The sequence below is a fragment of the Artibeus jamaicensis genome, unplaced genomic scaffold (genome assembly GCF_021234435.1).
Source record: "Artibeus jamaicensis isolate MK-2021 breed Jamaican fruit bat unplaced genomic scaffold, CSHL_Jam_final contig_2170, whole genome shotgun sequence".
Taxonomy (NCBI): Eukaryota; Metazoa; Chordata; class Mammalia; order Chiroptera; family Phyllostomidae; genus Artibeus; species Artibeus jamaicensis.
The window spans coordinates 2,889,659-2,961,747 of NW_026521445.1; positions in this window are offsets into that span (position 1 = coordinate 2,889,659).

Consider the following 72,089-nt stretch of genomic DNA (forward strand, 5'->3'; position numbering starts at 1 on the left):
TCCCCCAGCCCCGCCTCAGGGATGTTCAGACACCAGACAGGGCCCTCTCGCTTCCCACCCCCCTGTCGCCTACCCCTCACCCCGGGCTTTGTCATCTGGGAGCAGCTCCTCTCTGCCCACAATCCGGGGAGCTCAGAAAACACTGTATCTTCCCTCTTGGAGGGGAACTTGGGGAGGGGGAGGAAGGAAGCCGCAGTGGTCACCTCTCTGAGAGTCTTCCATTCTCTCACTCCAAAGGGCCAAACAAATAAGCCTTAGAAAGGTGGTGCAGCAAGTGAAGTGTACACAATTCTTTTTCCAACTGCTTTGAAAACTTTTATTTCTGTACAGTAAATGACACATTATCTTTCCGGAGGTCAAGGAATAATGCAGTCGGATTCTTGCGACACCGCGAGAGTTAAATGTTTCTATTTGCCATTGTGTCCTGTGCAAAGAAAGGCGGCAGGGTGCCCGGGGTCACCACAACACGGCACAGAGATGGTGGAATCCACCAGAAGTGCTTTGATAGTGTTGGACACTATTGTGCAGACCGGCTCCTTCCTGGCCCCGATGCATCACGGGACTCCGAGTGCTAAGGAGATAAACGGTACTATCGTTGGAAGGTCAGAGGTAGAACTCTCCGGAAGATGCATTCGCAATTTCCTCAGACTTAAGGACTTCGATGTGTTAATAGTAATTGAAAACAGATCATTCAATAGAAGTGTCACTTTAATATAATAATTGCCAAGGAAAATGAACCACAAAGAAGTAAATTGCAATTTACATTTATTAAAGCCCTGGGAGCAGCTAATGTTTTCTCGTCAAGAAAGCCCCCCAGATAAGCCCCCTTCCATCTTCTGAATGTTCCTCCTCGTTCATGCTGCCCCTCTCAGCAACACCTTCACATCTAAGACTGTCAGTCGGTATATTCAGCCCCTCTTAAAATGCCTGTCACTGCAAAGTGTTTAATTGTATTAAGTGAAACCTTCATACTATAAACTTCATACTATAAGCTAAAGTCTTCATTGTCAAATGTCAGCTTCCTCCCATTCTACCTACACCATTTTCTTGGCTCGTGTAGGTTTATGAGATAAACTGTACTTTGCATCTCTAAAGGGCCATGTTAGTTTCAGTTGGGGTTATTGTGCTTCTGTACATTTTCTTAACAGGAAACAGTCTTCCCTGGTTGTATTATAACACTACTGAACTAACTCCAGCACTTAGGCGTAGAGCAAATGCAACATCTTACCCTCCTCAGGAGGCATTGCTTGGAGCATCCAGATTATCATTGTTACTGTTTCTGATTGTTGATAGGCAGGGAAGCACTTCAGCTCCTAATGCCATGGAATGCACAGCCTTCTCACTTCTTCTGCCAACCCCACGATCATCTTTGGGCTGGATTCTGATCCATGGTTATGAGCACCGATCCCCTCCTCCCGCTCACCTCCACCCAGTGTTACTTCTAGGAGACATCCTATGTGGGACTGGAGACCCACATAGGATGTGGGAGAGAGGGAGGTCTCCTTATGACAGGAGACCCCTGGAAAACTTGATTCATGCTCACCTGGAAGAGAAAGTGGGGGGCCTGGTCAGAGCTCAGCCGAGTCTTCATTCCCAGGAATTCCAGGAGCCCAGGGGAAGCTTTACATTCCATTAAGGGAGACAAATATGGAGAGGAGAGGGAGAGAAACTAAGTGACAAAGAACTGGGTGGGGCAGGGAGACGGGGTGAATAAAAGAAAGGAAGGGAGAGAAGCCCTGGGGAAGAAAACAAAAGAGGCAACCCCATGCCTCCTGGACAAAGTCTGTGTCGTAGAGTTAAGGGGGGGGGGGGGGGGAATGAGATGATACAATGTGTCCAGTATGACTCTAACTATATGAAGTCTACATTTATGAAGACAGACAATGGGAACAGAATTTTACCAACATCAAAACAGGTGTATGTTAGGTTGTCGGGAATATAAGAATTATTTTCTCCATTTTTTTAGACTTTCCATGAGGCACCACATTTGTAATACAAAAAGTAGAAGAAATGCAGTGTTAAGGAGGAAGACGCAGAGGCACCAACAGAGCTGCCTCTTCCAAGCCTCTCCGCCCTGGCGCCAGCTCGTGTTGTGTCGAAGGGCCTGGCCTGGGGGCAGGGAAAGGCAGTCTGAAGCTCCGCCCCCAGGGGGTGTCTTTTGTCCTCTCCACTCAGAGTCCACTTGCCCTGAAGGATGAGCTGAAGGAAAGTAGAAGCCAGGGAAGAGCCCCAGCTAGGGATGTACTGATCCCCAAGCACTTGTTTAGCATCCCCTGTAGTAAACTGGCAAGTATTACAAGGACAGACGTGAGGGCCCTGAAGTGACTCCTCCCGAATATTCAAATTCAACTTTTTCAATTGAAGTTTTTTTCTCAGTATCTTCTCTCTCTTGTTTTGAATGTACAGCCACCTCCCACAGCGACACACGCGCTGGAATTGGCCCCACACAAAGGCGGTGAGTCTGTGAAGGACGCCAGGAAGAGCCCAAAGCAGAGTGTCCCATTGTCAGGAGGACAGGGTAATTCAGTACAAAGAGCTTGGGCTCTGAACTCGCCCATTCTCGAGCCTTCATCCCTATTTTGGCAGCTGAGTGAAGCCCGCTGGGCCCCGGTCGTCTCCACGGCTAAGCGCTGGTCATTCTCTGGCTTCACTGGGTGGCTCTGAGAATCAGAGGGTCTAGGGCCTGTAACGCGTGTGGCTGGCACACTTTGAGTATTTTAAGTACTCCACAGGTGTTCCTACTTCCTTCTGAACCAAGGAGTCCTATTCATTGCTATTCACTTCATTGAACGCTCCTACTTCAAACGAATGTAGAGTAACACTCCGGGACGCCCTTAATCACTATCACCCGCATTTAGATGTGCCACTGATTTAATCATGACCCTTAGAATGTTCTTTCCACCTACAATAACAACGTCTTGTACAACACACTTGCTTGACAAGTCCTGGCATCGAAAGTGTTGGCTAAGTGCTCTGGAGGGATACTCGCTGGACCAGGGACCGGCAATTCCAAGACACAAACGTGTCGAGTGACTTTGGACGAGATACTGCTTCTCAGAACCTGAGTTGTCTCCTCTGTAAAATGAGGGGAAATGGCCAGAAGCAGGAGTTTTCGACATGTTTAATCATTCCTCCTCTGTTCCAATTGAATCTTACAAAAAAAAAAAAAGAGAGAGAGAAAGTCTGGTTGTGGCAGGGGGCAGGGCTTGGTGACGCCACCAAGCCTGCTGGCCCTCCCTCCTCCCTCCCTGGTGGTTAACCTTGAGACCCTTGTTCAAGGCCGCAGAGCAGGGCGAACCACTTGACAATAGAACATATTTTACATGTTTCTATTCTACGTTATCAACACCTCATCACAAGACACGACTACTAATTTTTTAAAATACCGTCAATATAGATCAAAGCATATTGTCACACTGCTTTGCTTGCGTTCATCGCTGGGCATTTAAAGAATGTTCAACTCACGACTTTGCTTTCCTGAGTGTCTGACATTTTCTTTTTCTTCCTCTCCTTCTGCTAATCTTTTTTTACTTGCTTTCCACGCCTGTCCTTTTTTAGAAGGGCTGATACTCTCCAGTATTGACTTCCCCAGCCGACTTCCTTCCCTGGATTGTTCTGAATGTTTGAGTGTGAGGAAGGAGGCAGGACGCTTGCCATGCAGGAACACTTTTCTCTCTCTCTCTGTCCCAGGTGGTGTTTGTCCTACAGATTTCTGCCCCACACTCTGCCCCTGTGTCCAGACATCCTCTAAATGGGTCCACGGACCAGCCGCGAGAGCATTAGCTCGGGGCCTCTTTACAAATGCAGATTCCTGGGTCTCATCCCACATTTTACTGAATCGAAACCACCCAGGTTTGAGGCTAGAAAAGTAGATGATAAAATCAGCTCCGACAATGAACGTTCATCTCCTCACGATCTGAAAATCTTTCAAACAGCTATCCTCAGTTTCCCCATTTTTTCCATCCCTCTCGCTCCTCAGCTTCATCCCCCGTGGTTCGCATCCCCACCACCAGCTGACTGGAGGATGCCATGCCACTTAAATGTGCCCACTCTGGACCCCTAATCACGCCCATTGTGCTCCTCGAAGCTAAGTCCGGAATGGCTGCCTTTTTATTTCCCTCTCTCTCTATATATCGTGGAAGGAAGCAGGTCCCTGCGCTTTTGTTGCTCCTACTTCTGGGCTGAGCTCCATTTACTGGTGAACGGGGCTTATCTTCACTCTCCCCCTCTAAATACTGTAACATCCAGCATCCTTTCATGTCGGTGCTTTTAAAGTAAATCTTTGGACAATTAAAGATATGAAATGACTAAATAGAGTTCTGCGGGCGTTGGTCTCTCCTTTTTAAAGGTTTAATCACACTTAATGGCTCTCTTCAGAACTTGAATTTTCCATTTTGGTGTTTTGACTCTATTGAAAGAGTTTACTAATATTCTTTCAAAAGTATTCTCGGCTCAAATGAGCTATTCAAATAAAGTTTTATGCCATGCTATAGGATTGACGCTAAATGGAAAATAATTTAAAGGGAGATCAGAGTTGGGGGCACCATTTCTCTACACAGGTTTTGTTAGTCAAACCGTAATCATCAATATGGAATCCATTGGAAGTTGGAGGGAAGGAACAGGAAATAGCATTTAGATATGAGGACGTATTTCAAATCCTATTTCAAATGCAATTTAAATACCCTCTTTCCTGGAAGGCAGGTGATTGTTCAGCCTTGCAATTCTATAAATAAGAACCTGTGATAAATTCTTCTTTCCTTCCCCCCCACCCCGACCCTTCACTGTCTCTCTCTTTTTTTACTTCTTCAGGAATAATGGACAAAGGAAGAAAGGAAAGTAAAAGGAATCCACTTTATGGCCAATTGTCTGTTATGGATTGTTTTAAACAAACTGTCTCAACCCTTTTCCATCTTGGTCCCACTGAGCTATATCTTGTTCTGACTCGTCACCGTCAGGAGCAGGAAGTCAGCTGGACCCTGAGTACCCCCCTGGGTTATACTCACAACCCAAATGCTAGAATACATTCCTTGCAAGGGAAAATTTAGTGGAAAATAAAAGCTGGTACCCCCTGACAGCATCTGTATTAACCCCTAGACTCTCGGTAGGCTAAGCGACATGGGTAACACATGTGATGCTAATGAGACACATGAGCTCAGATGAGGAAAATTAACGCTGTACGTCTGTGGACTAATAAGGACACCCTGCCTCCCTGCTGCCTCCCCTCATGCTGTCTTCCCCCAAGTAACTGCCGAATACTTGCCACATGCTCAGTAGGATGCTAAGGGCTAGGGCAAGTTTGAAAGAATTAGAACCTGACCTTGAGGAGTTTAACATTTGGCCAAAGAACCCAGAAATAATGCAGGGAATGGAAAGAACCCACAGGACATGACCTGTGATCTAGGCATGGTCACTGGCTGACCACATGATGTCTGAGAAGGCATTTCACTCCTCCAGACTCTCTCCCTTTCATGGAGAGGGCTGCTGAGATGGAGCAGCGTTTATCGCTTCATGGTTGATTTGTTATTTTGTGTCCTCTGCCTTTCCAGAGTAAGTAAACTGCAGGAGAGCTGGGCCCCTGACTGCTTGTTCACCTGGGCATCTCTAGAGCCTAGAACAGGGGCTGGCAGAGAGCAGTTGCTCAATAAATAGTTGCTGAATGGATGCATGTGTTTTGGTTGAAGAAATCTTCATGAAGACTGAACTGCTGCCCTTGACCTCTAGGGTGTGTAGGCTTGGAAGGACTTACACTGGACAGAGGAGGAGAAGAGTATTTCAAACGATAGCAGCAGAGGAAACAAAATGGGGTAGAAGGATTTCTGTTTCTAAGACACCAAGGAGACCATTTGTACTCGGGAGGGATGGGTCTGCCTGGGAAAAGTAGAAGTGGGGCCTTAAATGCCAGGATTGGCCTGTGGGGAGATAGTGAAGGGCTTGGGTCAGGGATGTTTCTTGAAGAAAGTGACATTTTAGGAGGGTTAATCAGGCAGCCATGTTCGAGACTGAAGTGGCAGAGAAATAAATTAAGAGGACATTGCAACACCTGAGACGAGACCCGAATTAGAATCATGGGAATGGGAACCTAAAGGGAGGAAGAACAAGGAGCTCAACAACACGGGAGTGGATGGAAGTGGGTCACCGGGGAGCGATGGGGAGACGGGGGAGGAGAAAGCGTCTAAGGTATAAATAAAGACTAGAGTTCTGGTAGAATGAATAGAAATGGGGACGTGGAGAAGGGAAGACCATTTTTGAGAGAAAGGAAGTGAATTATTCTCTGTTATTGTGAGGCATTGGTGGAACACCTAAGAGAAACATCCAGCAGGCAGTGCCACACCTGCAGCTGGAGACAGGAACGTGGGTGAGGACCGAAGACAGCAGGTGCGGGAGCCGCTCCCTGGGAGGTAACCGGGGAAAGCAGGGGTGGAGAGGGCTTCCCTGGAAGGAGAGGAGAGCAGAGGCCCAAGGGCAGAAGCTGAGTGAATGTGTCAGTTAGGGGTGGGAGGAGGAAGACAGGCAGAAACAGGGTTCTCAGGGAGGGACAAAAGCTAGGACAAGGGAGGGACGACTCTAAGTCACTTCGAGCAAATGAGACAGGATATTTGAAATGCCAGGCCACAATATGTAGTTACTTTAGGGATCATTATGGTGAAAATCCTTCCTGAGTGTAAGGGAATGGCCAAGCACATCAGCTGCTACAGAGAAGATGTCAAGGAAAATGAAGCATTAGAAAAGGCCGTTGCCTCTGCCCGTTCGGGGGTCACTGAGAACAGCAGAGACTGAAAGCTTTCCCTACGTGGGAACTTCTTCCACGAGGTGATTTCACACGGGTTCGGCCTTGCCATCAGGACACGTGTTGGAAAGCCCTGCGTGCCCTTGTCCCCTCCAGTCCCCAAAGACTGCCGCACGGGGCGGTCTTTGTAAGCCTCCTGATGGCTGCCCAGCTTGTGTTCTCCATTAAGAGCAGGTCAGCAGTTACTGGTTAGTTTCACGCCATGTAACAGGAGTGACCGATTTCTTATCCCTGACATTTGCCATTGCCCCTTCTTTGACTTGCCTTCTTCCAAGTTTATATAAATAGCATATTTTCAAGATCCAAAGGGAGAAACATAAAATGCTAAATAAGCCTCGATCAAGTGTTGAGCTTCTACCAATTTAGTTGCACTCCAGAAAGACATGTTGGGAATTTGGGCTTCATCAGCTACGGAGCTGATCTAACAGGGCATATGATAGGTTGCTGGCTAGCGACTTGCTATCACTCTGGGGGGCCTTTCAAAATAGCCCCATCTCTAAGACATTTCCCTCAGTCTGTCCATTTAAAGGGACACATAAGTTCTTTCAAGGGACAAAGCCCAAATTCACAAGGAGAGGTCAAGCTTCAAAAAGGGAAATTGTACTGTTTCCCCACTCCTGTCTTCACTTGGTTTAAATTAACCCTAATGAACAAATAACTCACGACAAAGAATAAAAACCACAGTTTAATCACATGAGATTTATCACAATGTCCCAGAAAGATGGTGATAGAAACATTTTCAAGTTTTCTTAGCACAACGGACTTGGGTCACCTGTTCTGATAAAGATCAGGGTTAGGAGGTGGGGGCTGGGTGAGGGTTGGGCTTAGGTGACTGAGGTTCACGTGCTTATTTCGTTAGGGAAAGTTTCTTCCATTTAACACACAGTGAGCGTCTGGGACAAACTTGTCCCAGAGGCTGAAGATGCAGCGGCAGAAGCAGCATCTTTGCACCTCTGCCCTCAGGAGCCTCTGACACAGTGGCCTGGGCGGACTCACGGGCAGATTAAGGTGAAGCAGAGCCAAGTGCAAGAAGAGAGAGGAGCTGGCGACGCACTGAGAAAGAATGGGTGTGTGGGAGGAAGTCTCAGCCTGGCCAGAGGTGGGGAAGTCAGGTCACAAATGCATTTTATAAGTGAGTTGAAGGGACCTTAGAGATGAGATTCTTCTCTTCTATCCTGAAGAAGGGTTTGAGCTGAAATGCCTGGTCACATCGAGGTCACTGCAGAAATGTCCTGCTCTGGCCTCGCCACATCCCCCATTCACCTAAGGAGAAAAACCAGATGCTACCGGAGAAGGCTGAGGAAGGTTTATGGTGTGAATCAATATTTTCAGGCCAGCTTCCCCATCGAGACCAAGTAGAGGACAAATTAGCACCTTCCAAGGGTCAGGAGCCACCAACTCTCTGCCAGGAGTTGGTGCATCAGAATGACGGCTTCCATAGGGTGGCCGTGGAGGAGGGTGTCCAGGGGCTGGTGGCCTGGTGCCCCCTAGGGAGGCCCGGGGAATTGCTGGAATGGATCAGGGAAGAGTAATGGGGACCAGGGGGGGAGAGAAACCCAGCCCAGAGGCAGGTTTCATAGAAGACACGGCCCACTTCTGACTGGTCTCTTGAGGAGAGCATGACCGTGGTGGGAGGGGCAAGCTGACTTCCCAAGACTGGCGAGAAGTCACTGAGCCCACTTCTCCTTCCTGGAGAGGCGGGGTTTTCAGCCTAGGGCTAAACTTGGGTCCTTTTCACTTACTTGCTCTAGAGTGTGACCTGGGGCAGAGCCAACGCTCTAGTTTGTGAGGCTTTACATCGACTCCCCGAAGCACCTCCCCTGGAGAATGTCGACTACAAAGCTGTCGGAGGGACCCATGCAGGGGGACACTGGGGGCCAGGGCGAGCTTCAACAAGTGTGGTAAACTCAGCGCTTCCAAGATTTCTGGGGCTCAGGATTCACTGAGAAAAGGTAAAGAAGGTCATCGGGCCTCTTTCTGAGTTGATCGCACTTTCGGTTTTTGTTCCTCAAACTCTGACAGTGGAGACTTGCCAATCAGGGGTTTATTGGGGGCAGCCAGCAGGCTGACCCTGGACCCTTGCGTGCTAAAGGAGGACAAAGCCCAGAACAGAGGAGGGCTGGCAATGAGCCCACCCACGGCACCTTCACGGCCCCAGGTCGGCCCTCCTTGGCTCTAGGGAATGCCAAGTGCAAGGAAGATAGCCCCCCAAAGTTTTCATATCCAGGAGAAATAGCTTCTCTCTCTGCATGTTTTCTTCGATGCTCAGCAAGACCCAAACAAGCGCACGAAGGTTGTAAACCTGCTAGTTCACTGGGACTGTTTATTTCCAGTCGACAAATACTGTGCCAACGTTCACTTCAATTAGGAGACACACTTGACAATCTGACTACTCCATCTGATGCCTCAAGGGCAAATTTCAGCTCTTTCAGGAAGGGATGGGCCAATAACCGATCCATATGAATAAAATATACAGACAAGGAGCATTCCCAGCAGTTTGGGGAAACCACCTTCTGCAGCGAGGAAAGTAAAACGTCTGCATGAAAAAAATCACATAAATAACGCATGGGGCTCACACTGGAGGGGGGCTGGGGAGTCGGACGGAAAGCTGCGGTGCCTGCTGGCCCACCCCTGCCTGGAGTGGGGAACGAAGTGAGAATCCACACCAAGGAGCCAGAGACATTTCTAATTCGGCGAGTGGGAGATACCGTGGCAGCTGAGTTACACTCGCTAAGAATCGCACTGCTTTATGTCGGCTTTTAAAAATCATCCCACAGCCCTGGCCGAGTGGCTCTGTTGGTTGGAGAGTCATCCAGCAGCAAAAAAGGTTGTAGGTTCGATTCCTGGTCAGGGTACATACCAAGGTTCAGGTTCAATTCCCAGTCAGCGCATGTATGGGAGGCAAACAATTGAAGTTTCTCTCACACATTGATGCTTTTTGTATTGATGTTTCTCTGTCTCACCAATAAACACATTCGCAGGTGAGGATTTAAAAAAAAAATTAAAAGCCCTGGCTGGCATAGCTCAGTGGATTGAGCACGGGCCTGTGAACCGAAGAGCCACGGTTCGATTCCCAGTCAGGGCACATGCCTGGGTTGCAGGCCAGTTCCCAGCAGGGGACACACGAGAGGTAACCATACATTGATATTTCTCTCCCTCTCTCCTTCTCTTCCCCTCTAAAAATAAATAAATAAATAAAAATTAAAAATAAATAGAATAAAATAAAACCATCCCAGCGAACACAAGCTCTTCTTGGTGCCTAATCTCAATCCTTCCATTAAACCTCCTGTTTTCTTTATTAGCCTGCAGACAACCAGAGACACAGCCCAACGTCCCCCTTTCTATGGCTTTTCATGTTCCCGAAGTGGAAGGCAAGGACCGGCTCCACTTACTGAGTTCTTCCTGCTCAGAATTGGCCTGGATGGACGCTCCTCTTTGCCTGGCAGGTGCAGACCCCAGGACTGGGTCAGACCCCCAGCTGCGCTTGTTGGGGGGGGGGCCTTCCCTCTCCAGGCTCCTATATCCCCCTCAGTGAAGGCGGAAGTCAGTTCCTTCCTCGTCTGACAAGGGTCTTCCGGGAATAAAGTCAGGTGATGAGAGTAGCAGGATGGGGAAGTTTGGTAGAAGGTGAGGGACCCATGTACTTGGTTACTTAGTTCCTGTTTCCAGGGCTCACCTGATCTCAGGTGCGATGAACTCCCAGAGACAGCTCAGTCACCATCACAGAAATGAAAACAAAAACCATCTTTAAGTCAATATATCTCAGACTTTACATTCATCTTGTTCCCTGGGGAGTTAAGCCTGGGCTATCTTAAATATCAGTACGCACATTTGTTTAAAAAAAAAAAAGAAACAAAAGGACCTTGCTCAGCTTCTACGTAGGTTCGTTAATAGAACAGAATTCATCTTCCATTTCGATATTGACAGGTATGTTCTGTGTTTTCAAAGGGCGTTGTAAACAGCTTTTGTTACAACAGAAAGAAATCTCTTGAACGAGACCATCACCATCACTGTTTCACTTACCATTAAGACATATTTATTTCTACTGTTATTCATAAATGGTTATAATAACATCTAGTTGCATTACACTAATAGTATTTGGTAAATCTCTAGTTCTTTTTCCTCTCCCTCATATTCATTCATTCAGTCCGTCTGTCCATCATTAATTCAGCAAACCTTCGTGAGAGCCTAGCATGAGTGAGGGTGCTGGAGAAGCTGTGAAATCAAGACACCTGTCCCCCCCCGCCCCGGGAGACGGAAAGACAGACAGACAGCCTTGTGCACAAAGGAAATGAAGCAGAGGGGGAGAAGCGATATCAGCTCTGCACTGAGGAGCCGGCAGTTAGACTGGAACTCAGAGTGAGAGTGTGAGGTTGGGGTGGACGGAGGGTGGAAGGGACCATGGCGGAGGACTCTGCTTCCGTAGGGCATGGAGTCCCAGCCGAGACGGCAGGGCTCTGGCCCGAGGATCGAGCCCCTTCTCCTCACCCTTCCCCTCCCTTCCTCTCCCTTTCTTCCTGCCACCATCTTCCTCTTCATCCCCTCCCTCCCCTTCATCTTCATGACCTAACAATAATTTTGATGTCACCTCCAATCCAAATATATTTGAACAGAAATAGAAAAAAATGATCAAATATCTAAATTTCAGGCATCTCTCGCAGGGATGGTTTATAGATTCATTCCTCCTATAACGCCCCATGCTCAGAGGACAGGAGCTGCTACAGCCGGCGCTGGGAGCAGGCACCGCCACCCCACTGCTGATCAGCTGGGAGACACCCCTTCCTGCCACTTGGTCTCCCCAGGGGGCCAGGGAAACCCGTCATTCTTGCCTTCATCCCCGCCACCGGCTGCATTTTTTCTACACATTTGAAAACTCATTTGAAAAACCAGGGAAGCTGACCAAACCTGGAGAGGATGGCTGGGTGAGCAAAGGGGGCGCCGAGCCATTGGAAGTTCATCAAGGACCCGAAAGCAGAGAGGTGTGTGGGCACAAGTCACTGACGTGTCCGCCACTCCCGGTGAACACCAGAAAGCGTGCGGGCAGTCATCTCAGTCACCCTTTCAAGGACACAATGTCAACAGGAAAATTACTGTGTTAAAATCTTATTAAAACAAAGTCCCATTTAAATCATCAGGACTCTCTCTATCCCACCCACCCACGCAGCCCCAGAGAGCAGAGTATCAAAACTATACCCGCCTGGTCTGGTTTCCACAAGTTTGTGAAGGAGAGATTGCCCCCGATTTGGGCCGTGGTGGCCACACCACATAGCCATTCCTCTCACCCAAATTCATCTGGCTGTGCTTTTGAGCTAAACAACAGGCATCCTCAGAGTTCATAAATTTTCATTCCTCTGCCGATCCAGAGAGCAGAAATTCATGACTTGATCGCAATCAAACAGTGTAAAAACCCAAACAAAACTACATCTGGACAGACAAACGGGATGCCAGGTTTTTGCTTGATGAGAAGGGAAATGGCTCAACCCGGGCCCCATGAAATAAAGGCTTGATCTCCAAAAAATGCTCATGGAACCTTAATCGAGTCGCCGAGACCAGCTTCCCTTATAACATACAACACCAACTGGAGAGGGAGCTCATTCTGCTCAGCGCTTTGTGACCTGGAAAACATTCTATTGGAGCCTTTAAAAAAATTAGCCCACGTTCATTTCCCCCTCTCCCCAAATGCGATGATCATCATTTTCTGTTCCTTTAGCCCAGGTGAACAGCAGCCAGGGAGCTGGCGGGAGCCGGGGGAGGGCAACTAGACTGACAATTTCCTGACACAGTGAACAGGCCGTTAAAACTCTGTCCTGCTCAACGTGAGAGTCAGTGTTCGGGAATCAGAAGAGTTGCAGCCACAGGAGGAAAACAGACGCTCATCACTGTGGCCGGTCTCTGTGTGTGAGAGCCCCAGAGCACTGACCACCGGTCTGGGGGCCAATCCATCGTCCATGAAACTGGTTACGAGTGCCAAGTTCAAGTGGAGTTTCTACCAAAAAATAATCATGTGCCGCTGTGTGCGGAAACAGGAGTGTATTATGTTTTTTGTTGTTTTTTAATAGAAGGAGATCTCCCTTTTGGAAGCAAAAGCAAAGCAAAACCTGGGTTACTGGAGCCGAGATCCTACCAGACCAAGAGGGAAACCACTATTGCTGCCACGCAGGCTCCCCCAGTCCCTCTCTCCAGAGCTGCTCAGGGCGACGGTGTCTCTGGGCAGAAGCCGCAGCAGCCTCTACGCAGATGTTTTTTAATTGCGTCCCAGCCATTACTCCACTGGGAGGCTTTGAAGATAATGTATTAATATTATCTCTAACCAGGGTGGATGGAGCAGCAGGCTGCGGGGTTTTGTGGTGCGTGTGTTTGTGATTTCTTCCTGAGTTGTTTATTCGATAATGACATTAAATATTAGAAACTCTAACAGCTGGCATGTTCCTCCCGACTTGAGTGTATTAACCTCTTTAGCCCCTTTTTCCAGAAGAAGGACTCGGCATCCCAGATCTCGCTGTCAGCTGTGGGGCCTGGCGGCCCCGCCGACTGGCATCCCGACAGGACCTCAAGTCCAGAGCAGCAAGTAAACATGGACGACGTGGCAGGGAGGAAGGGGAGAGAGCACATGATGACTTGAGGCACCTGCAGCTGCGCGCACCCAAATCCAAGCAGAGGCTGAGCTCGCTGGGATGGAAAAGCACAGAATTCACCGGGAGTGAGTTGGCTCCATGCGAGGTGAGGCTTGGTGGGGGATGCGGGGGGCGAGGGGAGATGGAGCCCTGGGCGCTGGCATTGTGCCCACCTACAATACTGCGCTGAAGGACCTCGGGGGAAAGCCCGGGTCCTAAGGCCCATTGTCTCCCATATGGTGTGTAAGGACGGACTGGCCGCAGCCGGCGCCGGGCTGACGGGTCAGCGACATGAAGGACAGTCCAGCTAGGCTGTGCTACCGGGTAGGGCAAAGGTGGAGTCCATTAACAAACATGGCTTTAGCCCTAGAACTACATTTTACCAGCCATGTGACCTTCAAGCAAGTTATTTAATCTCTTGGCCTCAGTTTCCACATCCACCACATGGAAATAGTTACCCATGGCCATGGTCATGGTGAGCCATAGGCAAATAGATGGGTAAGGTGCAAATATAAATAACTACTAGTTTCTTGTCTCTCCTTAACTTACAAGTATGGACTTTGGACCCTTCTCCACGGACAGCCCCCGAATTTTAAGACAGTGAGGCATTTCAAAGCTTCTGCAGATTACTTTCTGCCTGGAGTTGGAGCCCATTCCAGAGCCCTGGGGCTCCTCATGCCACGTTCTGGGTCTGAGTGTCCCTGGAATGCTGACACCCGGAGGGATAAGTGGCAGTCTCATGTTCAGGTTCACAGGCATGATGTCCCCCTTGGAAGAGACACATTCTCTTCTAGGGCCACCCACAGCCTTAAGGCCCTGTGGTGTGAAGATCTGTGGGCAACTCAACACTAATGATGGTGATGGGTCCACACAGGTGGGGTGCAGAGTCAGGAGGGATGGAGAGCCAGGAAGTGAGGCTGGGGTTGCTTCAGGATGGTAGAGGGGGTGCTTCCATTGTTCCAGAAAGCCAGGGTTATTCCTGTGTAGGACAGTGCTTGGCATATGTGGGGTGGGGCATGAATTGGCTCACGAATCAGTAAAGAAATGAATTGTTAAATAAAAATAAAATGTGCATGCATAGAATACATTCCTGTGCATTGCCACACCCAGGGCAGAAAGGGTATTAGACAGCCTTTGTGCACCATCTCAGAGCCTCTGCTGCCCTGTACCCAAGGCCTCACACCCCTTGTTCCACGCCAGCTGCCACCGCAGGGACCAGCAAAAGCACAGCCTGACCAGGGCCCCCAGGCCCACACCACGAGCTTCGCACTCTGGCACTGGGGCCCCCATTACCCCTTCCCTCTACCCCCTTCCTCTTCTCTCCCCCCAGGCACTTGGTGCCTCCCAGCAAAGTCCAGGCTGGTCAGCTCCAAAGAAACACAATATTCCAACTCAAAGTAAAACTTCATCTTTGCCTCTCATTCTTTTATTTGCATTTTGACAGACCTCTCTTTCTTTCCATGGATCAATGCTGATTTCAAAGGAATGACTTTCTAATAGTGGAATTTCTAGTCATCAGCAGCTCTGGGGGATGGGAGTGAGGGCAGGAGGTCCTGTCCTGCTTTCCCCCTGACCATGTGCCACATCAACAAGCACCTTCGAGTCAGGTGAGCCCTCGTGTGTGTCTAAGTCAGGAGTCGGCCAACTGTGACCCCAGGCTAACGGGCCGACTGCCTGTTTTTGTGAATCGCATTTTATTGGGCCACATCCATGCTCATTGGTTTATTTACTGCTTTGGGCTGCTTTGGGCCTGATGGTAGAAGTGAGGGGTCGGGCAGAGACTGTGTGGCCTACAACGCCTGAAATATTTCCTCTCCGGCCCTTTACAGAAAAGATTCGCCAACCCCAGTCTAGGTTAATATGGAGCTTGTGTTCACTGTAGTATAGAGATCTTGGTATGGTCCAATCAGAACATATTTCAGACCTCATCAAAAGCTATTTTCTCTAAAAACAGTAAGCATGAAAAAAAAAAAACAACTATGTTCAGGTATTTACAAAAATAATACTAATGCTACCACAAATTAAAGCCTTTTACTGACTTTATCTGATCTTAAGACTCACAATAACCCCAGGGCATTGTTAACCCAGTTCTAGAGGCAGTAAAACTGTGACGTTGGGATGTTAAATAACTTGCCCTTGGTTTCACAGTAAGTGGTGAAGTGGGGATTCAAACCCTGGGCTGTCGGCTGACCCTAACCTCTTCTCTGTACTCCTGAAATGGGGACTATTACTGCCACGTATTAAGCACGGATTAAATACCAGGCAATGTGTAGCCTGGTTCCGCCCATCTTTTCATTTAATCTTTAAACAGACTCCATCAGGAGAGTGGAATGTGCAGCCCGAGTTCACACTGGAGGTTTCTGCAGCTTTTATGAAGAGCTCCCCACACTGACAACCACAACCACCGTGCCCATGAAGACGCTTCTCAGCCCTTCACCTCCCTGCTGGGGGGCAGTGTTCCCTGCTCATTTCCTCCCCTCCGGGGGCCCCGGCTCCTCTTCCGCCACCTTCCAGGCTGGGCGAGCTCAGCCTTCCCCGTCTCTCTCCCTCAGCGGGGCAGCTGGGCCTGCCGGGCACAGTGACAGGTGACAGGGGTACCCCGGTGTCTAACTGGGAGGTGGGAGTGAGAGAAGGGACCCGAGCGAGCGTGGTTTGGCTAAAGAAATGAAGGCAGTGCGAGTGCTCAGCTTCTGGTGCGCTCTGGCTCAGGAAAGGAACCCACGCTGGGGTCTCCAGCTTTCTGGCTCCCCCCACAACCCCCGCCATCGGCGCCACGGGGTCACGGAGCAGCTCCACTCCGGCCCTCTGCCCCCCCAACGCCGCGCACTGTGCACACTCTCTTCCCTCCCGACCCGTCCTCGCTGCCAGGACCATTTGTTCATCCCTCAGACGACTCTGCCGCTCACTCATTACACCACCCCAGGCACTCCGGGCCAGATGCAGCATAATAATCGACGGTCTGTGTGAAAAATTTAGAATCATGGGGTAACTTGCTAAAATTGTCATCTATTTCTTCCTAGACCTTCGAGATGCCCAGTTGTGCCAGAGGGTCGACTAGACCGAAGCACTGTTCTGAGTGGCCGTGGCATCAACGGCGTGGATTTATTATTGCTTGGCTCCTCCACGCACTTTAATTCTTCCAGGGTAGCATTCTTAGTCTGTTTCTGGCAGGAAAGAGAACAGGCGGGATTTGAGAGGCATATCAAAATAAACATGTTTCCTTGGTTACTGATGGGATGTTGCAAACTTTCGGGTTGAGGGGCAACTGGTTGGACTCGGTCATATATGGCGGTGAGTGCAAAGGGACTGGCATCTTTGGCCCTACCTGTCACTCTTACTCCTGAACTCTGCACCTGTGTAAACCGTTGTCTGTTACATTTCCACTTGGACATCCTGCAGGCGCCTCCAACCCAACAGACTCGAAAGACAGCCTCGTCTCTTTTTTTGCCTTGGTTAGGGGCCTTCCTACCCACTGAGTCCTCCAAGCGAGCAACCCAGGAGTCACTCCAGACATTTCCTTTTGCCTGTATATCTGTTCCTACTCCCAGTGTCCTGGTTTGGCCCTGGTCATCTCTCCTGGACTGTGGCCTCCCAACAGCCCTCCTGGCTTGTATGAAACCGCAGACTCTTCGTAGAGCGAGAACAAACAGAGATAAAGGTGATAAAGATGTCAGTCAAGAAAATACGCAAACAGAGAGAAGGACAGTGGCCATGAAAAACCAGAAACAAAGACTGGCCCTCTGGTGACCAGTGACGTGAGTATTTGAGAAGCTGACCATGCACAGGACAGAAGATCCGGAAGCTGTGGACGTGGGCAAAGTCGTCCCTTTGGGGCTGGCAGTCACGCCCAGTGTCGGCTATGCTTGGGGTCGTGACTGACGTTTGCTGCAAAACAGTCACGGCTAAATTGTCCCTGACCCCCCAACGAGGTGAACCGGAAACAGGAATTTAACAGAGTCGGAGTGTCGATTTTCAAAAAATACTGACTATGGCTAGAAAGGCTACTTTTTTTGACATGTGTCTTTCCCAGCGGTGTGTGCTGGGGAAGAAAAAGCAGGCCTTGTCTATGCAGTTCCCCAAGAGAATTGTGAAGTTAGGCAAACAAATAAATGGTGACCCTGGGGATGTCCCCGCGTATCCCCCCAGGTCCGGCCCTCGCACATCAGACACAGTCACTCATCTCCTCGGTCTGTCGCACTCACCCACTCTCCTCACAGCACCCTTATAATTCCAACAGCAAGTTGGGGGATGTCAGCAGAGTCCTCTCCTGGAGATGTCCCCTGAGTAGAGGTGGTGGCAGTTAAAGTGGCGCTGACACCAGCTGCCACACTAGACACTGTGTTGAAACACTGTGCACAGTGGGCAGGCGAGGGGAGTGGAGGGAGCGGATGGTGCCCCCAGAGAGTGTGGGGCTCCGTTTTCACTGTGGGGATGGAAGCAGGGCTCAGGCACAACTCAGACTTGTCTCCACCACAGCTTCTAACCGACCGAAAACGTTGCAAGTGGTTGAAGACCAGAGAGACTACCTACCGCATGCCCAGGGCCTGGTAGCTGTGAGTCCCTGTCTTTGGTTACTGCTCCCTCTGCCTGGAATTCCTATTCCCCTCAATCATCAAGCCCTCTTTCCCTTGGTTCTGAACCCAGAAATTTTCTATCACCTTTCATGTCTCAACTCAAGGGTCTCCTCATTGCCCTAAAAAGATAGACCAGGCCATAGTCTCCTTGGCAATCCTGCCTCCTCTGTGCATATGGCTGCCCCGCTACCTCAAACCCTCTCTCACAGATGCTCACGTATGACTCTGAACCCCTGACTAGACCAGCCATTTATCTGACAATTTCTCAGTTATGTGCCATTGAATTTTTAGCCCCACTTGTATCCCAAGTGTTTTGCATGGTGCTGAGCAGCTAATAAGGACTGTCTTCTCATTTATGAGAAAATGGACTCTGTGGAAGATCCCAGGAGTGGGGGATAGTAACGTTTGGATATTTCTAAAGGAGAAAGCAAATCTTGAAAATTCTGCAGGCTGTCCAGCCTAATGGACATTTGCACAGCCAATACTGCGGAGGTTCTGATTGATTGCCTGGATCACTAAAGCCATTGGCCACATGAGGTGTTCGAATAGATTCTCTCAGGAGACCCCAAACCCAGTATTGTTGCAGTAAACATGTTGGTCAGAAGAAAAAGGAAAGACAGTTCTGCATAGACTGGTGTCCAGCATTAGTCTTTAAGCAGAAACATCTCTCCTCCTGCCTAGAACAGACAGCAGAGAATTGTGAAGACGTTTCGAGTAAAACAGACATTTCTTCAAACTGCCAGAGCTGGTCTTTGAATCCCAGCATCCTTATTTGGTTTGATCTTTCTTATGCTTCTAAATTAGTGAATAAACTAACTTGCACCAGAAACTCTGAGATACATCCCAGGGTCCAAGAGAAGTAACTGACTTACCGGTGTTTGGCATTATTTATACATCTATCTAAAAGGATAGATCATTGAGACTTTTCCATCACAGTGAAGACACCAGAAGATGCAAGAGAGTTCTCACCAGCTGAAGAATTATTCTGGCCATAGTGGCTTGTGATACAAAATCATTCAAGGCATACGTATTTTGGATTCCATCTAATAGTCCCCATTCCAGCCCAGACCTTCATAAGCCCTAAAAATGTGCTCTTTCAACTCATGGGCATGGATGACGGGGCAGTGATTGTGGGTGTGAGGGGGCAATAGACGTGAAAGAGGATATAAGGGGGACATTTGGTGATGGAAGCAATACAATACAGTAAAACATAATCTTAAAGAATATGCCCCTTCATATCTATTTCTTTACTAACTTGAATTGTGTCTAGATACAAGCTCAAAATGGAAAAGAGGCCCTGCCAACACCATGGTGCTTTGGGGGATGCCTCTCTCAGGTTGACACAGGGAAAGGGGACAGTGACATGCCTAGCATCACGGATGCCTTTATCTTGGCTTTTCTACTGGAATGTAAAGGGAAGAGATGGACTTAGGCATCTTTGTAACCCACATGGCTCCCCCCACACAGCAGCAGCTGCTCAATTAATAGATTGGAATTAATATCTCATCACCTGGACAAGGAAGAGGAAGACAAAAGCTCTCCAATGAGGTTACAATATTGCCCATAATATAAGTGTTTACCATGTAGCAGACCCTGGGAATATAAAGATAAAGAAGATTCAGTCTGTGCCTTCCAGGAGCTCAGAGACTAGCAAGGCAGTCAGCCAAGTCAATGGCTCATTTTAATATGATGTTGTCAAGGCTTTTCATACCAGCAGTGCAGTTTCAAAAAATAGTAAGGGAGTGTTTAGTGTGTTCCTAGCACTTGCTTTATCTCCTGCGATTATTATCCTCATTTGAGAGTTCCTGTAAGTTGGGTGGCCTGACTGTGGCAGAACTGGGAAGGGGTCTGGTCCAGGACGTGAGCCCTTCCCACATGGCACTGCTGTGCCGGAGGCGGCCCAGAGAGCCAGGAAGCACGAATGATGGACATTTGTGTTTTTTCCTACGTGCTAGAGTGGCAGGCACAATGTCAGACACTTAGTTGTTAATATAACTTCCTTCCACAGAATCTGAGCACACGTCACCCCACTCTCTCTTAGCTCCGAGCTCCCACAACACCAGCAGCCTGTACCCCACAACTTCACTCCCATCTTTGGGCCTTTCCACTGGGGTTGCCAACAGCTGCCTGATTTTATTTTCTAAATGATTTCTGCCCCTAACTGGACAGTAAAGTCCTGGAGGGCAAGCATTTAGTTTGTATTGCTGTTTCCCCTGTAGCACCTAGCCCAGCATGGACACACTGCAAGTATTCCATTTTTTTGGCTAACTGACTGATTATTGCTGCATTTTTCTCCTGGCAAAACTAGACCAAATCCACTACCATGTTCTCTGAAGTGCTATTCACCACAGCTAAGACGTGCAAACAACCTAAATGTCTGGAGATAGATGAATGAATTTTTTAAAAGAGGGTACATCTATGCCATGGAATATTACTCAGCCTTAAAAAATAAGGAAACCTGCAATGTGGGACATGGATGAGACTTCACTATGCTAACTGAGATAAGCCCGTCACAGAAGGACAGATGCTGCGTGACTCCACTTATAAATGAGGTATCTGCAATTGTCAAACTCATAAAAATAAAGAATAAAATGCTGTTTACCGGGGGTTGGGGTTTGGGGAAATGGGAGTTGTTCATGGGGGGCATAATATTGCAGTTATGCAAGATGAATAGACACCTGCTGTCCAATACCATTCTGGTAGATAACACGACTGAATTGTACACCTTAGAATTTAAGGGTAGGTCTCATGGCAGGTGTCCTTAACACATGCACACACACACACACACACACACACACGGCCCCTAATGCCTTTAAGTATTTTTTTTAAAAACCAAGTTAAGTTAAACAAAAGCAAACAAAAAATTACCTTGGCCCAATTTCTTCTGCTAGTTACTGCTTAATTTCTTCACTCTCTTCTGCAAAAAAAAAAAACCCACCAAAAGAGTTTTCCCCCAGTTTCATTGAGATACAACTGACAGATATTAGTTGAGAGTGTACAACATAATTTGATATGTGTATATGTATGAAATAATCACCATGATAAGTTAACATCCATCACCTCACATAGCTACATTTATTTTCTTGTGATGAGAATTTTTAAGATTTACTCTCTTAGCAACTTTCAAACACATGATACAGTGTTGTTAACTATGGTTACTGCGATGACCGCTGTATCTCCAGAACTTATTTGTACTTTCTCAGCACCTTTACCCTCTTGACGTCCCTCTCCCACCCACCCCTGACTCTGGCAACCACAACCACTGGCTGGTTCTTTAGCCCTCTGAGTTTTGTTTTGTTTTGTTTGGATTCCACATACAAGTGAAATTACATAGCATTTTTCTTTCTTGGTCTGACTTATGTCACTTAGCGTAATGTTTTCGATGTCCACCCACATTGTTGCAAATGGCAGGATTTCCTGATGTTTCATGATTGAATAAGGAAATAAACTTCTGCATCCATTTACCCATCAGTGAACACTTAGATCATTTCCATATCTTGGCTATTGTAAATCACACTGCCATGAACATAGGAATGTGGATAACTCTTCAAGGTAGCGATTTTTGTTTCCTTTGGATTTGTACCCAAGAGCAGAACTGCTTCATCATGTACTACTTCTATTTTTAATTTCTTGAGGAACCTCTATACTGTTTCCCACGGTGGCTACACCAATTTATACTACCACCAACAGAGCACAAGTATTCCCTTTCCTTCACATCCTCACCAACACCTATATTTTGTCTCTTCAATGATAGTTTCTTTACCAAGTATGATATGGCAACCAATCTTCCCTGAGGATTAGTGAGGTCAAGCACCTTTTTCATGTACCTGTTGGCTATTGTTATGTCTTCACTGGAAAAATGTTCATTCAGTTCCTCTAACCATTTTCAAAATTGGATTGTTTGGGATTTTGTTTTGGTTTGGTTTGTTTTTTTGCTGTTGAGTTGTATGTGTACTTTATATATTTTGGATATTATGCCCTTATTGGATATAGGACTTGCAAATATTTTCTCTCATTCCATAGGCTGCTTTTTGTTGACGGTTTCCTTCGCTGTGCCAAAGCCTTTTAGTTTGCTGTAGTTCTGCTTGATTATTTTTGCCTTTGTTGTCATATCCAAGAAATCATTGCTAAGACCAATGTCAAGGAGCTTGCCCTCTGTTTTCTTTGAGGAGTTTTATGGTTTCAGGTCTAACATCAAACCTTGAATCCATACTGAGATGATTTTTGTACAAAGCAATTTTCTATGTTGTTAGCAAGTCCTCTTGATACAGGGTGCAGCCAGGGGGTCCCCCAAGAAGGGGATTTAGAATGGTGTCCAAAATTCAGAGTGTGTAGGAATATTGGAGAGACATGTAAGATGCCCTTACCACCGCCCCCCAGGGACGAATGGAGCAAGGCCATTGAGAACTGTTTTGCATAGCAACAGTTTTGCAGCTAACCTCTGGAATGGTTATTTAACATATCTATAACCTTTAACTGGTTTCATAGATATGTTAAATAGCAGTAGCCAAGTTTGGAGCCAGGGAGAAGGGAGTAGCTGGAAGCCCAGGATGGAACAAGGGGCTGTGCTCTTGAGTGAGAAGGCCTGTGTGAAAGCTTGGAAAAGATGGGCTCCGGGACATGAGGGGATAACTGCCCAGGTGAAAGGGAAAACCACACAGCTTTGCCAGAATGGAGATCCCTGCAGCCAGGTGAAGAAGAAAGCCACATGCTTTTGGTGGAGTGCAGACTCCTGCAGCTTTGGTAGAAGAGGCCCACGCGACTTTGGGGTGCCCCCTTTGGCCGCGGGGCCTGAAAAAGCAAGAGAGACTTTGACTGGAACTGGGTACAAAGGACTCTTGCCAGTGGACCATGAGAGGGTACCATGGTACTTTGGATTAACTTGAGATCCTGCACAGTGACACAGCTGACGGTGCCAGCAGCCTGCAACACAGACGTGTGCTCTTTTCCTGATTTACGGTACCCAGAGTTGGGACAGTGGGAGAAGGGAGCGCTGTGTGGGTGTAGGTGTATACCCTAAAGGATTTTGATATTTTAGTAGTGGCGTTAAGCCTGAATAGCATTAAATAAACATTTTGTTTCCTTTTCACAAATCTCTGGCATTGAGAGATGTCTTTCCAATTGGCGGCGGACAGAAGAGCCCAGTAGATATTAGTATTTTGTTTTGGGGAGGGGCCCCTGTTGTATAGCAGTTTTGGGCATCCCTAGGTGGGCCAAATATTGTATTGCCCCTCCCTCGGACCTCTTGTTCGGCAACACTCTCTCCTCATTTTCTCTTAGACCTGGTTGGAGTTTGCCCCCACCATGCCTCCAAAGCCACTCATGCTCAGGTCACCATGACCTCCATGGTGCTAAAGGGAACGGTAACCTCTCAGTCTTCATCTTTCTTGACCTCTCTCCCCACAGCATTTCTTTACCTGGCTCCAAGGACCCCACACGGCTGGCAGGTGGCTCTTTCTCAGCCTTCTTTGCTGGCCTTCTCTCCCCAGCCTCTTCCTATTGGAATGTTCCAGGGTCTTGTTCCCAAAAGTATCATCGGTTCTGTTCTCTTCTGCATATTCCCTTGGTGATCACATTCAGTCCCATATATGAAAATAAAGTCCAAATTTATATTTAAAGCTCAGATATTTCCCTCCAGGACAACTTCACACTTATATCTTCAATTGTGTACGCAGCATCTCCAGCTGGATGCCTGTCACAGACGCCTCAAATTCAACATGAAACCCCTGACCTTTCCTGTAAAAGCTCCCTTCCATCTGAGTTGTAAAGAACTCAGCTCTTCCAGGGCTCATGTCCCAAACCTCAGCCTGCCACCAATCAGGAAATCTCCTTGGCTCCATCTCCAAACTATATTCAGAAACAGACCACTTCTTGGCATCCTCCTCTGTTGTCTTCATCCTCCTCCTCTTCCTCCTCCTCCTCCTCCTCCCTATGTTCCTGCTCTACCTGGGCCCTCTATGCTCAACACAGCAACCAGCATGACCTTTAAAAAACTACATCAGATCATGCTATTCCTCTGCTTAAAATTCTCCAGTGGCTCCTCATTTATATCAGAATAAAAGCCAAAGGTCTTCAGATGACCAGTAACTCTCTACAGGAGTTAGACCTCAGAATCCATCCTCTCTTATTGTCACTCACCCCATACTATACACCCTGATCTGGGCTCAGGGGCCTCCTGGGTGTTCCTTGGATGCTGCAGGTACTGCACCAGCTTAGGGCCATTGCACTCAGCAGACCCCTTGCCTGGAGGTTGCAGCTCTGGATATCTGCCCAGCTCCGCAGCTCCCTCCCTGCAGTCTCCGCTCACATCACCGTCTCATAGAGGTATAACCCAACCAGCATCCCGACTCCGTCCTCCCAAGGTTTCCTTCTCAGCTCTGCTTCTCCTGTCCATAGCATCCATCACCTTAGGACACATACTAATTTGCTATTTATCATTTTTATTGTTTATTATTCATCCTGCCCCGCTAGCAAATAAGCTTCAAGAGGTCTGCATCTGTTTGGTTCATGGAGTCATCCTAAGCTCCTGGCACGTAGTAAGCACTCAATAAATGTTTGTCAGATGGATTAATAATTCATTAGTGTATCACTCTGGAACCAAGTAGGCAGCATGAGGTCCTAGAGTGGGTCTTCATGTACAAAGAAACCAAGAGGGTACATGGTCCCTGGTACAGAAAGGAAGGAGGATTAATCATTTATCCACATGCCCTGTGCCTGGTGGTGCTGTAAATAGAGATTTAACCTGAGCATCCATCAAAGCACTGAGCCTTCCTGGGAGAAAAGTATTCACAAAGTACCATGGGGGGTTGGGATGGGAATCACTAAAGGTGAGATTTTGATTTGCAGGATTGCAGTTTTCCTGAAAGAGCATGTTGGGGTCTGTCCCTCATCATGGGACTGGCCCCCTTTGTTCTTCCTCTTCCATCCCAGCTTCACAGCTACACCCTGGGATCAATCTTCTGCCCCAGGGGACCAGGCAGGACTTGGCACTCAGACACAATAATCAACACACCCCCGATCGATGTGGAGATCAATGCTGGTGTTTGAAATCAGGTTCCACTGCGTCCGCTTCATCCAGTGGCGTTTACCTCAGCCGAGCCGGGACTCCAGGAGCTCTGTGCAGCCTTTTCCCCTCAAAATTGAAAGTGTTTTTTTTTTTTTTAGTCACAGTAGTGGGTTTCAGAACTGCAAACCGGAGAGGTGTTTTGATTCCACAAACAGCCTCCAGAGGAAACCATTTCAAGCTCAACATTTTTCTTCTTCAGCCAAGGGACTCAGTAGCATCATCTCAAAATGCTCCTTCCCCCAGACCTCTCCCATCGCACGCGCATACACAAACACACGAGACCTAAATGGGAAACAAAATCAGTTCCTCAGCCTATTTTTACTCCCTCAGAACATGGAAGAGGAAAAAAAACATATTATAAGGAATGATTCGAATGACCTTACCTGCTTAGAGCTACAAACACCAGAGGATCATATCAGCGGAGAAGTCTCTATTGTGTTTGCATCTGCTTAGGTCATTATTTTGACACTACTGCCTGTGTGTTTGTGTTTGGACGGGGCTGCCCAGCCTCCAATGTCACAGGGAGAGCGACACCTTGAAGTGCCTCATGCCAACATCACAGGGCCCTGGTCTGCTTATCTGGGTCAGCAGAGCCTGCTCCCCCCAGGTAGCTGTGCACTTCTGGAAATATTGGGGATGCGTTAGGAACTGCAGGTTTGTTCCTGGGCTTTTGTGAAGTCTGCCCTTGGGCAAGCAGCTCACCCTCCCTTCCCCAGAAAGATAGAGAAATCTACCTGAAAGGAGAAGGGGTTTCATCAGTCAGAAGACAGACCGCTCATCTCCTCCCTGCCCGGCTTTCAGCTATCTTGCCTGATGGAAACTGGGCATGTTGTAGAATAGTTCTCCCTTCTGGAAGACATTGAATTCTGAGATGTCTGAGTTGGAAGGGATTGTAGAGGTTAATTGATTTGCTATGCTATTCTCCACTCCCATTTCACAGATGAACAAACTGAGAAACAGAAAAGGCCATACGAGGAGCAAATAAGGACCAGCATTAAGTCTAAAGACAGAGGTAGTTTGCTCCAGAATTTCCACGTAGAAAAGGCTCATGGAGGGGCAATACTATGAAGGGGACAACTAGGACACATATTTTGAAGCTGCTTTCACTTACAACATACACGTTAAGATGTATGGGGTTTTTTTTTTGGGGGGGGGATGTTTTGCTAGAGGCTAATAGAGTTTATGTGGGACACCAAAGACCTGTCCCCAAGTACCTTCAGGCACACCACAGAATCCAGAAATTCTGATGCCTAATCTAGGGCTGCCCAACGCTCCTCGCTGGCTTTCCAGAGATGTTGTCATGGAACATAATGATCTAAACTCCCCTGAGGGCATCCCCTGGAGCCAGGGCATGGACTGCACCCTGGCACAGGCTGGGAGGCGCCTCTTCTCTCATAATGTACTCGGTTTGGGCATCTGTAGCCCTTCAAGATGCTCGCCTTAAAAGAAATGCTGTCATTCGGAGCAGCCTTGCTCAGAAATTTCAAAACCTTTGTCCCAGAGGATCTTCATTTCTCTCTCTCTGGCCAATCCCACTCTGGTACTTCCTGTGCACACAGCCCTTCCAGCCTCCGGCCACCCGAGAGCCCTTTGAGCTGCTTTGCATCAGCCTCAGCCAAACCCATGCAGCCCAGTCCCAGCACACTGTCAACAAAACGGGACACTGAGGGCAGGCCCACGAGTTGGGGGTACCTGTCCCTTCCCCTGAGAAAAGAGCTCTGTGTTCTTGCCTCAGTGAAGAGAGATTAGGAATCTTGATAACCAAACTGCAGACATTCCTTATCACCATTGCTTCCAGCTAAGGTGTTCTTGCCCCCTCCTCCTTGCCCAAGACTGCTTCACAGGACACAAATCCTGTGAATACTCTGAAAAAAAAGGAGGAGGAAAGAGATACTAAATCAAATAAAGTTGCATACCATACCTCTTTTGCCCACATCTACTGCCCAGAGCAATCATGCCTAATGTCTACTGATAAATTTTGGTTCCACCAGAATCAAACTTTCTTAGTACTCATAGGACTATAGGGTTGAATAAGAGCAATTTTTTTCTCACAAGTTAGTTGCTTTTTATTTTCATCCTATTAGCATGGGTTAAAATTAAATAAATAAGTAATCTAGAAGGGGCTCCGAAGAAAAGCAACCCTCGCTTTATCTCCTCCGGCCTTCCCAGCCCTTCTGCTAGGCTTCTGTCAAAGACAACCAACTTTCGCTAGTTCCTCCTTCTCGTTATTTTGATGATCAAGAACATGTGTCATATAATCCATTTCTGTCATTTTTATTTGAGCTGTCAGCTTTGGATGTTGTCTGTCATGGATGAGGGTTTGGCTCGGTTAGACCCCTTTCCTCGCCGCCATCCGTCCCCGAATGAAGGCATTGCCTGTCTGCGTCACCCCTGCTCTGCGTGAGGACGCCAGGCGCCAGGCGCCCATCTCTTCTGCAGGCACAATACCTGCAGTCTGCTCTGTCATAGGATGGAGACAGTGCTGGTGAGAAGGGTGGGGCACGACCATCGTCAATAGGTTGATGCAAATAGTATAAATGGTATTTATAGTATTATGCTCATGTCAGGCTTGTTCTCTGCAGAGCGGAGAACAGTTTGTTCTGCTGCGCATGCAGCTTGTAAATGGGGACGGTGTCGGGACACGAAAGTTGTATTCGTTCATGAGTGACGCCTCCATCACCACCCCAGCACGTTAATGTTTGAAGCAGTCAGGTACAAATTTTCTTACAATTCGAAAAAAAAACATAGACATTACATAAAGATACAAGGAAACAAACATTGGGGAGTGACGCCTTCCCTGCCTTTAAGAGAGGCAGCTACAATAGCGTGACGCTTCTACATTAGCGTGAGTGACTGGGGGAGGACCTTGCTCCTGGGTTCCAACAAAACCAGATTAATGAAGAAACCTGCCCCTGGATCGTACACTTTAGCTTTGCTTTGATGACCCTGACCTCTGTTAGAGGTGAACATTTTCTTGGAGGAAGCAGAACCCCAGGGTGCAAGAGAAAACTTGCTTCGATTCCAGCTACAATTGCACGCCAGCAAAGAGTTAACTGTGCTGATATTTTCCTTAGAATTGGTACTGTTTTGGTTAATGCTTTGGTTACAAAGTTCCACAAGTTTTGAGTTACCAGCCAAACCCTATTTTCCTTGTGAGCCCTTTTATTTTTGTTGTGGAAGTCTCTTGATCACGAACTATTTCGGGGTACCAATGTGATGTCATGGGATAAATGTCTGACAGTGTGGGATCTGTATCGCCTCCTCAGCAGCCTTGATCATGGCCTCTGTGGTGCTCAGAAGACAACTTTCCTAGAGATATTTTAAATAAATTATTCCTTTATATATTTCACCTTAATAGTTCCTTCAAGTTTCACCAAGCTCTCCATTATCATCTCTAGTCCATCAATCACCCTTATTCCTAGAAACTTATCTCATTTCCTCATTTTACACCAGCCTAGACAGGTTGTTCTCTGGGCCTGGTTGTAGCTGCTGTCCCCAGATATAATCCATTTTTCTTACGTTTCCCATTTTTCTTTTCCTTTAACTACTTTTATTTACTGGCACATATTCTTAAGCATGAGTCTGTAAAAGATGCAAAAAATCTTTGCAGGGGTGTCGAATTCACTTTCACCGGGGGCCACATCACCCTCGAGGTTGCCTTAAAAGGGCTGAAATAATTTTAGGACTGTATAAATGTAACTCCTCCTTAAAAGTTAAGGAGTTGAAATTACATGTGACCCTTTGAAGGCAACCGAGAGGCTGATGTGGCCCCCGGTGAAAGCAAGTTTGACACCACTGGAAAAGCCCACTTTGGAAAATTTGGCCAGTAGACACCTAGCTTCAAAATATCTGCTGCCGAATTGGAAAGGTGCTAACCCATTGTCTCCTAGTATCTGGTGTGTCTGATGGGAAGTGTGATGCCAATGTGATTTTTACTTCTGATTTTTCTCTGAAGGCATTAAGGATCTTTTCTTCATTGTTACTATTCTGAACTTTCACATGGGTGTCTAGCTGAGACTTCTTACTCATTATGCCTGGCACTTGGTGTCTTTTTCCATTTGAAGAACCTAAGCAATCTCTTGTGTTAATTCTTTGATAAGTTCTCACTTCTGTTTTCACCGTTATTTATTTTGGTAACTCCTATTAATCAGATGTTGAACCTCCTGAATTAATACTTGATATTTCCCACATTTTCTCTTCATTCTTCCATGGTAAAAAAAAAAATCTTTTCTGAGAAATTTTTCAAGCTTAATCTGTTGAGCCTTCTATAGAGACTTTTTCTATTTTAACAATCATATTTGTAAATTCCAAGAGCTTTTTCTTGTTCCCTGGCCCTTCTTTTATGAATCATCTTTTTCTCAGATACAGAGGCTGAACACATTCTCTAAGTTTTCTGAATATGCTTACAAGTTTTTTAATCTCTCTTCTGAAATACCAGTTGCCTTTAGGTCAGAGGCAAGGCTCCCTCTGCCCTCCCCAGCTCCTCTGGCCGCTAATAGGCTCATTAGCTCCTTCTTTACGACACATCCTCCAATGAGGGGGCTTCCTCCAATGAGGGGCTTCCTGTTCTCTGCGTCATCAGTTGCCACTGGTACCTCCACTTCCAAACCTCTGTGGAGAACTCTTCTCTGCTTCTGTTTCTCCTTTGTGTTGTCTCTGTAGATGGCATTTACTTTAATGAGATCTCCTCGTGAAGAATATGCCTCTGTGTTCAATCAAACATCTTGTGAAAAAAGTTGGCATTTAGAGTTTTTTAAAGCTCTGCAGTATAACGCATGGCCCAGAAATTGCATTCCTCAACATTTGTCCAGAAAAATGAAAATTTTGCTCCCATAAAATTATGTACACAAATTTCATAGGTGTTCTATTTATAATAGCCAAAAAAAAAAAAACCTGAGGAAACAACCCAAATAGCCTCCAACTGATAACCAGATAAACAAATTGTGATATAACCATACGATGGAATACTACTCAGCAATAAAAAAGGAAAAAAAACCCTACCAATACCCTCGACCACTTGGATGGATCACAAGGTCATGATGCTAAATAAAATCTTTTTTAAAAAGCTGGTCAGGAAAAGTTATATACAGCACAGTTCCATTTATATGGCATTGTCCAGGTCATCGGTAAAGATGTAGAGGAGATCTGTGGTTGCCAGAGGTTAGTGTTGGGGAACAGTGTGACTATTCCAGAGTGATATGATGAATTCCCACTGTGGTGACTGAGCAGTTCCGTCACCTCGTGATGTTGTTGGTTACTCAACTATACACATGTAATAAAATTTCATAGAGCGATACACACATACCTTCCCCCACAAAGGAAATAGTTCACATAAAAACTGATGCAATCTGAATAAAGTATGCATCTGAGTTGTTAGTATTGTTAGTATTCATATCAATTTCCCGGTGTTGACAATGTACACTGTTTATGTAAAGTATGGTCAGTGGTGAAAACTGGGAGAAAACTAGAGGGAACTCTACTATTTGATGTGGTTTTATACCTATTGTTCACTTTAAAAAGTCCATTGTATTAGTGAGACTCAAGAATTACAAAAAAATAATAATAATTTCACAAGAATCAGATAAAAACATCTCCACAGGTGATTCCAGTTATGAGCCAGTCTTGTGTTCCTGACATTGAACTAGGTTCTAAGAAGTCCAACAACAAATCCATCCCCCCAGACGCTGTTCGACCCAGTATTCCCCAGACTTGTTTGGCTGAGGAACTTCTGTTTCATGAAATTTAGAAACATTCTATGGAAAACTCAGTGGGAAACGATGATCAAAGAAATGCCAGTATTTCTGCAAACAGACATTTCCTTGGAAGTTTATAAAAAAGAACTCATGAGCCTTCCATCTCCACCTGCCAATCTATGAAGTTGGCTGCCTGATGTCTTTTGTACTGGAACATAAAAAAATTTTACAAATTTAACTGAGGTTCCACAGCTGTTCTGACCAGGGTGCTGCTCTTGGGATGCACATTGAGGTCAAGGACTCGGGGGGGGGGGGGGCCTGAGGTCATGTTGCACAGCTCTCCCACCTTGGACAAATAGCTTCACACCTCTGGAGGCTCACCACCCTCTTTTTAACACCCCCAGTTCAGTTTTAGGCTAGTGGGGAAATGGTGCTATAGCAAATCGAACTGTTCTGGGATTAGGATTCCAAGACTTAAGACATTTTTGTCAACCAACCTGGACAGTGTGGTGTCGAATGACAGAAATCTGTCTGGCTAGATCTCTCCCTGGTTTGGGAGAGAAGCAGATTATCGCCCAGGACCTTTGTTGCCCATAGATAAGAGTTGCTACTTGACTTGACTGGTTTATACAACTCGGGGCTTGGCTGCAGCAGGCAGAGCTGTGCTGGTTAGTAAATTGGACCGCCTTCTCTAAAGTGGTCTAACACCACCACTCTGCTTGCCCACATTAACCTTGCCTTGAACTTCTCAGGAGATGCGTAACCCTGACTCCCCTCAGTGCTTCTGAACTCTGTTTCCAGTAGGTTAATTTGCACTGGCTTGTGTTTTATGCTGAAAAGACTAGAAAGTCCCTGTCACAGGCATAAGCTGTATACTCAACATTGAGGATTCACACTTATCCTCACGTGCTTTTGCAGTCACGTGTAACTAGCTCCAAGGTAAATCTCCCTGTTTGTTTGACTCCTTAGTAGCCAGTACATTCAGGTAAAGCTGTCAAGCTGAGAATGTCCCAGGCACCCCCTAGGTCTTTGCCAATGTGACTGGAAATTCCCTGTGAGTGGGGTTTGGTCTTTTCTTAAAAAGCAAAACTGTCAAACAAAGAACAACAATAATATAACCCCCAGACTCTCCTTCACTGCCCCAGTGCCAAGTCCAGTCTCATGAGCACAGCAGATGGCCACAGAATGCCTTGCTCAGCTGCACGCCGTGTAGAAGAACTCCGCTACAAGTCAGGAGGCTGGGCCCTGCCTCTTCTAACCCCTACAGAGGAGACCTGTACCGTTATAGGTCAATGCAAGCGGCAAGGCATCAACATTTGGCCAAGGAAACCACACTTCACGCAGCCCAGAATCCAACATGTGTGAGCACATCGAGAGCTGCTTTGCTGGGTGGTAGAATGGTGGGAAGGGGCTGGAGAGCCCACCCAGTCAGCCCCACCTCACCACCTCCTCCCACTCAGTGACCCCATAAGCGCTGCTAGGAGAACAGTTCAGCCACTCTGGGTGAAAACCTTTGGTTTCTCTTTCATCCCCAATACTGGTCAAAGAGAAAGTAAAGAGAGACCACGATCTGCTTAGGGTGACCAGCTGTCTTGGTTGGCCTGCAGCTGAGGGGTTGCCCAGAATGAGGGACTTTTATTGCTGACGTAAGGAGATTCCTGGGCAAACCGAGATAGCAGACCACCCCACTGAGGATGATTAGAGGACACTGATTCAGCTGGTTTGGGAGAGAACTGCAGGAAGGTCAGTGAGAGAGAGGTGGGAAGAGATTCCAGGCAAGTGGCAAACAGACCCCAAGGTGATTCCCAGTGACCTCCAACCACCTAATCTGCGTGCATCCAGGTCATCCCCTCCGTTTTCATGTAAACAAGGCCTGTGCCTTCCTTCTAACTCACAAAGCATGGCAAAGGTGGTAGCTACCACTCGGGCAACGCACAACAGAGGACTCCCCGGTCAGCAGCCAGGAGCTAGAACTCCCCTTGCAGACTTAACAAAGTCATATCAGAAAAGCCCAGGTGGCCAGCCCTGTGGGTGGCCTCCCGCCGAGAACCAGAAAAAGTGAGTGATCGCAGTCCTATAGGTACAGAAACAAATTCTGCCAACGGGCCAGCAAACAGGCTCTTCTCCAGGGAGCCTCCAGACGAGAATACAGCCCCCGAAACCTGAGGTGCTGTCTTGGGAGACCCTGACCAGAGCACCCTGTCCACTCCGCGCCTGGACTCCTGAGCCCTGGATGCTGAGGTCATACACACGCCTTGTGCCAAGCTGCCGTGTTGGATGTCATTTGTTCCACAGCCATAGGAAATGAAGAGAAGATGCTTTTAACCACTCTGATAAGCCTGTGAGAGTTAGCTCACACAGGAAAGGGTTAACGTCCGCACCGTGCTGTCGTGTGGTCTGCACCTGTCACCCCTCCTGAGAAAATGGCGCAGCCAGGTGGGCGTGAAGGCCAGCCCTGGCCCTGGCTCTCTCTCCGTGCCCTGAGCTGTCCCCTGCTTAAGCCACGCTCAGTGCTCCGTAAGTACATGGAATCTTGTTCACAGACTGAGATTCTCAACATCTGCCAACCAAGCTTTCAAAACCAGGTCACTTCCGACTAGAATCACCCTCCTCGTTACAGCAGCGACCGGCTTTCATCACGATGTGACATTCACTTTGAACAAACTGTCAAGTCAGGAGTTAAAAACCCCCCTTTGAAATGATTCTCTTCCTTTCTGTCTCCTTTTCTTGCCCCGCCCCGTCCCTGTCCCTGTTCATTTGGACTCATTTCCCCTGTTCAAACAAGATGGTAAAAGGATTAGAGCAGGCGGCATTGTACCAAATTGGTCTAATGGAAATGAGGACCCTGCTACTAGAAATGTAGGTAGGACATAAAATAGGATAATTGACAGTTTTCACTTTGCAGGCCGACCTCGGAGTTCCTTTGTTCGGCTGGCCTGCCCCCCATCTCTGTGCGATTAGCCATTTCAGAACTTAGCGAGAGACAGAACAAGGGCGGTCGGCGCTGCATGGGGCCACCTGTGGGAGCCGCAGCACGTGGGGGCTGGCGAGCCCTTCCTAGCACCTTGTCTCCATCCACCTAAGACTGAACATCCCCAGGCAATTGACTCGGTCCCAGATTAGCATATATTATCAGTCGCTGTCCTGGATATTCTGAGTTTAGGAGCAGCACTGCCAGCAACTCGGGGCTGTTTTCAGTTGGAGAGCCTCGGGGAAGCGTTCTCCCGGGATACCTCGCACAGAGCCTTGGCTTTCACACGAGAACTCACCTGACTTCTCAATTACAGGGCAGCCGGTGCCACGGGCAGTGGGAATGAGATAGCTTCAGAACCGTGGCATTGGCGCTGCCCCATGCCGAGGGACAAGGCCAAGTTCCTGCAGAGCTCAAATATTAATTATTTACTTTGAAAATTAGTAGGTTTCTTCTATCTTCTATCGACCTAAAAGTATTGAAGGTGAACTGTCCTGTATGTTAATCAGTGCGCCTGGCCACCCATCTTTTTTATTTTATTTGTTTATGATAAACTACAGAGGAACATTTTTTTTGTATACCCTGGGGTTCAGTATCTCCACACAGTGGCAGGGGATAACATCACTCTGCACAGCCTTAACGAGGGAGAGGTCACATGCACACACACACTCGTGCTGTAAAAAATCTCGTGTGTCAACCTGCGCAAGATTTTTTACTATGGTACCTGTGTGAGATTTCTACATTTTTTGGGGGGGGGTACCTCGTAACACACTCATAAAAGCAAAAGTAGAATATGAGCCATTTTTCCCTCTACTCCATTGGCAGCCACTTTTACGTGGTCATTTTGATCACTCGAAGAAACCACCAACTTCAATGATGTCATCGGAGACTGAGCCTCTGTGACATCTAGGAAACTCTTTCACGCACAAGTCGAGCCCTGGAGCCTCCCCAGGACAAGGCTTTGGGCTGTAGTCGGGGTAGGCGGGCTCCGCCTTTAATCTCTAGCCTCATCGAATCTGCTGCACAAAGCTCATTTCTGAAGACAGCTGTAAATCAGCCACAATCACATTGTCACGTGCCAAAGTCTGAGCTGTACATAAATAACTGACAGTCGTTTTTCTTGTGTGTGCTTTTTTTCCATTAGGAAGATGGGGTTCTTCAAAGCCTTTTTGCCATTTTAAGGCCTTGGACATTTCTAGTGCTTCCACTTGGCTCCTCTGAGCCTTGACTTATTTACAGAGATGCTGAGCTGAGATAAGGCTACTTAATAATCCACCAACTCTTGCTAAACACAGTTCCTTTCCATACCCGCGGTGAAAGCCAGCAGTAAGCACTTGCAGATACAGCCTTAGATGCTGCTATGTTTCTATTCTAGAGAAGGCTACTTGGACCTTGAGTTACACAGAATGGCTTCAATAGATGGATTCTAACATGTGAAATAGTTTTCAGAGGCTTTCAGTTAAAATCTACAAAAAAAGGATTCGAAGGAGAAAATTTTCTAATTCTCATCCTTATAATAAGTTTACCAGATCAACAGTAGTATCATTCCCATTTTAGAGGAGAAGAAATAAAGAATCAACTTGCTCGCATGCAGCAGAACCAGTATTTGAATCCAGGTCGGCCTGATTCACCAGATTAGTTACTCCCTCAGTCCCCACTGTGCCTTCGACCAACACAGCCGTGGGAATCCAGGTGGAAGAGAAGGCTCGGCTTTGCTAGCAGGCACTTGCCAAAACTTGAGGCTCAAAAATTAATTTACGTGTCAAACATGTATTAAGCACTTACTAAGTGTGAGGCATGGGGCTAGGACCTGAGAATAAAAAGTTTAGTGACCACCTGTCTTGAGGGTCTGTAGTCTAACTACTTACTCTAGGAACACCAGTCAATGAGAATCTACATTTATTTAGCAAGGCAAAGGGATTAACCCTTACTCTTTTAGGCTCACACACACCCCCTCACACTCTCATATACACACACCAGTCAGGCTAAGTCTTTGTGATGCCTTTTGCTCTTCAAAATCACACTTGGGTTCACTGCAATTTGCCTAAAAAAATTAATAAGGGTGGGGGGTGGATATTGTCCTCTCCTTTTCCGTGAGGAGCTCAGAAAATGGTACCGTCTTGATTTGGGAGAAGAAATCTGGACAATTCTAAACAGTGATACTTGTGTTCTACATGTATTTGTTTGTTCATTTTTTTAAATCTTATTTGTTCTAGAAAAATAGAATATAGAGAAGGAAAAATTACATCCCATTCCCATAAGACAAACAGTATCAACATTTTGGTAGTGTTACAAATTTTTTCTAGACATGTATGTGTACACAGGATTGTACCTTAGATCACAGGTGGCAAACACAAGGCCCGCAGGCCAAATCCGGCCCTCCGCCTTGTTTTATCTGGGCCAGCACCTTGTTTCCACCTGTGATCCTTGCTCCTACTTAAGGAGTAGTTACATTTATACAGTCCTAAAATTACATTCGGCCCTTTGAGGGCAACCTTGAGGCTGATGTGGCCCCCCGAGAAAATGAGTTTGACACCCCTGCCTTAGATGCCATCCCATGACTCGCTTCTTTCCTAGTGTGTCATAAACATTTGCCACGTAAAAATACATAAATCTCATCTGAAGTATATACAACACCATGGACTCTATCATGATGTGTTTCATCAGTTGCTACTGTTGAGCATTTTAGGCTGTTTCCAATTGTTCTATCATTATAGAATGTTTCGTTCTACTGAACATATTTGTCCATCTTTTTTTGCGATAACCCGAGTGTCTCTTTCAGGTATATTTTTAGGCATGGAATTACTGAGTTAAAACTATACACGTGTGTTAAGGATTTCTGCTCTCCAGAAAGTCTGTAGTAGTTCACATTCTCACCAGTGGAAGGAGGAAGGGCCCATTTTCCACCTCTCTCCACCAAGCAGTGGAGACTTTCAACAGCAGGCAGGAGAGAAACCTTTAGGACTGAGTGGGAAGTTTAACTCCAATGCCCGATCCTGGGCAGAGCAGGTCCTATTGCAGAGGAAGGGGCTCAGGCAGGTGTGGAGGCTGGAACCTGGACTTCATGACCTTCCCACACCTTTGTTGGTTTGAGAATTCTATGAATTGACTGCTTTTCAGAGACCAACAGGCTTCCAGGAAGCCTTCCCTCCTTTTTTGGTAACCAAAGTATGACACATCAGAGAACCTCTGCCAGCCCAAGGAAACTTTTTTTTTTTTTTTGCATCAAGACATAATAAAGAATGCCACTTGGAAATGCAAGTATACTTCTTGATCGATGGATACAAGGGACCTCACAGCCATAAATGGAAGGTGTCATAGGGAGGTAAGCCCATGGGAGCACTGGCCCCAGGAGACCAAAGGGGTCAAGTGCAAGCCCCAGAAGCTTGTTCTGGGTCACCAGGGGCAAATACTGCAAGATTTTCAACCTCAAACTTGAGAATGAGGCTGGTGGCAGGGACAAGGAGCAACCTGCTCACTTTTGAAGAAGTCCAGTGTCACAGGGACTCATCTTGGGCTCTCCTGTGAAAACGCCACAGCTTCCGGAACCCCTGGCACTGAAGTGTCCCCTTGCTACTGTAGACAACTGTCATTTTTTCCAACTTTTACCTTGTGCTAAGCACTCCCTGGTGTATTTGACATTTGCCCTCTATTTCCTCTATTTTTTAAATTCATTGTTCCATTACAATATGGGACTAGTTTCAGGTATACAACAGAGTGATTAGACATTAACATACCTTATGAACTGTTCCCCTGGATAAGTGTGGTACCCATCCGGCACCACACATAGTTACTACATTATTGACCCTGTTCCCTAAGCTGTACTTTACATCCCCGCGACTGTTTTGTGACTGCCAATTTGTACTTCTTAATCCCTCCTCTCTTTCCACCCAGCTCCCCAACCCCCTCCCATCTGGCAACCCTCAGTTTGTTCTCTCTATAAGTTTTCTTTTCAATTGTTCATTCGCTCTGTTTTTTAGGTTCCACATATGAGCACAATCATATGGTATTTGTCTTCCTTTGTCTGCCTTCTTTTCCTCAGTGTTAACCCTGGCCTTCTGCCCTGCCTGGACCCCGGGTAGAGCTTCCCTCCCTTGCCCAGGAATCAGGGTGCCCGAGTTCTCTGTCTTTCTGGTGCTGTTTGTGTGAATGGCAGACCGCTGTGGGGCTTCACTGAGCCTCTGTTTCCTTGGGGCCAACTGAGGAGACGTGACCTATATGGAACAGTAAGCAGGCTGCAGAGTGACATGTCTAGAATTGAGTGGCAGAAGTTACAGGGACCGTCAACCCTCTCCCCTCTCCTTTCTCACCTGCCTTTCTCATCTCCCAACCTCTCTGCCCCTGTTTCCTTCCCAAGTGTGGAACTCCCTCCACCAAAGCCAAGGAGCAGGGATTGGCCCCACCTGCTAATGACGACATTCAATACTTGCCTGGTTTTACCTCTTAGAGAACTGTGCTGCTGGTTCTCCAGTAATCCCAGTTTATAGAGGAAGAAATAGGGACATGGGAAGGCAATAATAGGGCTGGCCCCCAAATTAAACAGCTTGCCACATGGAAGGCTCTTTGAACAGGAGCCGGCACACAGCAAACACCCTGAATATCCACTCTTATTTGGAATATGTTATGTCTTACTTTTGAGCTCACGGTACTGAGCTCAGAGTTATGTGTACCCAGAATACCCTGGACTGCACTTGACTCTTGGACAGGACACAATAAAGGGTGACAGCTCTACGATCAGCATAGCCTGGGACTAGGGTTGTTTGATACCAGCCAGCCATTTTTTCACACGTTTGGAGTCGCAAGGCTCCCCAAAGGCTCTGTCCCCCCAGATAAACTTCCTCCCGGAACTGCTGGCCTCTGCTGAAGACTTCTTTATGGGCGATTTATCTCAGCCCTTTCCCTGTTTTTTTTCCCTCTTCACTGTGCTTCCTTATCACCCTGCTTTACTCTTCGCTCTCCACTTCCCTCTATTATCGCTCCCGTCGCCCACAATGGCTTCACTTTGCATACAGCCTCCACATTCTGGTTCCTTCTCCCCTGTGACTTCTTCCCTTTGTCTCCACACTCGGGAGTCTGATACGTGCATCGCAGGAAGGTCAGGCATGCCTCTTAGATACGCATTTTATCTCCTGCAGTTGGAAAACAATTATTGCTCACCTCTCTGTACGTTCCTTCTCTGCTAACTTTTTCCCTTTCTCCCTACAACTTCTTATTTCTTCTCTAAAAATCACCACTGGTTTGTGTTCACCCTTTTTGTGGTGGTTGTTCTTGTCCTAAATACCAACTTAATGATTGTTTTTGCAGAATGTGTAAAAGACATGGAGGACTGGTTAGCTCTCTTTCAATTTTCTTTCCTGTGACTTTGGAAAAATACATATGCACCCGCATTTCTGGCCTGGCCCCCTCCTCTTCTTTTGGGAGCCCACCCCAACAAAGACCTTCTTTACTGACGGCAGCAACACCTTTTAGCCTGGCAATGAACCACTCCAGCGGCTTCTCAGCAACCAGTTCCTTCACAGACCGTGAGTTCCATCCACACGGGGACTATTTCTTATTATTTAGCTTAAGCTTCTTGGAACCCCTTGCATTGTCTTGCTTTGCTTTACTTCTCAATACTGACACCCTCCGCCTGTAAATGAGAAGCCATACAGTCTAAGCCAAGCTGATGTTTAATGCTTTCTTTCTCTTACCTCCAATGACTTATAGATTCTTGATTTCCTCCCTGTCCCCTCATCTCAGGAGACAGATTTTCCTAGTTGGTATTTGCATGTAGAATATCTTGTCCTGTGAGATTTTAGCAGGACTCAAAATATCAGCTATGGCTACAGTTAATTCTTTTTTTGTTTTTCAGATTTTATGTTTTATTTAGTCATTTTTAGAGAGAGGGGAAGAGAGGGAGAGAAACATCAATGTGTGGTTGCCTCTTGTGCACCCCCAACTGGGGACCTGGCCCACAACCCAGGCTTGTACCCTGACTGGGAATCAAACCAGTGACCTTTGCTTTGCAATCCAGTACTCAAGCCACTAAGCCATGCCAGCCAGAGCTGGCTACAGTTAATTCCTAATCATGCAGGTGCAAATGTTGTGGATGGTCTGTTAGTCTCAGGCTGGCCTCCTGTGAGGCTTAGTAAATAGTCCATCTGCTTCTTCACACTCCCAGCCTCCTCGCAGTTAGGTAGGGTCACATGACACAGGCTGGCCAATGAACTGTGAGTGGAAGTGATGTGTCCCACTTCCAGGCCAAAGCATAGAAGGGCCAGAGCAATTCTCCAGCTGTCTCTTCACCTGCCCAGTGACAAGGAGGCCTCATGTTGAGATGGTACAGGTGTAAATTTGGAGCATCCTGCCCCAGCTAGTGTAGCTCAGTGGATTGAGCATGGGGCTGTGAAGCAAAGAGCCACCAGTTCGATTCCCACTCAGGGCACATGCCTGGGTTGCAGGCCAGGTCCCCAGTAGGGAACATATGAAAGGCAATCACACATCAATGTTTCTCTCCCTCTCTTCCCTTCTCTCTAAAAATAAATAAATAAAATCTTTACCAAAAAAAAAGTTTGGCCCTGGCTGGTATAGCTCAGTGGATTGAGCATGGGCCTGTGAAGCAAAGAGTCACCAGTTCAGTTCCCAGTCAGGGCACATGCCTGGGTTGCAGGCCAGGTCCCCAGTAGGGGACACATGAGAGGCAACCACACATGGATGTTTCTCTCCCACTCTTTCTACTTCTTGTCCCCTCTCTCTAAAATAAATACATAATTTTTTTTAAAAGAAAAACTTTGGAGCATCCTGGTGTTCCTTGACGCCTGCTAAGAGTTAAGCTCCTGGGCTTGTTGATAGCACATCCTAACCTAACCTGTTCTAACATTCTCACATCCTATCCTGTGGGACCAGGGTCGCCTCCTCTGGGCTAACTTCAGTATGTTCTGAAAACCTACATTAATTTTTAATAGTGTCCCATATATGACATAAATAGAAAATATAAGTTATCAACGAACACACATAATATGTGCCAACTCCACAATCTAGAAAGGTAAACATATCAGTAGTTAGCTACAGATATAGATATGCCAAAGCACCCCAGAGGAAACCAGGACGGAAAAGATTTTAGTTCTTAGGGGCTTAAGCAACTGCAATGTTAATGACTTGGTAGGGCAAGAGGGGGAATATACAGACAGCCCCTCGTGTGAGATTTAAATGGATTCTAGAATTGGGGCTGTGCTCAGCCACTCAACGCCAGCACCACAAGCAGGAGAGAAGTCCTGCTCCTAAGAAACACAGCTATGTGCTCCAGAGGCCGATAACTCCTTACCAAGGCAGTTAATGCCCTTTGCCTTTTGAAAAGTATGTGTAAAAACAACAATTATAAAATCTCAAACAAAACTTTTAGAAAAGTGACTGATGAATGCTTTTGTTGGTAGAGTATGAAATATGAAAAGGAATCTGTACATAATGTTTAAGACTTCCAGTTATGAACAGAGAGTCTCAGGGATGTACTATACATCATAGGGAACATAGTCAATAATACAGTAACTGTGTACAGTGACTTATGATACTGATCACTTGTTAAGTGACTATTTTGTACACCTGAAATAAATATAATCTTGTATGTCAACTAAAATGGAAAATAAATGTTTAAAAAGAATCAAAAGCATGTATCATAAAGGAGAAATGGATATACCCAAATTTAAAATTAAAATGTTCACATAATAAAGCAAAAAGATGAGTCACAAATTGGGAAAAGATATTTGCCAGCTTGCAGTTAGCAAGGGATTCATATTGAGAATATATAAAGAAATCTTTAAAATAAATGAGGAAAAGATCACAAAAAGTAGAAAGATGGACAAAGGATATGAACTGGAAATCCATACATTTAGAAACCAGATGACTAAAACTATAAAGTAGGTTCAACCTGCCCAATAGACAGTTACCCACCATCACGGGCTTTTAGCTAAACTCTGGTCATCATACTTAGCAAAAGAGGACATTGTCCCCAAAGCAAAGATTTATCTTGAGAAAAAAGAGAAGGGGCTTGAATTTCTGTGGCTGAGGCACTATCCACAGAAGCAAGACCAGGCCTTAAAACATGGACCAAGAGTTCCTTGAGAGAGCCCCAATGTCTTTGAGAAAGCAAACTTCTTGAAGAAGGACTTCTCTTGTCAAATGGTCCATTTGCACTGAGTGGCCACTACGCACCAGGAGGAGCATGTGCTAAGGCCCCTTGCAACAGATGCCCTCAGGAAGACTCCACTGTAATTGGGACAGCGAGGGAAACTTCCTGAAACTGCTGTAAAACATTCCATGCTGCTGTCAAAGCCTGGCTGCTGGACTCATGCCCGGGGCTGTCTTCGTCACCGTGGACAGACTGCAGTAGTTCATGCCTTATATCAAAGGAATGAGTTACAATTGTCGGGAAAATTTATGTTGAAAAAATGTTGCATGTTTTAATGTTGGTAGTCACTTATTGGAAATAAGATTTATTAGTTTTTTGGTAAGGTGAAATGCTGGCAGCTTTAATTGGGCACAAAAGTGTTAGGAAGCCCATGAAAACCAACTTTCAACTCCAGCTCTATCAGTGGCCTACCCTTCTCCAAACAACTCAGCAGCATGGCTAAGAATGAACTCTCATGGATTTGCAGCAAGTTACATAACCGCTCTGGGCCTCGGTTTCCTAATCTGTAAATGTGAAAAGAACAGTGCTCTTGGGCTTGGAGGAGGATGCAAAGATCAGCACTTGGCACATAATGAGTCTGCAATCAGTGTCAGCACTCAGCAGTAATGAGAGTAATGGATTGTCAGGTTCTCAATGACAGTAATGGCTTTCGTCCATTACTGGGATCTCATTTCCCAGTCATGAGACATCACCAGGGCTACTAACACTTTCTGTGCTCAGGGCACTGGGCTGGGCCCTGGGAGGAGATGAAGGATGCAGGTGAAACCTACAGGGGATGATCCTGCTCCTAGCTCCCAAGCTGTAGGGTGAGTGTCTTGGACTATTTCTCCACCAGTGACCCTCATTTGCCAAAAACCAGCCACAGTCTTGCTCGCAGAGCCCCTGGTGATGCTGGGCTTATATTGGTCAGGAAGAAGGGAGGGGGAACATCACACCTGTGTCTGTGGAAAAAGCAGAGTTAATACTCAAAAATAGAGGTTTTCCAGTCTCATCCTTCCCTGCTATACTCTGCTGTGCATGTTACCTATTGTTGATCTGGCTCCAGCTCCTGGTGACCCTATGAATGAGTGACATCCACAATGTCCTGTCCTGAACATCTCTGCTCAGCTCCTGTAGACCCCTGCCTATGGCTTCTTTGATGGACTCGATCCATCTCCTATGTGGTCTCCCTCTCCTGCTGCCTCCTATTTTTCCCAGCATCATTATCTTTTCCAAAGGACTCTGCCCTCTCATGATGTGCCTGAAGTAGGACAGCTTCGGTTTTGTCGTTTTTGCCTCCAGCAATGTTTCAGGCTTAATTTGCTCTAAGACCCACTGGTTCTTCTTGCTGGTGGTGCAGAGTAGCCATAGAGCTCTCCTCCAACATGACATTTCAAATGAATTCATTTTTTTCCTATCAGCCAACTGTCCAGTTTCCACATTCAAACTTAGTAACTGGGAATACGAGAGTTTAGACAATCTTAGCCTTGGTCTCTAATGACACACCTCTTTGCTTGGTGATCTTTCCTAATTCTTCCATTGCGGCTCTTTTGAGTCTCAGCCTTCTCTGGATTTCTTGGCTGCAGTCCCCATTCACACCGATGACTGAACCAAGGCAAAATATTTCACAATTTCAATGTCTTCATTGTCTATGTTAAAGTTGCGTGTTTCTGTAGTCAGGGGTACTCTGCTCACCCCTCCTCTATTTGTCCACCCTCATCGGAGTTGTGTACCCAGTCCTGCCTGAAGTTGGGGCATGAATTAGATAACACTCCCAGCTTCTCAACCCTGCTTTAATTTCTTCCATAGACTGTATGATTGTTCAGCATGCCACATCTTGTTTCTTATTATCTCTCTGTGTCAGAATGTCTATTGTAGTCATTGCTGTATTCCCAGCATCCAAACAGGGCCTGGTGAAGTGTTGATGCTCAATACGTCTTGTTAAAGGAAATGAATAACATTCCACTGAGTAAAATTCAGCCTTATCCAAGGTCACTGTTATGGGTTGAGTTGTATCCCCCCAGATTTATATGTTGAAGTCCTAACCCCAGTATGTCAGAATCTGACTGAATTTGTAGATAAGGACTTTTAAGAGGTAGTTAAGATAAAAATGATATCAAATGGGGCTGTGGGAGGTGGGGAGGTCCTAATCCAATATGGCAAGTGTCCTTATAAGAAGAGGAGATGAGGACACAGACAGGAAAAGCCACAGAAGGAAGACAGCCATCTACAAGCCAAGGAGCAAGAGCCTCAGAATGAAACCAGTCCGTCTGACACCTTGATCTTAGACTTTCAGCCTCCAGAGCTGCGAGGAAATAAATTTCTGTGGTTTGAACTACCCAGTTGGTGGTTCACTGTCATGGCAGCCCTGGGAAACCAATACAGTCACTGGGTAGGGTTTCTGTAGCAGAACTAAGGTCTGGACTTTATTAGCTTGAAGCACTAATTCTTTAATGGTCCACAGAGTATCCTCTTTAAAAGTGGAGCAAATCCTCACAGGGTCCAAGGACTTGAAAGAGTTTTCAGAGGACCCAGTGACAGCTGTTCTCTTCCTTTATTGGACATGTCAGAGAGCACAGCTGTACCCCAGGGCTCACTCTCTGGGAAGTCCTGCTCTCCCCTGGCTGGACACCTCAAACAGCTGCTTGGGGGTGCTGACAAGTTCTTGTATAGGATTGCTTCTTGCAATGATGGGATTTCTCATTTACTCTGGGTTTTGCCACCACCAGAGGAGGGAGATGACAGTCATCTAATTGACCTTCTCATTTCCCAGTCATGAGACATCACCAGGACTACTAACACTTTTTGTGCCCAGGGCACTGGGCTGGTCACTGGATTCCAAAGCAGAATCCAGTAACCCCCCTCCTAAACTGTAGGTAAAGAGATGCTGCAGTAGTTCAGAGAAGAGAGAAGACTCTGAGACTGGAGTGGAGGGAGGAGTGGCCAGGAGCAGTCTCCTGTAGCTGTAACACTGGGACTTGTGGCTGCAATGTAATATTGCAATGATGGGACTGATAGTGTTGGGAACAGAGAAGCATCACAACCCTGGAAAAGAGCAGAAGCCAATGTCCAAAGGAGGATTTGAGCCTCAGAAATGTTTGTCATGTCTCAGTAAAGAGACTGAGACATGGCAAGACCAGCCACCCATTTCCACACTAGATTCATGGAGGAAACAAGCTGAGCTATACTCAGTGACTTTGTTTCTGACTACTGGTGTTTTGTCCCAAACCTCAGGTAGCCTTCTGGGCACATAGGGGAGGTCACATGGAGCTGTCTTTTCATGCTGTTACATGCAGACCCCCGTCCGTCCACACTAGCCCCACATCCAAATCACGGCCCTCGACAGCTTAACACTCAGCAGCATGCACAGGTAAACCAAAAGGAAGAGAAGTGGGCACAAATGGGAGAAATTTTCTCATTAGAGGATGAAGAAGCAAGAGCTACACGGTCACCCATCCTAAGTCTTCCCAGGCAGGATACAGCCTCAAGTTGGCCTTTAACAAAGTTCTATATGTGAGAGAGAGAACAGAGAGCAGAGAGAGGGATAGAGGAAATAGAGGGAGAGAAGAAGCAGAAAGAGAGAGAGAAGAGAGGGAGGGAGAATTCCAAGAGATAATACACAGCATGGATTTAAAAGCATCAATAATACTGTCCTTGGGCCTCTCCTAGACTTATCAAAATTCCTCTCCTTGGTAGGAAGAGAGCAGGAGGGCAAAGACCTTTGAGATGCCCTTGAGATGTGGCAGGCAGTGACAATGCTGGTCTTCTTGGAGTAGAGGGGAGGGTCATATGGATTGATGATGTGATAAAGAGCAAGGCACAGGAGGCCAAATCAAGCTTTAATATTTGTCTCCAATTCCAAGGTCAAGCTTCACCGTCCATACCTGCCACCTCCTCTCTTCTCCCCACCAAGCACAGGTCTAGCAGTGTGGAATTCTTTTATCCACAATTCCTTCATCCCACTACCAAGAATAGAATGTCATTACTATTACTCTTACCACCAGCTCAAGTATTACTAGCTCAGAAGTTGTGTAGAATTTTCTCCCCTGAAACCAGTGTTAAATGAACTCATCCACACATATACTTTGGATCTGCATTGGAAGATCACCCTGTGCTTTGACACATTCGATTTTTCCTAGTGACGGCAACGCAGGCTGAGAGAGGTCAACTCACTCTCATAAGATTATAACTGGCTGGTGCTCATGATGAGCACGGGCGCGACGACACCGCGCACCGCAACATAAAGATTATATAATGATGTCTCACGGCATCAAAACTCGGGACATGTAGCAGAGGCCTCTTAGTTTTTCTTTTGTAAAAGGGGTCTGAGATCTAAGGAAGTGCAACCAAAACCCGAAGATAATGGCATCAAAATAGCCCTTAGCCATTTCAGGTGAGCTCTTTCTTTGGGTCACCATCTCTGTAAACCCATTTCCCAATTCTGAAACCCAAAGTTCCCTGGCAGTTCATTCTTTATGCTTGTGTGGAACAGCTGAAAATGTGGACTTATTTGAGCTACTTCCTTCTTTCTAACTGTAATCAAGCTGCAAGATATGTGTTAAAATTCCAGTCAAGAACCTCAGAAACTTCTCTTTGTTAATTCTCTTAAGCCAATTTTTCCAATGTCAAGAAAAATTTGCGGGGCTGTCCTCTGTTGAGTGCTTCAATTCTAGTGATAGATGGTTTTACTAGATCTTAAACACTCCCCGACTCCTCTTAATTGACTGGACTTGGCTCAGTTCCTAGAATCAGCTCCTTGGTAGCCTCTGACCATGTAAATTGTTCAATACAGTGGAAGGAAGGTGGTAATTTCCCTCCTTTTTGCCCACGTTGCTCCAACCCAGGCAACATACTATGTTTCTTGTTTGAATGGTTGATTATCAAACCCGCACACTACCCTTTTATTAAAAATTAAGCTCATGCTTCTTTCTGTAGTATGGTGTTTCTTAATCATTTGCACTTCTTAGCTTTTATAGACTTGTAAATGTTTAGCTGCAAAGATTGGGAAGAGAGATGTGGGCACATGAAATACACTGGTGAAAATGTGAAGATACAGAAAAGTGGGGAGAACAGGAGAGGGAAAAGAGAGACCAAAAATGAAGACATTTAGCCCCCAGACCTGCCTCCCAACCCTCCTTACAAGAAACCCCACTGGCTAACACTTTTTGATCTGACAGTCACAGATATTTCCCAAACTCTCTCTGTGGCTCTCTGACCAAGACTGTTTGGTCAAAGATGGCAGCTTTAGTAAATATAGTCTCAATGTGAAAATGCTTGGGGCTTTCACTGAAATCATCCTTCTCCAGATGGAAGACCCAGTACCTTGGTTTTCTGTGTTTTAACTTGACCTTAAATAATTACTGGCATTTGCATGGGCTGCCACAATATTTCCCAGGTCAGTGTTTTATGTTCCCAGATTTTGCTCTTGATGGGGAATGAATATCCATTTTTAAAACAAACATTTATTGAATATTGCATGTACCCAGAGACAGGAGAAGGAGGAAGAAAGATGGACTGAAAAATAAGAAAAAGCCAAGCTTGCCTTTGAGTTCCATGTTATTCAAACTGCCAACTTACAACTCATTGATGAGTATATTAATTTGGTGGACAACGACCAGTATTCATAAGGAAGGAAGGAAGGAAGGAAGGAAGGAAGGAAGGAAGGAAGGAAGGAAGGGAGGAAGGAAGGAAGGAAGGTCTCCAGGTGATTCACGTGCAAATGCAAATCACATAGGCACCCCTCCAAAGCCCAGCCTGAGCAGGATAAGGACTACTTGTTAAAGAAATGAAGCTTGATTGACAGAGCAGCTTTTAAGACTGGAAAAGATAGTCACCAGCAGATAGTACATGTGGAGGGTGGGACCCTTGGAGCTGCCACTTTCCTGAGGGACCCACAAATTTCTCTGGGCCTTAGTTTCTCCTATGCAGAACTGTCAATTGGAGAAAACAGTCAATGCTGCCAATGACAGTTCTCAGTCAGCCTCTTATGGTAAATGCAGACTTTGAAAGGTTCCCGAGGGAGGGGTTGCCATGTTTTCTGTAGTGCCAGTAAGGAGAGCATCATGTAACCACAGGGAACCAGACCAGCACTGGAAGGGGCCAAAGGGACACACCCTCATAGGCCTCAGTTTCTCATTTGTAAAAGAGGGATAATAATCGCCATCCTGCCCATTGCTGTGGAGTTCCGTAGAAGCCCCAAGTGTGAAGAGGCAGGTGAGCACCAGTCTCATTATCCATGCAGTCCCAGCCGCTGGGTTGCATGGGGTGAGAGCAGTTCTAGCATTTTGCCACAAGGGCCTGTGAGTGCAACAAAGGGTTTTAAAGGCCTTTACAAATTTTTAAAGTTTATCTTAAACAGAGAACTAGGTAATTAAGCTCATTAGCAGAATATAATTTGCTCAGCTTGTTGAAGGTCAGTGGCTCTCATCAGACTGTGGAGCACAAAAGGCAAGACAGGAAGAGGTACAGCTGGAATAGCCAGGGGAGCGGGGCCCAGCCTCTCTTTTTTGTTCTCACTGGTGTCACTGCAGAGTCTGGAAATGGTGAAAAGGTGGCAGTGGAGCCCTGGTGAGATAATGGTGGATGAGCAGGTCTCTGGGGGATGTGTCCATATGACTACGAACACAGGGGAAGAAGGCCTCTGATACACTCAGGGAGAATTCAGTCTACAAATGCTGCTTTTGCAGATAAGGAGAATGGTCCTGAGAAAACATCTGTCATGTAGGCTCAGTCTGCCCGTCAATAGTCACTGAGGGCCTAGCCTGCCTTGCCTGACCAGTCATAAAACGTAACGCAGAAGAAAACACATTTCCTGCCTTCAAGGACTATATCTAATTATATCAGTTTCTCTCTTGCAGCCCACAGTGACTCCCATGACTTAGAAGATGACAGCTAAGTAGAAATGTAAGTAGTTACCAGCAGTTAGGAGGGAGTGGAGAGGAATAGGAGGAACACAGAGAATGTTTAGGGCAGTGAAACTCTTCTGTACATTATCCTAGTGATGGACACACATCCTTATAAATTTGTGCAAACCCATAGAATGGTCACGACCAAGAATGAGTGAATTCTGATGTAAACTGGGGGCTTTGGATGATAATCTGGCAGTGTAGGTTCATCACTTGTAACAAATGTACCGCTCCATTGGGGGGTGTGAATGAGGAGAGAGGCTACGTGTCAGGGTAGGGAATGTCTCTGGGAATATCCCTATACCTTTCTCCCAGTGCTCCTGGGAACCTAAAACTGCTCTTGAAAAATAAAGTCTATTCCAGACAGGACCCCCCCCCTTTCCCCTCTAAAGATAAATAAATAAAATCTTAAAAAAAAAATAAATAAAGTCTATTAAAAAAAACAAAAAGATGCCCTGGCTGGCGTAGCTCAGTGAATTGAGCCCGAGCCTGTGAAGCAAAGGGTCGCCAGTTTGATTCCCAGTCAGGGCACATACATGCCTGGGTTGCAGGCCAAGTCCCCAGTAGAGGACACATAACAGTCAACCACACACTGATGTTCCTCTCCCACTTTTTCTCCTTCCCTTTCCCTCTCTCTAAAAATAAATAAATAAAATAATTTTTAAAAAAGAACAAGAATGCCCAGTCTCACCAGTTTTATTCCCCATAACATTTCCAGTCCACGCTAGAGCAATTAGGCAAGAAAAAGGAATAAAAAGCATCCCAATCAGAAAATAAGTGAAATTGTTTCTTTGCAGATGACATGATATTATATAGAGAAAATGCTAAAGACTCCACCTTCTTAAGAAGACCTAGGGGAAAGGGTATCAGTCGCAGGCATATTAGTTTCAAGATAAACAGCCAGTGGGCTGAGTTTTCAGGAGATTGGGTTTTCTGGAGCAAACTGTCTTCAGGGACACCAGAAAAGCTTCTCTCAGAACTAGGCAGGGAGCCCAGGAATCATGGCCCACACAGTCCAGCTGTGGTGCTCGGCACCATCCAAGTGGGTGCTTTGGCCTTGGCCATGGGCACTAGAGCAAAAAAGCCTTCCTGTGTGCAATCCACAAAATGCTAGGAATTATATAGAAAAAATAGCTCATGCTTAAGAAACTCTTATATAAACAAAGTACATAACCGTTCATATTGTAGAACTTAGATTCATTAACATATTAATGTTTTATTAATTTCTAAGAGGAAAATAAAGCAGTACTTCCCAAATTTATTAGACCACAAAAACTTACATTTTATAAAGCATTTCATGGGATTTGTGTTGTACAAAATGTTTTGGAAAACACTGAATGTAACAGAAGAAATCTAAAGCTCACCAGTTACCTCTCACATAAGTTAACATTTTTATTATGAGCATGTAAGCAATAGACAGTGAGTGTAGAAACAATGGACCCTCCCTTTCAGTAAAAAAGGGAGAATGAATGACTGATCTTTACAATTCAAATGTCTCGCCTGCCTTTATTATATTTTTCCTTCTTACACATGCCAATAATGATGAAACAGATGATGGGATAATCTTTCTGATCCAGTTGCATTACTGGAGTCCAGGCTGGCTTTGCACCATTCAAGAAAAACACACACTTCCCAAGTTTGCTTCTTGGGGGCAGACATGCTTGTTTGTAAAGCCCTCTGTGAATTTCCAAACAGCGAGGATGTGAACCATGACCGTCAACTACAATTCTTCGGGGACTGGTTTTTATCCTATTCCGTTGGCTTCTCACTTACTGGAAGACCTGAACCAGATGCAAGGTGAGAATGTGCCTTGCATTTGGATACATTCATAAAGGCTATGGTAGACACTTAACCATCTCCCCATTCAACTTGCATGTACAGAAAGCATTGTTTCAGAGGGAAAGAAGGATGGTCTTGCCCACATGTGAAGAGAAGTAGATACACAAGTGTTCACTCTACTGGCTGTTTTAATGCTTAGATCTGCCTCAGATTCCTCCCCACATCAGAGACAGCCAGTGCCCCATAAAAATAAAAAATGAGCTTCTGACACTTTTATTACATTTATAGACACTTTCTCGAACCACCACACATACTGCTTTCAACCTCGTTCCAATTGTTTATATTCTGACCTCCTGCCCTCTTTTCCCTTCTCAACCCAGCCTCACAGCTGGGACCTAAATGAGAATCTCAGGCCCCCAGCCTTGGACCTTTCCCGTTCTGCGTAGCCACGATCTGAACAGTCTCTGGTTCTGTGGCTCCTCCCACTCCCACTTTCAGTTCCTGCTGACTTTGAGAGGCTCCTGTCCACACCTCTGGCCTTACTGCCCACTCCCTAAAAGGAAGCCTGCAGACTGATGGCTCCCCTCCCACTAGGACAGAGCCTGCGGTTCGCCCTGCTTCTGAGCTGATTGGCAAAGAGCCTGTGAATGGCTGCACTGTTGGCCTCCTCCACCCCCACCAGCAGTGTGCCGTTTATCTCCAGGTTGAATGGTGGAACACAGGAAATACTCTGCAAAGAAATCAAGCCAATCTGCCTAGAAGGGCCTAGAGTTCCCAGAGTGGAAGCTGATGCCCGAGAATAGGGCCCTCCTTGTTTTGGCATTGGTCAGAGAAGGGATTCAAGTTTCTGAGAGAAATGGTTCGAACCCAGACTTCCACAGCTCACAATGCACCCTGAAGGGAAGCCCACAGTATGTCACGCCCTGCACACCTGCCCAGACAGGTAGGCAGGAGTCTCAGGATGGACCAAGGCCAGAAAAGGCAGAAGTCACTAACCCACGGGAGCCATCTATATTAATCAAGTGAATGTTTTTTTCATCCTTAAAGATAAATGTACCACTGAGGATGAACAGCCACTGAGGGAAATAAGCAGCATACAAGGGAAGGATAATTATGCTGGTGTGAAGATGGCTGGTTAAGTCAGCACTTTCTTCTTTCTAGAAAACATCATCCAAACATAGAAGAAGCCCTGGCCTGGTGGCTCAGTTGGTTGGAGCATCTTCCTGTGCACAAAAAGTTTGCAGGTTTGATTTCCGGTTGGGGAACATGCCTGTGTTATGTTAGGAGGGTTTGGTCCCCCCTCTGGCCATGGTGTGTATGGAAGTCAACTGACCAATGTTTTTTCTCTTACATCAGTGTTTCTCTCTCCCTTCCCCCACCGTCTAAAAATCAATAAGCATGCAAAAGTAACAAAAGAAAAATGTTTAAGTCCAACCAATGATAGTTTTGATGGAAAAAAACAATAACAATAGTAATAAGCTAACATTTCTATAACAATAACTATGTACCAAGTTCTGTTTTAAAAACTTTCATTACACTAAGTCATTTAACCCTGCACTACATGGCAGATGCAACTGTTATACCAAGTTTTCCAAAAAGGTTATTGAGCTACAAGAAGCTGAGTAATCTACATGAGGTCCCAGAAAAGAGATAATGAATTAAGAACTAGAATTAAAACGAGGTTTGATTATAGAGTTCATGGTCTTAAATTCTGTACATTGTTACTATCCTCCAAGATAAAATATGCATATTGTGAAATATGTGAAGAGCTTGGTAAAAGCAGGTTAAATCAAGGAGAAGGCAGAAGTGACGAAAAGAAATACAGAGAAAGAGGGGAGGGCTAGGTAGCCACACATCTCGGAAAGCGCCAACAAAAGTCCACAGTACAGTGTGCACACTGAAATGCAAAATATATCTATAATCTGCAATAGTGAGTGTGGGCTCTAAAGCGAACAGATCTGGCGTCAGAAGCTCTTTTGCACATGATTGGTTTGGATGCAGAGGGTATTGGGGGAAACTCCACACACACAAGGGAGTGATCTGTCCCTGCGGCAGCCAGGAAGACTTTGGGTGATGAAGAAGAGCTAGTTTGGGTGACTTGCAGCCCCCCTGGCCACTCCACTCATGGTGGCCTACTACTGCCTTTAGGGAAATTAAACTTATTAAAAGACAAAAATTAAACAAGAACTTACCAAGTATTAAAAACCAAAACACCTAAGAATAATAGCAGCAAAATTTATGCTGAGATTATTTATGATAAGACATAAATAATCCTCTCTAAAAATTGTTGCTATGAAACAAACGAAAGTTGTGAATAAGCATTTCTCCAGGAATTAAAAGTAATTCATTGAAGCAATTGCTTCTGTGAAGCAAGATTACAAAGTAAAAATGTAAGACTTCAGGGAGGAAATGTGGTAAGTGACGGGAGCAAATAAAATATGAGCTAGCTGAATTCAGGGAAAAGTGTTACGTTGAAATGCATGAAATTTTTGTAGTTAAAAATGGCCAGACACTGGCCTTTATGCATGGTTAGCATAACAAAAGGAAAAAGATAAAATAAAACCAGGCTATCACAAAAATAAAAACAAAATTGGAAAAGCATCAGATGTTATCTAGACTGTAGAAAAATATTAAAGGACAAAGAAAAAATCCACAAAATGAGATGGAAATAAAAGACAAGAAGAAATAAAGAAAACAATAATATATACCTAAGAGATAGAAAAGAAATTCAATAATTTACATGATTGCACACCCATAGAAGAAAACCAAAAAACAAAAAACAAATAGTTAAAGATATAATGTGGCTAAAAAGTTCTTACATTAAAGAAAAAAAAAAACAACTTAAGTCTATATATCAATGAACACCAATGGTTGCCAGAGAAAATTGATCAAGGATAATCAACACTGAGTCACTCTAGTAAAGTTTTGGACTTAAAGATTAAGGCTCCATTAGTCAGCAAAACAAAAAGATTGAGTCACTTTTAAGTGGATAAAATTAAGAACAAGTCCACATTTCTTCAGCCACATTAAATGCCAGAAGGTAAGAGAGAGCACTTCATGATACACAAAAGAGAAACTGTGACTCAAAAGTTTTATACCCAGCGAAACTATGTTTGGCCACAGAAAACCAAGCTTGAGCAAGCAAATGAGCCCTTCCTTAGAAAACTACGGGTAATAAACTTTGGCCAAGTGAGAAATAACTTAGGACACTACAGTAAAATGATGTGCTGTGAGAATTAAATAAATGTACCTATTAATCAAGATAAAATCAAAGATGGGAATGACAGTGACAAACCAGAATGAAAATATTATTGGTCTGGCCATGTAAAAATGGATCAAGTAATACAATTAGAAGGGGGGAAATAAAAAAAATGGGAGGCAAACTAATTTTGTTGATTGAAAGATGCAGTTAAAGTTTCTACAATAGCTGAGGGTCAAATGGTATTGTTTAATAGTACAAAGGTAGATATTTTAAAAAGATAATACTTATGAACTAATAATAGGTAATAATGGAGAAAGGAAGGGAAAAGAAAGAAAAGGAAATACATCAATTTTGTCATCACTCATAAGGAACTACAAAACAGAGGACCAAAGTTCTAAAGGTAATCACTGTGGTACAACACAAATGTTTTTAAATACCAGAGGAACAATATTCCCTTTCTAATTTCTTTTATTCTAACAAAACAAAACAAAATGACTATTGTCCAGGGAACCTATCTTCCTACATATGAGCACATGTTGCCCTAATTCCAAGTGACAGGGAATCTGTACTGGGACTGGTGAGCAGCAAGAAACAGGACCTGAAGGGAGGCTGAAGGGAGGAACGGGTGGTGGGGGATGGGCAGCTGGGCAGCTGGTGGGGCCCCAGCCCTCCTTGCGGGGAAGTTGGTGATTCTTGTTAGATGGGGGTGAGCAGTCCGAGTGTCACCTGCCCTGTGCAGTGTCAGGGGAAATGCTGGAAATTCAGCATGTTGGCATCTCTTATTTCTTGCACCCTTCTGTCAGGTTCTACATGAATGGGACCAGCTCAGACTAAAGGTGACCTATCTGAAAACAGAGAGGCAAAAAAAGACAGTTTGGCCAAGAGAAGTACTTTCTGTCTGTCTGTCTATACTCTGAGATCTAACTTGATTGAATCCCATAACTTGAAGCCTTTCAGGGCTGAAAAAGCTGAATTCTTTACTTTCAGATAAAGTCAGTGGGAGCAGAGGCAGAGGCAGGAGATTGAGCAGGAGATAAGATTGAGCCCGAACTATAATCTGGATCCCCGGGCCTCTCCCAGCACCTCCTGTTCAGCATTCTCCCTCAGACAAAGGGGACACTCATGCTTATTGTGAAGATGCCGCCTGGGAAAAATCAGATTATGGGTGGTATCTCCCGGCCAAGCTATTGTTTCAAAGTGCCTCAAGGCAGAAGTCATTGAACTGAAGGCCAGGGTGATAGACAGAACCCAGAGGCCAGATGGGGGCTAGGAATTCTCAGACTCAAGGACTGTGACTAGACGGGGATCATTTGGAATTGACTGGGCACAAAAAGATTAGAAGTCAGCCTGGCTTTTTTTTTTTTGTATATATTTTTTCTTTTTTTTAAATATATTTTATTGATTATGCCATTACAGTTGTTCTATTTCCCCCCTTCATTCCCCTCCACCCTGCACACCCCCTCCCCCACCATTCCCCCTTTAGTTTATGGTCACGTGTCTCGAGTTCTTTAGATTCTATGTCTCCCCTACTATTCTTACCCTCCCCCCTGTCTATTTTCTACCTACCATCTATGCTACTTATTTTCTGTACCTCCTCCCCGCTTCTCCTTCTCCCACTCCCCTGTTGCTAACCCTCCATGTGATCTTCATTTCTGTGGTTCTGCTCCTGATCTAGCTGTCCTCTTAGTTTGCTTTTGTTTTAGGTTTTAAAGATATATATTATTGGCTGTTTTACACAGAAGGCAACACCCAGGCCCCAGACTCATGCTAATAGGAAGTGAGCTTCCACATTTTGTAGCTCCCTAGAAACAGCAGTTTTCTGAGTGCCCTTCTCTGTTTTGAATCGGAAAGACACCAGACAGCAGGGATGCTCCAAAGAGCAGAACCCAGAGCTGCCTGGCACCACTGGGTCCCTTCCTCAGCCAGGTCTCTTCCTCTGTGGCCCAGTGACCACTGGGGGCTGTTTCCCAACCTTCCCATGTCCCAGTGACAGGTTTAATGGCAGCTGTTTGGTTTCTTCTGAACCACTGAATGTTGGGTAGGGGGTGCTAGGAACAGATCCCTTACAAAACAAAGACCTGCTGTGAGGAGCTGGTGGTCTGCATGGGAAGGCGGACACGTAAAACAGCCTTTGCCATAGTGCACGCACAGGGCAAACCAAAAGCTTGGCAGGAGAGGGGGCGTGGGAGGCATCACTGAAGGCTTCTAGAATAATGTGAATCCTACACCGAGATCTGAAGGATTAATAAGAGTTAGTCAGAAAGGAGGCTGGAGACAAGAGCCAGTAGAGTGCAGGAACCTTAGAAAGCCCTCCCTAGCTGATGGGAATGGACTGGCAGGAGGCAAGAAGGGAGGGAGGCCTCGAATGCAACACTTCAGCTTTTGACCGTTGGCATATCCTGATGTCCTCGCTGAGCCCCTTAGGCCTTTGGTCGTACTGGGGCTACAGCCTCCAGGAAAGTGAAAGCAAATCTCCCCAGCAGATGCCCAGGCCCCTTCTGTGTCACTTGTCCTTGAGCTTCCCTGCCCCTTCAGGAAAGCTGCCCAGCCAGAAGGTCAGAGTCCCCTGCTTGCGGAAGATTCATTCCGATAAAGCCTCGAGGCCGGATAAGCTGACTTCCTCACACCTGTAATGAAACAGCCCCCAAAATTCCTTCCCCTGTGGCTTTCAACACCCAGCTACCTCCCAGACAAACACCCCCACTAACCAAACAGGACGAGGAAACACAGTTTCCCTAGGGCCGTTTCGTTCCCTGGATCTTGCCATCAGTAGAATGAAGAGCAATTTAATTTGGGCTCCAGGGTCAACCACACTGTTCAGCGGGTACTTCAGAGGCAGAGGCTCTTCTGGGAGGACCACGATTTCAACGGAAAGGAAGTGTACCCTTGAAAAACTGGCTACCCAGAGAGCAGCAGAAGTTCGCATACGACGGAATCTAATAGAAAATGCTGCTTGAAATATTTATGAAATCTGCTTTAAGGGCACTTACCAGCGCACGAAGGAGTCCCTTGGCACAAATGCATAACATACAATTGCAATGAAGCCTCTTTACCAGGACCCCAAGGTCTCACGAGAGGAGTTTGCTTCAGCCAGGAAAGAAAAGCAGGAGATAAGAAGACTGTACATCCGCTCATGTATTTGCATTTGGAGGTTTGCATGAAAGAGAATCTCTTTGCACTGTCCTGGTTGGGGATTTTTGATTAAAGCTGAGTCCACCAGTTTTAACTGGGTTTGGCAGAGCAGAGGATGGGATACCTGGGGGGAGGTGGCCCTCAGCCCAGGAGGCTGCCATTGGATGAGGTGGCCAGAGGAAGGGAAGGAGAAAGTTGCCTCTTTCCTGGGGCTGGTGGGCTCCATTGGTAAGAAAAAGGAGTGAGCAGCGCTTGGAGTCGGGGCACATCCAGGAAGAGACAAGGGGCTCCCCGCACACTCCACCCTCTCTCTCACTCTTCTGATTATGTCCACCCACAGATGGAGAAAAAGGTTAAGCAGTCAAGGGGGCATTAGCAGGATAATAAAGAAAGCGGCAGCCGAAGCACTTTGAACTTTCGCTAAAGTTGAGAGGCCTATTAGTGCCCCTCGGTGGCTCACATTTTGGAGTGTCCACTCTGTGCTAGTCACTGCACAAGTGTTTCAATTACATTATTCATTCATTCCCACTCCTCGCAGACCTTTGACATCTTTATGTTTATCCCTATTTTCCAGCTGAGAAAACGGAGGCTTAGGGAGATGAAGAAAGTCACGAAAAGGAAGACAGCTGGCCATGGGTTGAGCCAAAATTGGAATTCACATCTGCCCGGTTTCAAAGCCCAGCTCTAAACCACTAGGGGAGATAATATGTCCTTTAAAGGAGAGTGAGATTGTCTTGTCCCCCAGCTCAGTCTATCCTACTCCCAATTCTAGGAGACCAAGGTGCCAACTCCCTGTAATTGGCCAGTCCGTGAACTTGGTGGTCATATTGCAGGGAGTGTCCCCCAGACAAAGCAGTGATGTGTCTAGAGAGTGACTGATGAGATGGTGCCTTCTGGAGGGACGTAGGAGGACATGCAGCTTCTATTCTCGGCTCATTCTCTCTCGTCCTCCCTTCCTGCCCCAGAAAAAATCTACTATTTACCTGCCTGGTAAATCAGCAGCTCTCCAGCAATTCCCAAATGCAAAGGAATCTGAGAACAGCCTCTGGTCTAGTCCACAGTTTGCAAAGGAGAAAACCAAAGCTCTAAGTTAGGTTCTTGTCTTATTACTGCACATCATTACACAGACCCAATAAATGTAATTCTGAGTTTAACAGAATGAAATGGGGTTAAGCTACATTATCGTGTAGCCCAATGTGAGAACCCAGACCCCTAAATACCCTGTGTGGCGCAGACCCAAGAGGCAGAAAACTGCTTTCTGGCAGCATCAGGTGTATGTTTGCCTTCTAAGAGCCAGTGGGGCCTGTGAAAGCCCCACCAAGGCCAGTCCTGGGGCTGAGGGCAGAGGGTGCTGAGGAAGCACTAAAGCCATAAGCGAGGGAGAAAAGAAGGGACCTTTCAGGGACACACAGAGACTGCGCAGTCCTCTGTTCCAGCCACTCATGCGAGGTTGGCCAAGCTCTACCCCTAAAATCCAGACAGAGGGAGGAACTGAGCTCCAGGTTGGTAGGGCAGCCTTTCTCTGGCTGCTGGCAGAAGTCTAGAAGAGGAAGATGAACATTCAATAGGGAATCTTCAACACACAAGGTAACATTTCCATGTGGTATCACTCAGACTCACCTGGAAGGTAATGAAGCCACTGTTACTGATACAGGGTGCAGCCAGGGGGGCCCCCCAAAAAAAAGATTTAGAAGGGTTTCCAGAATTCAAAGTGTATAGAAATATTGGAGAGACATATAAGATGTCCTCACTGCCCCCCCCAGGGGGAAGGGATGAATGGAGCCAGGCCATTAAGAGCTGTTTTGCATAGCAACAGTTTTGCAGCTAACCTCTGGAATGATTATTTAACATATCTATAACCTTTAACTGGTTTCATAGATATGTTAAATAGGAGTGGCCAAGTTTGGAGCCAGGAAGAAGGGAGTAGCAGGGACTCAGGATGGAAACTAGGGTCGGAGCTCCTGAGTGAGGGAGAAGGTAGTGGACTGGGACTCAGGAGGATGAGACTAGGAGCTGCACACTTGAAGGAGAAGGGCTGGGGACTCAAGATGGAACTAGCAGGGACTGAGGATGGAACTAGGGGAACTCAGGATGGGAACTAAGGTCTGCACTCCTGAGTGAGAAGGGCTTGGACTCAGAATGTAACTAGGGGCTGCGCTCCGGAGTGAGAGCGCCTAGGTGAGAGCTTGGAAAAGACTGGCTCCAGGACATAAAGGGCCCCCGCTTGGCCAGATGAAGGGAGAGCCACGCGGTTTCAGCAGAGTGAGGACCCCCTCTTGGTGAGGTGAAAGAGGGAGCCACGTGGTTTTGGCAGGGTGCGGACCCCCTCTTTCCCAGGTGAAAGGGAAGAACCACGCAGCTTTGCCAGAATGGAGATCCCTGCAGCCAGGTGAAGAAGACAGCCACATGCTTTTGGTGGAGTGCAGACTCCTGCAGCTTTGGTAGAAGAGGCCCACGTGGCTTTGGGGTGCCCCCTTTGGCTGCGGGGCCTGAAAAAGCAAGAGAGACTTTGACTGGAACTGGGTACAAAGGACTCTTGCCAGTGGACCGTGAGAGGGTACCACAGTACTTTGGATTAACTCGAGATCCTGCACAGTGACACAGCTGACGGTGCCAGCGGCCTGCAACACAGACGTGTGCTCTTTTCCTGATTTACGGTACCCGGAGTTGGGACAGTGGGAGAAGGGAGCGCTGTGTGGGTGTAGGTGTATACATAAAGGACTTTGATATTTTAGTGGTGGCATTAGGCCTGAGTAGCATTAAATAAACATTTTGTTTCCTTTTCACAAATCTCTGGCATTAAGAGATGTCTTTCCAATTGGCGGCGGACAGAAGGGCCCAGTAGATTTTAGTATTTTGTTTTTGGGAGGGGCCCCTGTTGTATAGCAGTTTTGGGCATCCCTAGGTGGGCCAAATATTGTATTGCCCCTCCCTCGGACCTCTGCTTGTTCGGTAACATTACCCCTTCCCTCTAGCCTGCCTGCTCTCTGTCTCTCTCTCCTCCTCTTCCCCCAAAATGAAAAAAAGAAAAGAAGAACATTAGTTAGAGGGAAAGTAAACTAGAGTCCCGGGGAAGTTCCCAGCCTTCTGAAAGTGTGTTTGCTCTGAGCGGCTAGAAGGCTCACTGCGGACCGGATGGGGACGGTTTTTTCGGTGCCTGGGTCACTGAGTGTGTGGAATGGGCATCCGGGGGATCAGAACCAGGAGGCAAGGTGCTGTCAAGGAGGCTCTTCCTGCTTCACAGTTAGGCCTGGGGCTGGATCCTGAATCAACAGAAGTTCATGTAACACATACAGGCTTTCGAGAGACAGAGGAACACCGAGATGGTGAGTTTAGGGGAATTTAATCTCAGGAGCAGTCAGGATAGTTCTCTCAGGAAAAGGGCAACGGCACAGTGTGGCCGCATTCACCCATCAGGTCTGGCATCTTGCCCACTTCCCAGAAAGTTCTGGGAACACAGGCAGCTAAGTTACTCTTTCCCACTTGTTCCTTATCTGAGGGAGGTAAAATTGATTTACCTCTGGGCCTGTTAGCAGCGCCTCGCAAGAGGTTCCCAGCTGTGCAGACTGTGAGATCAGAGAATCGGAGATAGTCCGAGGAGGGTGGGGAGTGAGGAAGAAGTATTTCATTAGGCCAATAAAATGGTATTTATGACACCTGGGAGCCTGAGGCCTGTCCCAGGTAGGATGAAGCCGAGACTACTAGAGGTGACCTTGGCTGGAGCTTGGAGAGGGGGAAGTGGGAGGGAACAGGGCAGTCACGCTTAGGCGGAGGAAAGAACTACTTCCTCTCTGACCTTGGCCTCCATATTCCACAGGAAGGCCTCCAAAAGGGTGGGAGTTGGCAAAACATTTCTTAGAGGCAACCAGAGCTGGCTCTCCCTGTGAGAAAATGAAGAAAGGGGGAAGCTAATTAACTAAAAATTGAGGAAGCTCAGGGCCACACACTGGCTGAGAGTAATCTGGGAATGGTCATCAATCATCATCAACTAGTTGACCTCCTGCCCCCCACACCCCCACTCCACCAAGGGCACACAGGACAGGCTCTGGAGGCCAGTGCATCCCGGGGACTCCCTTCCAGCCTGAGAAGGAGTGAAATAGGTAGTCGGGACTAAAGAACTCAGCCATATTCTAGTGTGAACCAGCCCACAGACATCTATCTCTCTCTGTGAGAATTGTGGGTCCTGGGAAGAAAGATTCATTTGGTATAAACCCTAAGAAGGAATTTATCTGCTGAGATGGTCAACCAGGGGCCCAGATTTTACAAATAATAAATAAGAGTCTAGCGGCCATTCGCTCACAGGGGCTCCCCACATATTCTTTACAATGGGAAGAACTTCAGACTGAGCTTGGCTTCCCCTGCACTGTGCCCTGCTAGTTTATGCCTCTGAGTCAGCCTATGCAGGGAAGCCCTGGTTTTGTTTTTCTACAATGAACTGAGACCTGCCCCATCCAATCAGAAGTACATAAATTGTATCCTGCTTTGCATCCATCTATACTGACCAATCAGAACTGCGCCATTTGGATACCTCATTTACCTCTAACGGATCGACTTGGGAATTTCCCTTGTCTCTGTGGAGCACAGTTTAGGCTGGTACCGGAGTCTGTGTCTCCCAGGTGGCAGCTCCTTTTGCTCAGTAAATGATCTCTATTCCTTATCATGGTCTAAAATGAATCTTGGTTTATAGAATTAACTTTGCGAGAGTTTGCCATCCATTTGTCAATAACCATGACTGTCTTACGAACTTTCTTATTGTCGTTTTCAGTTTTTCACATATTTATGCTTTGTCCAGTCCTTGAGACCAGAGACCCTTCAGCACACTTCTTTTCCATCTCCGCATCGTTCCAACCACCCACCTACGTACCACTGTGTGGCATTTCCTCCTGTGGTTCTCGCCACTACACATGCAGAGGAGAACAGTGCTCAGTTCCTAACTTTGATGAATTTATGGTGTTATATAACATGTATATACATATATGTAGTATTGTATACAATGCAATAAAGTGCCAGTTGTTAATAAGGAGGCATGGAAGTGGTAGCTAGGAAGAGATAAAACACTAGGATAAATTAAACCTGGCTTTAAGATCCAACTTTCCCACTTACTAACCATGAGACCTTCTGCGAATTATTCAAACCTCCATATAATGGAGAATTTGTAGAACCTCCTTCGGAGAGACAGGTTGAGGTTAAATGATATCATGCACGTTGTGAGCTCTAGCACAATATCTAGCACAGATGAATGCTCAAAATTGTTAGCAAAAAGAGAAATAAAAAAGGAAGCTCATGACATGATACTAAGAAATCCATTTCTGATTCTCCACACAAAAATGATTTAACAAACAACTATTTCCTTGGGGCATTTTCAAATTCTCTGAGGGAAGTTCACCCGGGAGAGTGGCCAGGAATCTAAAAAAGGTGAGGAGACCAGGAGCTTGCTCTTGAACTACACTGACCTCAGTTTCCAACTCAGGAGTTCTTTCTCAGCTGGAACCAACAAGGAACTAAAGCCACTCCCGGTCCCTCAAATGTGCATGCTAAAGCGTTGTGGCCACCAAAGAAGCTCTGCAAGAAGGCCATTGAAACGCATGGGTGTCTTCCAGAGGGTATACTGTCCTAAGCTATCTCACTTCTGTGTTTGGCCTGGTAAATAGTTAAAACTGGAGGTGGGTGGGGGAGGGTACTGGACGAGCAGCTGTAGCCTCAAATAGACACTTCCCAGCTCTACTCCCCTCTTACACCACCTTCCACTTAGGGGTGGTGCTCAAACCATCCTTATGTACGGCCTCAGTGCAGATGGAAGATGGAGAGATGCCTTCGCCTTCTTATCTCCCCCAGAGGCTACACCTTCTCTCACCGGGTAAGGGAGGCTCAGCTAAGGAAGATCTCCAGTGACAAGTTTGCCATAAAACAACCATTGGAGCATTCACATGCTCTGTTCCCAATTTGCCAGCAACCTGCTCACGAAGCAAAGAATTCAAACAATGGAGGCAACACACAAAAGCTGGATCTAGCGATTATTCTTAACAGGCACTATCACGGTGTACATTACATATTAGACAATGTTCTAAGTAATCTCTTACATTGGAATGGTGTTTTTGATTTTGAAAAGGACTTTATTTTTTTAAATGTATTTTATTGATTATGCTATTACAGTTGTCCCATTACCCCCCTTTATTCCCTTCTGCCCTGCATCCCCCCTCCCATCCATATTCCTACCCCTTTAGTTCATGTCCATGGATTGTACATATAAGTTCCTTGGCTTCTATATTTCCCATACTATTCTTAACTCTCCCTGTCTATTTTCTACCTACCATTGATGCTACTTATTCCCTGTACCTTTTCCCTCTTTCTCTTCCTCCCCCTCCCCCACTGACAACCCTCCCTGTAATCTCCATTTCTGTGATTCTGTTCCTGTTTTAGTTGTTTGCTTAGTTTGTTGTTATTTTTGTTCTATTTTTTAGGTTCAGTTGTTGATAGTTGTGAGTTTGTTGTCATTTTACTGTTCATATTTTTTATCTTCTTTTTCTTAGATAAGTCCCTTTCACATTTCATGTAATAAGGGCTCGGTGATGTTGAACTCCTTTAACTTGACCTTATCTGGGAAGCACTTTATCTGCCCTTCCATTCCAAATTAAAGCTTTGCTTGATAGAGCAATCTTGGATGTAGGTCCTTGCCTTTCATGACTTTGAATACTTCTTTCCAGCCCTGAAAAGGACTTTCATATACATGACCTCATTAGATAACCATAATAAAGCCTGAAAGGTAATAATTTATTTTAAGGGTTTTACTTAAAACTTACAGATTTTTTAAAATTAATTGCCACAAAAGAGGGTTATCCATTCAAGACCATTCAGCTTGTGGTAGAGACAAGATTCACACCAGAATGGTCTGATTCCAAAGCCTGCGCGCTTTTCACTGCACAAATAAAAAAAAAAGAAGAGAATGTCCCTGTCCTCAAACTGCTTGTAATAGAACAGGGGAAAACTAAAGCCTGTAACATGAACATTTTGATCCAGGGCAACAAGGAACTGGGCCATATAGGGTCACATGGAAGCAAAGAATAAGAGGAAGATTTACAAAGAGTATAGGGGTTGGGGGGTTGTATCAGTCAAGGCTCTGTGTTATGATGCAGGTGACAAAAAAACCAACTGAAACCAGCTTCAAGAACAGGCTCAGACTGGCTTCAGGCACAGTGGACTCCATCAGCTTGAGCAATGTCCTCCGGATTTGCTTCCCTCGGGTCCCCTCTTGGCTTTGTGCTTCTCTTCGTCAGCTTCCCTTGCAGGCAGGCATCTCTGAGCGGTGGTCCGGCAACTCCATGCTCCCATTCCATAGATTTAGAAATCTCAGCAGAAAGGGTTTCTTTCCAGACAAGTCTGGCAGAAGACCTGGGTTCACATTTCATGATGCCACCTTTGGCCTCATGTTCCTCTCAACCAATGGCTATGGCCAGAAGCATGCACTGTTCAGACTGGCCAGCTCTGATCATGTGGTCACACACAGAGCCAAAGGATGAGATCGGTCCCACTGAAACCTCATGAGCTAAGGAGGTGGGATGATTTCTCAAGTAAACTGAGGTACTCTAACCCAGGCAAACATAATTCCAGGGGCTGAGCAGGGGCAGCTCCTGAAGATTCCTGGGTAGGTGTTTCAGGGCTGAAAGGGACACAGCGTGGGGCAGTGAAGGAGACCCAGGAGGGGGAGTCACCAAGTCCTTGTTCTAATTCCAGCCCTTTCTGTAACTGCTGATGTGACTTTGAACAAGTCATTGAGCCGCTCTGGGCCTCAGTTCCTCAAACGAAACAGGGAATAATAATTTAAATAACAGTAATAACAAAAAACCCGGGGTGGCTGTGAGGTTCATGATATGATCCAATTGGATGAGATCATAGACATGAAAGTCTTTTGAAATGCTAAGTGAAAAAGATTTATAAATATCAGAGTGAATTCGAGGCAAGGGACTAACATCAGCAGAGACAGGAGACAGGAATCAGTAGTGTGTGTCTGAGAATAATAAGCAGATCCGACTTCTCGGACAGAAAAACCAGGGCGATGAATGCAAAACCTGACGTACAGGGACCCCACAAGGCTGGAACTTGGCCTCAGTGAGTCAGTTTTTTCCTTTTTTGGACGGTACTGGGAAGGAAGCTCTTTCTTATGATTGTAAGTTGGTACCTGGAAAGGAGCCCCAGGTAATTCCAGTTAGGGTGCACTTCCCCATGGACAGTTAGCTTTCCCAGGTGAATGGAGGTGGGGAGGCTGGCTCTGCCTCTGGCCAGTGTTTGGTTTCTGGGAGGCCCCTTCCCCGGCCCACCACCAAAGAAATCACAGCAACAGGTGGGGAATGGAGCACTGGGAAGGGCCAGGCCAAGGTCCCTAGAGGGTGGGGCGGTAGGGTGAGAAGAATTAGAGAGCAGCAGGTGGAACTCGGACAGTTATAGCTCTCACATGTGACCAGCCCTGATTAAGGAAAATCACTTTTGTTTACTAACCAGTTTGCTGGGCTCTTCTAGGCCCAGCTAAACTGCTGGCTTACGCCCGCTGAGTTTTTCTCAGTCCATGAGGACTAGGTGAGGGCGCTGGACAGGGGTGGGAGGGTGGATGAAGGTTTCCAGACTTCTGTATATTATGGAAAGATCACTGGCCTAGGGACCTGGAGATATGGATTTGTCATATCAGTGTGGGGGGAGGCAGGACTGGTCGGTCTGTTCATCTCTGACATCTTTAGGATAAATACAGGACAATGGAGAACAATGCTTATCCAGAAAAATGAAGGGGTAGCAGATTCTGTTCCCGGCCTAGCTCGGAGATGAACTCAAGAGCCTCCTGACCCCTACAGCCCACTCAAAGGAAGTCTTGAGAGATAAATAAGAATGAGCAGAAATAACTACTTACTTGCTTACAGCACTTAACAATTTACAAAGCAATTGCAAATAATTTAGCTTATTCAATATTCCCTGTGATACAGGCAGACAGGTTTTATTGCAGAAGCCATTCAGAAAGGTTGTGTCATTGTTCAAGATTCCAACTGCTGATACAAGTGAGAGCCAGGATCGGAATGCCCACGTTCAGTAACGCAGAGTCTGAAACCTTGTCAGGGTGGCCCTTCTCTCCGCCCTGGCTGGCCCTGCCCTGGCAAGCCGGTCTAGGGTCTTCTGGCTCTGTCTAAGGAGCCTCCGCATGGTGAATGCATCCAGGGTAAGGAGTCTGGAGGAGTGTGTTATAATCTCGAATCTGCCCACTTTGCCATTGCTCAGGTGACTTGCTCCAGGTTTCCATTTCTCCATCTGCAAAGGGAAGGTGGTGTTGCCCACCCAGCACACTCCTCAGAGACCTTGAAGACTCACCTGGAGTGTGACCAGAGCTTCCTGCGCTATTCCTGCAGGAAAGCGAGGTCTCCTGGTTTCGGTGACTCTGACCCTTCTGCCCTTCGCAGTGGGTGCTCCCCTCAGCCTCAAGCTGAGGGAGAGGACTGCGTGAACCTCTGTTCTGTGCTGCCTCTTGCTCATTCATTTGCTCAGGAGCCCTCTTGAGCAGCCTGTTTTCACTGGCTCCATCCTGGGCAGGCTGCCCAGGGGCCCATTTTTCTGGAAGGATGAGCCTGGTGGGGGGGGGGGCGGTAGAGGGGGAGGAAGAGCAGCTCCACAGGTGAGCAAAAGAGACAGTCAGCTCCGAGCCTTTAAAATGTAAAATGTTCTCTGGAGAGTGTGCAAAGACCTGATTTGTGAGAGATCAAAGTCGGGAAGGACCGCACAGCTCCTGGAAATCAAAGGCTCCTTGCTCTCAGGAACAGACAGAAAAGATTGCCCCTACAAGAAGAGCCAAGCATAACAATGGAGAGTGAGAGGCTGCCCCCCTCCCTGGGCTGGAAGGGGGCCTGGCTGCGTTTGCAAACATCTGCACCTGGGCTGCACCTGCCAGGCGAGGACTGACCTGGAAGCAGCAGAGTGCACCTGCTCTTCTGATGGTCCCACTAAATCCTGCCTGTGTCTCCTGCCCTCCTGCATGTGGGCTGGCTGAGAGATAGGGCAGGGAGAGCAGCTTCCAGTTCCAGCCCTTGTAGCTCATTCCCTCTGTGACCTTGGGCAGATCCCCTCACTTAGCCAGGTTTACCCAACACTACTGTGAATTCAGACCTGTCTTGTTCACTCTCAGGGAGCTGTGGGGCTCAGTCAGGACAATAGATGAGGCCCTGCTCTGTGGTCAGGAATGAGCCATTCATGTGTGATTGTTGGCGGCTTTGAACAGAGAGCATGGAGGAGGAGAGAAAAACCTGAGCCTGCCACAGCACTCAGTTCCAGCTGGATGTTTTGAGTCAAGAAATTTGAAGCTAGTAAGAATGATAGTCCTCAGCTTTCTATCCCCAGTCTCCACCTATACAGGTATCTTTAAGCTCACCCATCCCAGTATCAAAGGATGAGACATCCCTCTTCTCCTTCAAGGCTTTACCAGGATGCCCACGACTCTACCCTCTCTCACGTCTTCAAAACCTTGCTTCACTGGTCATATCCCAGCTCCTCCTCTATGAGCAAGCCTTCCTTTCAGTCTGTGAACATACTCTACACATCTCATCCTATACAATCAGCAAACTAAAACATCGGGCCATGACCCAGTCTCTTTCCTCCCTTTGTCTTTCACATCTTAAAAGGCTCTGGTCCATTTCTGGACCTCCCTCATTCTCAAACTAATTTTAATCTCTCTGCAGCCTTCACTATGATACTGAAATTTCTCGTACCAAAGTCACTGGAAAATTGTAATTGCCAAATTGAAATCTTTATCATACCTCTTTACCGAAGTGACACGGTGACAATGCCATTTTTAACAATTTTGATAACCTTAGCTTCTGTGACTGCACACTCCTTGGACCTTCCTATATCTCTCTGAGTTATGACTCCTTCATCTCCTGTGTAGGGACCTCTTTTTCTACCCACCCAAGAAATAGAGGCACTCCAAAGTTTGTTGTAGATGCTTATGTTCCAATCTTACCCACTGTTTCTCGTTGTTTTAGCTAATAACTAATAACTCTAAAATCAATATGTATAGTCCCAAACTTGCCCCTGAGCATCGAAATACTGGGCTAGATGTTTTTTACCTGTATGGGCCACTCAATATATTCAGTCATAATCCTCCTCTCAGCCCCAAACAGCATTTCCTTTCCCATGTCCAATCTCAGTTGCTGGTATTTCCATCCACTCCGTCATCAGACCAGAAACTTGAGAACACCCATTCCTTCACCCAGGTGTCATAAAACTGAAGTCCTGTCCATTGCACCTTCTAAAAATATTTCAAAATCTCTCATTCCCTCTACCTTTTCTCCCCTGGTTCTAGTTCAGGTCCTTATCCCTTTTCCCACAAACACGAAACAACCTTCCAATCTGATCTTGCTGCCTCTAATTTTACTCCTCTCAAATCCATACTCTAGAGAGCCACCAAAGGGGGGGAAAAAAAAACAAACCCTATTTACATGTAGATCTGACCCAGGCATTTCCCGAGTTGAAGCCTTTCATTATCTTGTCGAGATCCCATTCTCTTGTCTTGGACTCAGTCTCATTTCCTACGGTTTTCTGCCTTGTACTTCCACTGGTCTTCACTCATTCTAACACCTCCATCTAGACTGCCTCCATCCCAATGTTAGAAACCAGGTATGAGCAACACCAGGGAGAGCTGGGAGTTGTCTCATACTTGGGAAAACTCAGGAACCTGCCCAAATTCCAGGTTATGTGTTTCTTTCCCTTCTGTCTCTATTGACCTCTTTAGAGCAGAAAAACGGACTTTTCATTTTTTTTAGGTGCAATATTTCTTATCAGCACCCCCTGCGTGGTATGGAGGAAATAAAAATGTCTAACTCTCTCTTGGGAGGAATATCTTCATAGGGAACCAGTCAACTTCCATATGCTGGACTGAGTGGGGCAGGTCTCCAAACTCGCAATCATGCAGCTAAGAGGCGCCCTACTGAAACTTCATCAGGAACCGGGAGCCAGTCTCTATGTGCCAGGACAACACAACTCACACAGAATTAGTGGTTCAGCCTTTCCTCTGGCTTGGTTCATTAAAGCTTTTTCCTCTCCAACCTCTTAAGGCTGAGGTGGGGCAAGGGGCAGAGATAGGCTTTAGGGTGAAAATCCCAAGGGGATTTGTGCATGTGGAAGAAATGAGAGGAAAGAAAAGTGTGTGTGGGGGGGATACATTAGTATGATCACTGTATTTATTCATTAATTTAACAAGAATTCATCGTGCATTTAGGATGTGTCAAGACAATACCAGGAATGGAGGAAAGAAACCACACAGGACAAACTCTGGGCAAAGAGACAGAGTTACACAAGGGAGGGCCTGCAAGAGTCCACCTGAAAACCTTTCATGCACCCAGAGCTGTCAAGGTTGGAGCTTCCAAGTGATTCTGATTCAGTGTCTTGCACAGGGTGGACAGCAACTGGGATTCACATGCTAGACCCATAAGCATATGTCAGCAGCCCAGTGAAATGCCCTGTACTAATATTCCTGATCAGAAAAGTGGCTTCCGCTTCCCACCTGCCAGGGGACCTAGAATAGGGCAGGAGTAGCTAAGTCAGGTTTTCTCTGGGACACAGTCAGACATGGTGTCTAACCAGCACTGGACTCTAAGTGACACAGAATTCCTTTTCTTCTCAAAGAAGCCATCCAGATTTTCACTGTTGGTAAATCTACTCAATGCTGAAGAGACAAGAGAGATGAGTCAGTTAACCAACTGGGAACAAGATGGACTGACAAAGCTCAGACCAGCAATTCTGTAGTGGACATCAGAAACTGGAAGTCAAGAGCATCTGACGCTACCTTGAAGGCACCCTGGCAGGTGTGGTCCCAGAGCATGAGGCAGGCATGTTCCCGCATCAAAATCAGGCATTCTCAGGACACCATCTATAGAAATTCTGAGACCAGAGTGTCTTGCTCATGACCAGACCTAAAACTCAAGGGGAGGGAAGGATTCACAGGACAAAGAGAAACTGTCTTCCTATGTCACATGGTCTCAGAATGCCCTGGAAAATGTCTCCCTCTTCAGCCTGTCACTCCATGAGATAGCCTTCTACATTTTAGTATGAAGTAGGTTTATTTTTCCTTCCACCAATCTTCTCTCCATCTAATGTATTCTGCATATTGCTCCTGAAGTATACTTTCTAAAATATAGGCCTCTGTACCTTTGTGCACACTGTTCTCTGCTTCCAAAGTAACTTTCTTCTCCCTAATGTCAAAAATCAGCAGAAGCCTCCCTCTTGGCTCTTCCGGGCGGTGAGTACTCTGTGCCCCGTGTTCCAAGTTCCCTCCCTCAGCAGGGTTAATGTGCTACTCTACTTCTTGGTCATCGCTCTGTCTCCTAGAGCCCCTGGGAGACTACCAAACAAACACTCATTTTTGCATCCCCAGTATTCAGGATGGTGCCACTGATGCTCTATAAATATCTTACAGCAAGTGTTGTTTGAGGAATAGAGATGAAAGGAAATGCATATATGGGAAGAGAGGTCCTCAGGTAGGGGCTGGAGAGGTGGGGAGCCACTGAGAACACTTTTCTTGAGCTCTCATTCAGTGACGGACACATGGCCACACCCCTCTGCCCTTTGGCCCTCAGTCCACCCTTCACCCCACCCACAGTCACCTCCTCATGGCCCAGCCTTCTGTTTTACTTCACGCCTTGGAGGAGGAAGTGGGTTTCACCTGGGTAGAGCTGCCCTCTACAAACGTGGAGCCGTGTCCCTCCTTCGCCAACTGGACTTCTTTCCAGCACACCTCACCCTGTCCCCTGGGGCACCTGTTCATCTCTCTGTGATAGAGTTTTTAAATGCATCCGTAAAATGTCCCTCAACCTGAGCAGACCCCGCGGCTAATACAAAGTGGCAGCTTTTAAATAGGATAGGCTCCATTTGTCACTTTCAATCATAGGCTCTGCTGAGGGAGACGTAGAAAGACTTAATCGTCTTAAGAAAACAAACAGAGGTCCTCTGCCACAAAGCGGCGTGCCGACAGATAGACAGATAGAAGAGAGGACAGAAGCTGGCATGCCCAGGATCCTTCCTGTGATCCACCAGGGTGGTTCTCGCTCTTCCAGACCAGGTCTCTGCCAGTGAAACTGATGACTCAACATGGCCCTTATCCTTTCCAATTAACATCCAGTTCCTGCTCTTTCCCTCTTGCTGTCTGCCTCCCTCTGTGCATCTGGCCCTTGTACAACAACAAGGTCTCTGCTGTTTTCCCTACCAGACCCTCCCTCTTCATCTGAGCTGAACTCAGACCATTAAAACTTCTAACATGACAGCTGAAAATGGAAAGACTAGTCCACAGGAGATCTAGCATAGCATCCTTATTTTAAACGTACAGAAGGAAGCTCAGCCACTATGAAATGGTCACGTTGGCCCATGTTGAACCCAGGTCTCTTCCCACTTCCTAGCCCAGTTCTCTTAGTTACACCAATGCTTCTTAACTGGCTGCGCATTAGACTCCCTGGGAATCTTTAAAAAACAAAACCCTTACCCAGATGCCCTCCCAGAGTTCTGATTCCATTGGACTTTTGGGGGACTTATCAATGTATTTTAGGAACTCCCCAGGTAATGCTAATATGCAGTGATGGTCCAGAATTATTGCATGGCCCAGATGGCCTCTCGGTCTCTGCCCAAGTTCACTGGGTGTGGGGTGGGATAGGGGCTGGCTTGCTATATATTAGGACATAGAAAAGAACTCTGGTAAGAAGTTCTGCAGCCTAGACCAGAGATTCATAAGTACTGGTTGCTTTATTTCTTCCAAACAAAGGGTTTCCACTTTGTTCAAAACCAAGCCATCTACAATTTTTACTGGCCGTGGACACAGGTACTAAGTGTTAAGTTATAGGGAGTGCTGTGAAAACACTGATAAAAGGGGACTGGCCCTTGATTTCTGGGACAACAGATAGCACAAGACATGCAAAAGCCTGAAAATCTTACAAAGAAACATGCTTCCAGAAGCTTACCCACCAACCCCCAGCTGTGAACACAACTGGCACTAGAGCCTTAAGGGATGGCTGTCTTCGATCCTGCTCATAGCAGGCACTCTACAGATATTGATGTTTGGACCAAAACCCTGAGCCCGAGGGGAGAAAGGCACCAGAAATAAGGACAAGCAAGGAGCGAAATAGCCCATCTGCAAGGAAGGACTCAGCACCCCAGATGGCAGCTGGGCACGTTTCCGAAAGCTCCCCATACCTGGCTGGTCCTTGGTCCC